At 32.2% G+C, this 60,948-nt stretch overlaps 7 protein-coding genes and 1 long non-coding RNA gene across 11 annotated transcripts; 4 read left to right on the top strand and 4 right to left on the bottom strand.

The window, feature by feature from the left end:
• The first annotated feature begins 783 nt into the window (after positions 1 to 783).
• Positions 784 to 3,292, top strand: LOC107906652 (histone deacetylase HDT1). Of its 3 annotated transcripts, none has more exons than XM_016833712.2 (10): positions 784 to 958; positions 1,305 to 1,375; positions 1,491 to 1,702; positions 1,830 to 1,840; positions 1,930 to 2,013; positions 2,105 to 2,295; positions 2,400 to 2,450; positions 2,532 to 2,643; positions 2,768 to 2,843; positions 2,965 to 3,292. In XM_016833712.2, exons 1-10 carry the CDS (start codon positions 946 to 948, stop codon positions 3,023 to 3,025), a joined length of 882 nt encoding a protein of 293 aa, XP_016689201.1. In that variant the 5' UTR covers positions 784 to 945; the 3' UTR covers positions 3,026 to 3,292. The 3 variants fall into 3 exon arrangements, with proteins under 3 accessions (XP_016689201.1, XP_016689202.1, XP_016689200.1); XM_016833713.2 differs by having other exon boundaries at positions 2,768 to 2,848; XM_016833711.2 differs by having other exon boundaries at positions 2,768 to 2,879.
• A 3,853-nt stretch (positions 3,293 to 7,145) lies between these two features.
• On the bottom strand, positions 7,146 to 10,812 carry LOC107906653 (UDP-D-apiose/UDP-D-xylose synthase 2). Its single transcript, XM_016833714.2, has 9 exons — positions 10,363 to 10,812; positions 9,991 to 10,083; positions 9,703 to 9,810; positions 8,495 to 8,609; positions 8,279 to 8,412; positions 8,066 to 8,167; positions 7,863 to 7,955; positions 7,646 to 7,781; positions 7,146 to 7,545 (listed from the first exon to the last, which is right to left on the bottom strand). The coding sequence occupies exons 1-9, from the start codon at positions 10,633 to 10,635 to the stop codon at positions 7,433 to 7,435; spliced, it is 1,167 nt and encodes a 388-aa protein (XP_016689203.1). The 5' UTR covers positions 10,636 to 10,812; the 3' UTR covers positions 7,146 to 7,432.
• A 579-nt stretch (positions 10,813 to 11,391) lies between these two features.
• On the top strand, positions 11,392 to 18,924 carry LOC107902775 (uncharacterized). Of its 2 annotated transcripts, XM_041093441.1 has the most exons (20): positions 11,399 to 12,611; positions 12,736 to 13,529; positions 13,623 to 14,151; positions 14,229 to 14,528; positions 14,604 to 14,694; positions 14,775 to 15,495; positions 15,581 to 15,660; positions 15,733 to 15,817; positions 15,908 to 15,999; positions 16,071 to 16,139; positions 16,232 to 16,268; positions 16,357 to 16,439; positions 16,537 to 17,136; positions 17,243 to 17,279; positions 17,376 to 17,433; positions 17,529 to 17,665; positions 17,908 to 17,973; positions 18,095 to 18,209; positions 18,448 to 18,486; positions 18,560 to 18,924. In XM_041093441.1, the coding sequence occupies exons 1-20, from the start codon at positions 11,645 to 11,647 to the stop codon at positions 18,700 to 18,702; spliced, it is 5,043 nt and encodes a 1,680-aa protein (XP_040949375.1). In that variant the 5' UTR covers positions 11,399 to 11,644; the 3' UTR covers positions 18,703 to 18,924. The 2 variants fall into 2 exon arrangements, with proteins under 2 accessions (XP_040949376.1, XP_040949375.1); XM_041093442.1 differs by lacking the exons at positions 17,908 to 17,973; positions 18,095 to 18,209; positions 18,448 to 18,486; positions 18,560 to 18,924 and having other exon boundaries at positions 11,392 to 12,611; positions 17,243 to 17,283.
• Positions 18,925 to 25,952: 7,028 nt separating this feature from the next.
• On the top strand, positions 25,953 to 27,549 carry LOC107906654 (uncharacterized). The gene is made up of 3 exons (XM_016833715.2): positions 25,953 to 26,336; positions 26,441 to 26,544; positions 27,247 to 27,549. The coding sequence occupies exons 1-3, from the start codon at positions 26,170 to 26,172 to the stop codon at positions 27,276 to 27,278; spliced, it is 303 nt and encodes a 100-aa protein (XP_016689204.1). The 5' UTR covers positions 25,953 to 26,169; the 3' UTR covers positions 27,279 to 27,549.
• Positions 27,550 to 32,358: 4,809 nt separating this feature from the next.
• On the top strand, positions 32,359 to 33,664 carry LOC107906655 (uncharacterized). Its single transcript, XM_016833716.2, has one exon. It carries the CDS (start codon positions 32,636 to 32,638, stop codon positions 33,536 to 33,538), a length of 903 nt encoding a protein of 300 aa, XP_016689205.1. The 5' UTR covers positions 32,359 to 32,635; the 3' UTR covers positions 33,539 to 33,664.
• Positions 33,665 to 40,613: 6,949 nt separating this feature from the next.
• LOC107903251 (uncharacterized) lies at positions 40,614 to 42,361 on the bottom strand. Its single transcript, XR_001685738.2, has 3 exons — positions 42,309 to 42,361; positions 41,796 to 41,869; positions 40,614 to 40,983 (listed from the first exon to the last, which is right to left on the bottom strand). It is a non-coding gene; the product is annotated as an uncharacterized lncRNA (long non-coding RNA).
• Positions 42,362 to 46,249: 3,888 nt separating this feature from the next.
• LOC107906656 (stress-response A/B barrel domain-containing protein At5g22580) lies at positions 46,250 to 47,367 on the bottom strand. The gene is made up of 2 exons (XM_016833717.2): positions 47,004 to 47,367; positions 46,250 to 46,645 (listed from the first exon to the last, which is right to left on the bottom strand). The coding sequence occupies exons 1-2, from the start codon at positions 47,120 to 47,122 to the stop codon at positions 46,447 to 46,449; spliced, it is 318 nt and encodes a 105-aa protein (XP_016689206.1). The 5' UTR covers positions 47,123 to 47,367; the 3' UTR covers positions 46,250 to 46,446.
• Positions 47,368 to 58,322: 10,955 nt separating this feature from the next.
• Positions 58,323 to 59,406, bottom strand: LOC121217659 (ethylene-responsive transcription factor ERF024). The gene has a single exon (XM_041093440.1). The coding sequence runs from the start codon at positions 59,297 to 59,299 to the stop codon at positions 58,544 to 58,546; it is 756 nt and encodes a 251-aa protein (XP_040949374.1). The 5' UTR covers positions 59,300 to 59,406; the 3' UTR covers positions 58,323 to 58,543.
• Positions 59,407 to 60,948: the final 1,542 nt, after the last annotated feature.

The raw sequence follows: 60,948 nt of genomic DNA, 5'->3' as shown, positions 1-60,948 counted from the left end.
GCTTCATTTACATACATTGTTAAAACCCCTTTATTTTTTTAATTAAATATGTTTTCATAAGAAACCATAAATGAAGTAACTACAGAGAAGCAGAAGAGTGAAAGACATCGTCTTCATCAATTACGCTCGGTAACCCTTGTACTAATGTCATTTTCTTCATCACTAGTAAACCGCTGCTCTTTAATGGTAACCCTTCCTTTTTGCCACCTTTCTTTAATGGTAAATCTCAGTTAATCAACTTTACATTTTCGGAAGTCTCCCCAAAAACCTTTTTGTATTGGTGATGTACGGTTTTTTATCATCATCTTTCTATGGCAATATCTTATCTTAATCAGATTTTTCGATGATAATGCCTGAAAAATTTGATTATTCATTTGTAACAGTAATTGCCATGCATTTATGATGACACAACAACAAATAAAGACAAAATTGATGAAATTAAGTAGAAGACACCAAAACTAGTTAAAATTGAGTAGAAACTAGCATGACAGTTACAAAAAGAGACCTTTTATTTATTCACAATGTTTGGGAGAAAGACTTGAAAAACAGGGAGAAACTTAAAAGAACAAGACTCGTAACTTTCAGTGACAAAATTTATAACTTCTACGAAGAAAACCGACGACACTTTGAATGAGGGGCTAAAAGTAAAAAATCTAGCCCAAAGGCAGAATGAGAAAATTTGAAGTCTTGATTGGGTCAGACTATTAATTCAGGCCCATATGAATTGGGCCCAAGTTAATCCCTAAGCTAAAAAGGGAGAAAAAGAAACCCTAAAAATAGAATAGAGGGCGGGGCAATTTGCTTATAAATTCATTTCAACGCCCCCACTCAACTCCGCCTCTTCGGAAAGAGCTTTACTCTGTCGTATCTCTCCTTCTAAAACCCTACTTATCTCCTCCTCGCAAAACCCTAGCCCCTTCCTTTTTTCTTTCGTAGTAATCATCCATGGAGTTCTGGGGTACGCTCCTCTTTCGCTTCATTTTTTATGCTTTGGGCTTTTCCTTTTCATTTCTCTTCTTCTTTTGTGTTGCTCAATGTCTTGTTTTATTTGAACATTTTTACTTATTTCCTTCGATTTTGTTTTTGTTTTGGTTTAACCTTCTTTTGTCGTTCAAAGTTGGTAGTTTTGAAGGAAGTTGTGATCTTTTTTCTTCTATTGTGATGATATTATCTTTTTTCCTTGGACTTTAATGTTTGTAATGCATTTTTTGGCTTACTTTGTTTGATAGAGTGAATGAATTTGCTGATTTATAGTTATTTAGTTTGGACCAATAAATTTAATCATCTTGTTATCTTACTATTAGGTATTGAAGTTAAGTCTGGGCAGCCTATTAAAGCAGATCCTGGTGCTAACTACGTTATCCATCTTTCCCAGGTTAGAAGTTATTCAGTAGTTGAAGTTGACATTTTTTTAATTTATGATTACTTTCTTTTTAGTTCCTTTTTTATACACTAACGTGGTCTGCAATGTAATGCTGCTTGTGTCTTAGGCTTCACTTGGAGAGTCCAAGAACAAAGCAGAATCCGTTCCACTCTATGTGAATGTTGATGGAAAGAAACTTATTCTGGGAACCCTTTCCCACCAGATTTGCCCTCAATTATCTTTTGATTTAGTATTTGACGAAGAGTTTGAGCTCTCCCACAACTGGAAAAACGGGAGCGTATATTTCCTCGGTTATAAAACTTTCATACCAGAGGAAGGATATCCTTTTATCAATACCTATTAATTTACTATTTTTAGTGATAACTATGCATTTTTTAATGAGTGTTTAGTGTGCTTGTTCAATCTTGTGCTTCCTTGACTCTTAATGCCTGTTTTCTGTTGCCACTGATGATTTTGGTAAGGCCTTGTATAAATTTGATCCCACATGCATTTTATTTTTTTCCGGTTTTTGAAGTATTTCTCATGCATGTTATTCTTATTTACAGGTATGTCTAGTGAAGAAGAAAGCGAGGAGGAGGAAGATGAGGAGCTTCCTGTCGCTGCTGCTGCTGCTGCTGCTGCAGTAAATGGTAAACTCTTCTTTTGCAGCGAGATCTATAGTTATTGTTGAAGATTATATTATTTTGCATTTTAAATGTTTGGTGTATTCATACATTCTAGGAAAAGCTAAGCCAGATGCAAAAACAGCCAAGGCTAATGCTGGGAAACCTGATGCTGTTAAACAATCTGGCAAGATAGCAGAACCTAGCAATAACAGGAAATCTGAGGATGAAGATGATGATGATGAGTCCGAGGATGAGAGTGGTTCTGATGAGGAAGATGATTCTGATGACGATGATGAGTCTGACGAGGTTTCTTTTCATAACTAAGCTTATAATTTTAATTCATTCATTTTTGAAATGTATGCCTTATTTTCAGTGTAAGTGAAATTTGAATTGTTTATTTTTTTTGACAGATGTCTATGGATGAAAGTTCAGATGACGAGGATGAGGAGACACCTAAGAAGGTATCTTCTTATTCATTGGTATGTAGCAACTGTTGAATTTGACCCAATTCTATGCTATAATTTGTCTCTTTTGGCTTCTAGGTCGAGTCAAGCAAGAAGATACCTGTCGAGTCAAGCAAGAAGAGACCTGCTGAAGCTGCAACCCCTGCTTCTGCAAAAAAGGCTAAATCTGCAGTTACACCTCAGAAGACAGGTCATTCTTATTGTTCACTTGAAAGTCATCATTTCTGCCACTTCATAGGATGTCTGCGTATATTTTGTTTAACCAATGATTTGCTTGTTCATTTGCCTGTGATCTGATTATAGTTCGTTTGCAGATGGTAAGAAGGGTGGACACACAGCAACACCGCATCCAGCAAAGCAATCTGGGAAAAATTCTGCAAAGTCTCCAAAGTCTGGTGGTCAATTCTCTTGTGGTTCTTGTAACAAGTACTTTATCTTTTACTTTGAAAAGCTGCTTCCTGTTTTAATTGAGTTGGTTGCGTAAGTAAATCTGGGCATGTTTTGTGGACAGGTCGTTCGGGTCTGAGGGCGGTTTAGAGTCTCACAAGAAGGCCAAGCATGGTGGCAAATGAGGTCGGGTTTACATGCTCTAATGTGCATGTTTAATTTTGGGGGAGAGATGTTTGGCTTGTGGTTTTGGTTCTTATTATTCTTACTAGTAAAATGAGTGATTTATGGATTAGAAAAGACTTCGGGAAGGTCCTTATGATTAGAAACTATCATAATATTGGATAATTATTATGATTATATTTTAGGATGTGTAATGTTTGCTTCAAATTTTGTCTGATTTGCATTTTACATGCGTGATCCTTAAATGGAAGGTTTATGGTTTTTCGGAAGCCTCTGCTTATATAATTGGAGTTTTGGAATTCATTCTATATCCATAGCAACGCCTGTCCACCTTTGATATTATTCAAAATAAGCCATTGGTAAAAGTTACACGTTGACGACAATATGTTTGCAGATAACACTCAATTGTCTCTAGGGCGACGTACGATAATTAGCTCATCTGTGATACAAACTTTTCACTGAATCTTGATTTTAAGGTCTTATTCAAGGTTTCTCTGACTATCAACCAAACCAGCCCCTACGATTGAAAAGCAAGTGAATGTTCAAACCGATATATCCATGCAAATCATTTTACAAAAAATGAAAAGAAAACGACCCCCGAGAGATACGATCTCCCGCGGCTATAACCAACGTTGTTAGCTAGCATATGCCTTAACCACTCAGCCAAAGAAGGCGATCTTGTGTGCTTACTGAAATGACAAAAACTCGTATATCAAAGCTATATGAAGAAATTGATCCCGTTGACAAAATTTTAAGACAATTCTGTTTGTTAAATCCTTCTATGACTTGGCACAAAAATGAAGTGGAAAAATATATAAAATTGCATTCTCAAACCAACAAAGAAATCAAAGTGCTTTTTCTTTTGGCTCGCAGGACGGGAAGGATTTTTAACTTACCGAACAAGTTGTACTAATATTTACTAGATTATTTAGTACTCAATATAGAGTTAAAATAAAACATTTTATTTAAATGTGAAGTTGTGGAAAACTTGTACATAAATCTTATAAACATCTTCCATCTTTGTATCTTTGGTTTTTAATTATTTTATTGAAAAAATAAAATTATTATTATTATAATATTAGTTATAATTCAAAATAAATGATATATTACTCATTTCTTAATTAACTTAGTATCGGATTAACTTTTGGCGCCAACACTAAGAGGTTTTATATAAATAGTAGAAACTATGTATTTAGAACACAAATTTGTGTTTTAAAACAACATACAATATGTAATGAACAACATTATTAATTAACACTAGAAATCCATCACATGCGTATGGATGTGAAACCACAAATAGAGAACATAAATGTGTATTTAAAAGTAACATTCAATAAATAGTGAAACGTATGGCTTAAAACTAATTAATAAGAATTACACATGAAATATGTATGGTACTAAAATTAAAAAAAAAAGATTTAATTGTTTATCATTATATTGTTATCAATCTTGAGTTGGTGTTGAGTTAACTTTTGATACCCATTCAATCAAATACATTATTAATATATATACAATTGATGAAAGTAATAAAATGGCTAAAATTTTTGGGTTCAAATCCCACCATACGTATATCTTTATTGATTCTTTAATTAAAATACTAAAATACCGTTAATAATATAACTTATTGTAGTTACGGAAAAGATATTTCCGCAATTTCTTTAACTAAATTGATAATCTGGTTGAGGGTGATATCAACTTAATGAAACACTCAATAAATAGTACATTCATATTGTGTTTTAATTTGCTATTTATGTCCGAATTAATAAACCGAACTATAATCATCTAACGACCCAAAAACATTTAACATAGTCCTAGAATTAAACTTTCAAATAAATTTAAGGATCAAAGATAAAAATCTGTAATAACAATTCAATTGATGAAAATTTAAAAAATTAAAAATAATAAAACGGGCAGTAATGTTATTATAATTTTTATAAAAAAAAAAATTCTTAAAGACTTATCCATTAATCTAAAATAAGAACCCATTTAAATAACTGACAATTAAAGCTTTGATACTAGTAATAAAAATTCGAATCTGTGTGTATATGCAAGTGTTTAATTTCATCATGCACGATGTGTAAGCTTTAGTCTAAACCTTCAGGTTGGTTTTCATCCCTTTGTGAGTTCTAATGGTTTGATTTAAATTTATCTACTCCGTTATACTAATCCTTGTAAAAAGTTTGTTCTTCAAAATTTTTTCTATTAAACTACCATTCAAGTAACTTTTCAGAAAAATTAGGATATACTATATTAGAGAGGTCATTTAATTATTGTCTTTTTTTTCATCTAATTATTGCCTCTCTCTTTTTTTGTTAATCGACTATTAATTTTTTTAATGTGATTAGCCAACTAAATGATATTGTTTTTTTTTCATTTCTATTAAGTATTGTTACATATTTGATAAAAAAGTGACCAGATAATTACAAAATTGATATAGTAATAAATTTAACCTTTAACTTTTCTATATATTAATTTACTCATAATTGTAAAAAATAATTTTTAAAATTTAAAAGTAATTTCAAATTGATTATCAAAATTTACCTTATTTCCTCCACTGTCTCTACATCATTGCTTCCGCCATAGGTTATCATCATAAGTTAAAATAACATAAATAGAGTATAGGATTATTTCAAAACAATGCTTTAGAACATTAGCGTGTGTTTCTTGATTGGTCTTTCCATGTTTCTCGTTCCCACGTTAAATTTCAGTGTCTTGTCTCATTCATGTTCCATCATTTTCATTTCCTTAATTTCATCTTTTTATACACGCCACTTATTTCATTGCCAATAATTTTTTACAATTATTACCATATTGATATATGTAAGTAAAAAGACGAAAATTAAATTTGTTATTATATTAATTTTATTAATTATAATGTAATATGAATCTTGAGGCCTAATTTTAAATTCATAGACATGATTGATTTAGTTTCATTCAAGGTTTAATAAGGAGATTTAAATTTAAGTAATTGAAGCTAGCTTAATTTATTTGTTTAAAATTTTATCATGAAGCATTATAGAGTAAGGATGAATTAAAAGAGACTAATTTTATTTTTGGATTTAAAATCTCAATCAATGATGATAAACTCACGTGAAAGATGACAAATTTAAGCGTTACATTTCAAGGTCCTCAATCAAACCCACACGCCTAACCGTGTTATAATTAATTGTTTTGTAGTGATTTTTGGAAGAGGGCTAAACATTTTGGGGTCAATATCCATTCTTATCAATTGAATATTTATCTTTTAGCTTTACAATACACTTTGAATCACTCGATTTCGAATTCAAAAACTCAAGTTATAATTATTTTAGTGAAAATTACGTCAACAAATTTTTTAAAACCGAATCATTATTAAACCGAATCATTATTGAAATTACAAATTTCAAACTTCTTTCCATTCATTTAACAATCTGAGGATAATCTTTAAGTTTTCTTTTGGTGAAGTTATTTATTTTCTTCTTTATTATGTTCTATTCTTGTTTAATCGTTGTAATATTTTAATTTAGTTAATTGTTCTTTATCTTAATTGTTTATTTCAATTGCTGTTTTTTTTTTAATTTATAGATCAGATTTGAACTTATTTGTATTTCATGTTGCGGTCATCTAGAATTATAAGTTAAATCTGCAACTTACACAAACTTGCAATTTTATTCCACTGCCTGCTTCTTATCACCACGTCACCCTACCGTCACATTTAATGGAAATGGACAAAAAGATCAATCTCTATTATTTAGACAATAATTAGATGACCTGTGAGGTAGTTTACCAAAAAATACTTACGTAACCCAAATTCTACAACAATAAATATACTAAAGTGTTGCATGGTTTCCTATCGAATTTTCATGTCGTGGCAATTCATCGAATGAAAAATATTAATTAAAAAATATATAAAAATCAAAATCAAAACAAAAAACAGCTCTTCTGAACCTTAACTTGGATGGCCAAAAAAAAAAAAAGTCTTCAACTTGCATAAAAATAATAAAATAATAAATTTATGCAATATGAGCTTGAGTGGTTCAAACAAATTTTATAAGTACAACACAGCTCAGGCCAAGAGAGACCGTAAGAAACAAATCACAGCTTCCCTTTCCTTTCCTAGTATAATTTATATACTCCATGCTGTAGCTCAAAACTCAAAACATATATAATACGAACACAATATCGGTTCAGATCAGTAAGAAATTTAATAATGTACACATAGGACCACAAAGGGAACATAACTGCCTGAGCTAATGTGAGCTATTAACTATTGACACAAGGGATGACCCAAAATGTAGCATACAAGTAAAATCAACAATTCAGATATATATAGGACTCCTTAAAAGGAAAAAAAAGAATTGGAACATTTTTCGAACAAGTAAATTTTACATGCATCCTTCCTTAGGCATGGTCTGAACATCTTTACCTATTTAGGATGCAATAGGTTTTACCATGGATTTCTTGATAGCCTCAGCATAAGTCCTGTGTTGGTAGGTAAGGGTCGATTCAAGCAAGTCCCAAAGCGTTGTCTTGGGGTTCCAACCTAATGCAGTGACAAAAACCATAACGAGACATGGTTATTCAAGTTCTCATATGCACCATAAACAAAAGATCTTGAGAACAATCAAAGAAGTAAGACCTACCAAGTTGTCTATTTATTATGGTCATGTCTGGAATTCTCTTGTCACTATCATCATATCCCTCCCCGTAAAATTCCTTGGAACTGACATCAATTGTTGGTGACTCCAGTGAAGGTTCTCCACTTACCTTTGCATAGACCTGAAGAGTCCGACAGCATACAGTTATAAAATAACATAGATACCAGTAATAGCAACTAATATCATCAATCATGAGCTTCACCTTAGTCATCATTTCAGCAAGTTGCCTCACTGTGACTTCATTATTTGGGTTGCCGACATTGAAAATATGACCATTGGCCCTGTCGGGATTTTCCTGTACAGAAGACAACTAATTTAGTTAGTTTATGCAGCTGGCCAGATGTGGAGATGGGGGAGAGGGTGAGGTGAGGTGAGGAAGAGGTGGAGAAGAGTGTCAGTACACACAATCATCAAGAGAACAGCTTCAATAGCATCCTTAATGTAAACAAAAGTTCTCTGAGATTCACCACCATCCACAAGCTTTAGTGGCTCACGGCGTAAGAGATTCTGACCAGGAAAATGAAGAGTCATTAAAACTAAGACCATCTTATTTGAATAGAGAAATTAGATGCCGTTCTAGGTCATTCTCCAGAGCTGTGAAAATAATTCTCAACTAACATTACTAAAGCATGCCAGAACTCTTGGAACACTCTCACTTGGACCATCAATACCAGGGATGAAATCCATCCTAGGTCCAATCCAGTTAAAAGGTCTCACAATGGTGAAATCAAGGCCATTCTCTGCCCCCTCAGCTGCAATGGATAAGAAAATAAGTCCATAAAATTATGTTTGAAGAATCTCAATAGGAGCCAAATCATTAGACAAGATGCTAACCATAAATAAGCCTCTCAATCAATTGCTTAGCACATGCATATGACCACCTTTGCTTTTCGATTGAACCAAAAATGCAGGGGGAGGTATCTTCCTTAAGGACATAGTAGGCAGGATCCTGTCACATTAATCAGAAAAGTATAAGCCAACTTAACTATGTAATGAAACAAACAACACATTAAGGTCACCTAGAAATAAGAGGGAATGGAAAATTAGCATAAAGGGAAAGTTGGAAGTTTTAAGGTGAAAAGAATAGTGTATTAGATAACTTTCAATACCACCATGGATTTAGTGATGTTTAAACCAGGCACCGAAGAGAAAAGAAACAGCTAACTTAAAGAGGCAAAATCACAAAAAGGGGCCTATTTTGAATGGAAAAAAATATTTTTCCAAGGGCCATAAGTACAAATAAACCAAAAAAAAAGATCTTACAGTCGGTATTGTATCCTAAAAATGACAAACAAACAAGAGCAACAAATGAACTTCAACAAAACTTATAAACCAGAAAAGAGCATATCAATGATCAGCACAAAAACCGTATCTTGCAAGGCCTGAGGCCAATTTAACCTCAGGTTTATCAATTAGCAGGTTTAACAGCAAGGCATTGAATAACAAAAACTTTTGAACAAGTAAAATCCAGTTGATAAAAATGGCTAATTTTTAAAGATATAACCCAATCAAGGATACAACCATGCTAGACTGACTAAGACTTAATAATCCATTCTAATAACACAGTAAATTGTCATTACATGAACCAACAAGAACATAACCACTCCACTCTCCAACCCTTCCATGTTTCTGAAGGCGGTTGACCAATGTTAGCTGACTATAGGAAGAAAAAAACCCAGAAAACTGAAAAAATTCAAAGACATTTGGTAAGTAAGAAGCATACATAAATCAACTAACCAACATCAAATGATCTAGATTTAGCCATTTAAATCCACATATCTTGCCTTTTCTATCCAATACCAGCTTTAAAAATTCTTTCTTCATAGATAATAATATCCATATCAAAGAATGATGGTCAAATTGAGGAACCCATTCTTATATTTCGGTCAATATATAGTGGATTTAGACACTGACATAATCTGTGAAAATTGAGTACCAGTACATGTCACCCTATTAAAAGGGAAGCATAGTTCATAGATATAAATTCTCTATCTCAAATGATTCTCAGTTAAGTAATTAAAAAATGGAAAGTGAAAGGTTACCTTCCGGAGAGGAGAATCTTTAGGAAGAAAGCTTCCAATTGTTTTGCCATACACTTCGCAAGTAGAGAAGTGAATAAGACGCTTGTTGTTCTCTGAGCAGTACTTTACCTACCAAACCACAAATCAACGTCAAAACAACCGCAACTTCAATTTCAACTTCTATCAGAAATATGGGCAGTAACAAACTAAAAATCAGATCTGTCCTCACTCACATCAATATCAAACAAACTAATTATAGAAACTAAACAAATGACACAAAAATGAAACTGCTATAACAGAGATGCTTACCACCGGAAGTGCATCAATAAAATTGCTGTAAATCGTGTCAAGTGGACGAGTATTATAGTCTGCTGGAGTACAGATCGCCGCAAGATTTATCGTCTACATTGCCACAAAAACAGTAAAAACCAAATCTAAATCCAGCAAGAACTATTCGAAAAAAAATCAGATAATTATCCTTTAAACAGCAATAAGAGTGAATTAGCTAAAGAAAAAAACGCATTCAGCCAGATCTAACATATTCAAAACAAAAAAGAACAATAACAATAAAGTATTTTAACGTGTAACAAAGAGAAATATCAACGATACGCCATCTCCTGGTTCAGAAGAAAAAAAACGAAAGGAACTGCAATGATAGGAAAAGAGAGAGCAAGAAATTACGAGATCTGCCATCTTGATAAGGCCTTCGAGCCTAGAATCGTGCTTGATGTTAAGTCGGTGGAACACAATACGGCCAGCCCAAGGAAGAGAGTCAGGCTCAAGAAGGTGCTTGATCTTGTCAGTGTCACTGTAAACATCCAAGGCAAGCACCTTGTGCGGCGTCTCCGCCATCAGTTTCTCACAAAGGTGAGAACCAATGAAGCCGCCGGCTCCAATCATGCATATCGTCATCGGCTTTATAGGCCTTCCATCCAGATCCATTCTAGTCGCCATTTGAAACAACGCCGGTGTTTCGTTATTTTTGAATGCCGAACGTGACAAAGGAAGAGAGAGAAGCTAATTGGAGATGGTGAGAAATGGGAGAGAATGTCTTTGTCTGTATATATGTGGAAAATAGAAGCGACGATACCTTTACAGTGCAACATTTAATAAGGGCAGGATTAAAGTGTACTCCCGAGTGCTGCTACTGGCCGTACTTGAATAAAATGATTTGAGCACGTGGAAGGCTCGTAGGAGTGCAGCCTTATGTTTGTAAACACGGGAGTTTTTATTTTTACTTTTGTTCTTGAAGCACGGGATTCTTTATTTTTATGGATGAATTACTAAATAAAAAATGCACGTCCGGCTTAAATCTTATTATCTATTTTTTAATTTAATAAAATATAAAAATACATAAATATTTTTAAAATAATATTTATTACTTAAAAAAATGATTTTTGATAATTTTTATAATTAAATTATGGATTCCAATAACTTAATTCTAATTTTTGTATTTTTAAATTTAAAATCTTCATTAAATTAATTTATTCATTAGTTATGACTCACTTTATCTTTTAAATAGGAATATAATGTACTTAACATAATTAAATCTAAATTTATATATACTAACAATAATATTAATATCAATTGAGCTAAAATTAAAAAAAAATTGATTTTGTTAGTTCAATACCCAATAGAACAAAAAAACCCAAACCAAAGGCGAAACACAAAACCCAACCCTAGGCCTAGAATCGGGAACGAATATACTATCTTCATTCATTGTTTAAAAAACTGCTGAAGATATCTTGCAGACTTTGAAACATAATCAAACTCTAATCAGACTCTGTATTGAACTCAATTACCACCTAACTCTCACTCTTTTCCCTTTATTCCTCCATTTTGTTCGTTTTCCTCTCAGGGTTTTGTCGTTTTTCTCAGTAGAATTCGTGTCGTTTTAGACTGTTTCATTGCTTTCTCTTAGTAAGAATTCTTGTCGTTTTAGGTTGTTCCCATTGCTTGAATCATGTCCGGGTATAGAGTTTACGAGAGAAAACATAAAAGAAAAGAACAATGTGGTTCGGTTCCTCGAACCCCAGAAAAGCCTACTCCAGGAATACCAGAGATAAAGGAAGTTTATGCAAGGCGGTCCAGAATGAAGCTTGAAGAAAAGGTTTCTGAGAGTTGTTCAAGTGAAAAGAAAATTGATTGTAACAAAACATTCGACAGTTTTTTTAATTTGGTTCCTTTGGCCGAAAAGGATGCTGTGTTTGATTCTTGCATGGCATTGTCAGACAAAGAAAAGGAGCAAAGTTCCAACAGAGCAGAGAGCATAAGTTTGGGATCGGTAGGCAAAATAGATTTGAAGATGAGCTTGGATTCTCTAGGCATGGGGGATTTGTTGAGTGCTGGTGAAAGCAAGGAACAGAATTTTTGTCCAGGCAGAAATTTTGATGGAATCGAAGACTTATGCTTGGAGTCCACAGTCTGCACCGTCACAAGCAAGCAAAAAGAAATGGAGCAAAGTTCCAACAGAACAGAGTGCATAAGTTTGGGATTTGTAGGCAAATTAGATTTGAAGATGAGCTTGGATTCTCTAGGCACGGCGGATTTATTGAGTGCTGGTGAAGGCAAGGAACAGAATTTTTGTCCAGGCAGAAATTTTGATGGAATCGAAGACTTATGCTTGGAGTCCACAGTCTGCACCGTCACAAGCAAGCAAAAAGAAGATGGTTTCAATGGGATTGAAGGTACGTTTTCGGGTCATGGAGGCTCCATTGATTTGGATAAAAGTACTTACACTTTGGAAAACAGTGGTGGTTTTAATCACCAAACTGATGAACTCGACTCAACTAGTTTAGCTTCTGCTGGGGCCATTGATGGTTCAAATATTTTGGAAAAAGATTGGGATTCGGTATTGAGTGATAATCATTTCATGGAACTCCCATGTTTGCTCGAGCCTAAAGTTTCTCAGCCTTATGCATTGTCACAAGGTGCTGCTTACAGATTCTGTACTTAAGTTAGTATTCATGAACTAATATAGTTAATTATTTATGTTGCATCACTGCTTTTTTATTATTAGTATTCACGAACTAATATAGTTAATTTTGAGTTTAGATAAAGGATTTATGCGGGAAACTGTAACTTTTGATCAAATTCTGGTCAATGATTGCTTGGACCTGAAGCAAAGTAGACAGAAGCCGAAAAGGAAGATACACCGGCCAAAAGTTGCATTCGATGGCAAACCAAACACACTGAAGCTTGCAACTCCAAAGCAAGTAAGGGAAAAGAAACCAAGGCTTGCAACTCCAAAGCTAGTCAAGGAAAAGAAACCAAAGCTTGTAGCTGCGAAGCAGGCTAAGCGAAAGAAGTCTGAGAATGTAAGGAAGCAAGCAAGTCCTGGTTTGCAGGAAGCCATAATTGAGAACAAGAATCTATCAGACATTAAAAGCAACATGATCATAGAGATCAATGAAACCCAAGCAGCTGTTGCCAGGGCTTTGGATTTTCAATCAGAAAGTTCGGATGCTAAACGTGTGGATTATGCAAGGGCTTTGGATTTTCCATTAGAAAGTTTGGATGCTAAACCTGTGGAGTTTGCATTTCATAGTTTTCCAAAGAAAAGAAGGTCCGAAAGGAGATGGACATTGAACAAAAGCAAAATGATCATAGAGATCAATGAAACCAAAGCTGCCTTTACTAGGACTTTGTGTTTTCAATCGGAACCTGTGGAGTCTGCTTCTCATAGTGTTACAAACAAGAAAAGAAGGTCCAGAAGGAGAAGGATATTGAGTTTCTTTAGTTTACCTGTTATGAGTGTGACAAAAAGTGTCAAGAGCAGCAAGAAGAAGCTATTTACAGCTAAATGGTTACCGAGAAGAAAAAGGACACCAAGGAAGAGGCCAAGGAAGGTAAGAATTAGAATTCACTCAAACTCCAGTTTTATTATATAAGTTACCACACTGAAGCTTATAAGTTTCTTTATTCATTGATATATTGTACAGGTAACTGAGGTAGAGGGAAAAAGTAATGCTGCTTTATATATTGATAACCTTGTTGTTGGTAACCTCACTGTCACTGATAAGGATCTCTCAGCAGTGATGGAGATCGAAGGATTGGAAAGTGATACTCCGGTTGCTGGCACTGGTGACCTTTATGTCACTGATAAGATGGATCTGGATCTATCAGCAATGAGGGAGATCAAAGTATTAGAAACTTATGCCCCAATTACTGGCACTGATAATCTTTGTGTCACTGATAAAGCAGTGGGGCAGATCGAAGAATGGGAAACTGATGCTCTGATTACTGGCACAGATAACCTTTGTGTCACTGATAAGATGGATATATCAGCAATGAGGGAGATTGAAGTATTGGAAACTGATACTCCGATTACTGGCACTGATAACCTTTGTGTCACTGGAAAGATGGATCTATCAGCAATGAGGGAGATCAAAGTATTGGAAACTGATATCCTGATTACTGGCAAGAGAAAGCGTAAAGCAAGCACACCAGGAGCCATTGTCAAACCAAGAGGTAACAACAGAGAAACAGTGTTTTTCTTTATCTTTGAGATTGAAAACAGTAAAATGCATATTGTTTTTTTGATGCAGGTCAAAGTGGACTCTTGAGCAAAAAGTATATTAATTTCATTATTCAGAAACTGCAGTCTTTTCATATCAGTGATAACACATTGGTTCCGTACCAAGGGCCATTTCAACCTCTTAAGAAAATAAGACCATTAGTTGTTTTAGATCCAGAGACCGTGAGGGTTTGGAACTTGCTGATGGGAATAGACGTCGAGAGGATAAAGAACGAAGCAAGTGAAGAAAAGGAGAAATGGTGGCAAAAGGAAAGAGAAGTTTTTGCTGGACGAGTGGCCTCATTTATCGCCCGTATGCAGCAAATACAAGGTAAATCTCTGCTGATAAGCAGCTTATCTCTACATTAGCTATAAAAATTCTAATGAATATGTACCTTGTGAATAGGGGACAGAGGTTTCAGGAAATGGAAAGGTTCAGTTTTGGATTCGGCGATTGGAGTTCTCTTAACACAGAATGTAACAGATCACTGTTCAAGGTAAAACAACAAGTTATGTAGCTTTATGTGTTTCCATTGATTGAAAATGGTAGAAAACTAATTCAATGCTTTCTTGATAGCAATGCTTTTATGTGTCTAGCTGCAAAGTTCCCTCCAAAACAAGCGGCAAGCAAGAGTGATCCTTGTCTTAGTCAAGAGTCAGTTGGGAGTAACACAGCAGAATATGATGCAGAAGGTAACCAATATTTTGTAATTGAACCTGAACCAGAAAGAAACAAAGAATTCAAGGAACCAACAGATGGCTTGATTGGTGAGTTCCAAGAAACAAGTATCGATACTGGTTGTGAAGGTTGTTTACGGGTGATCAGTAACACCAACTTGCCAACAATTCCAGAAGCAGACCTCAATGGTGGCTTGGTTGGTGAGTTAGAGGAAACAAGCATGAATGCTGGACAAAAAGGTTGTTTACAGGTCGTCAGTGACACCAACTTGCCAGAAAATTCGATTGCAAACCTCAATGGTAGTTGTGGATCCATAGTGCAAAGACAATACGCGAAAATGCAAAAACGTGTTCTGTCAAAAATACCGAAATTAAAGGAACGTGAGTACTTGAGTATGGGTTTTGGTAAGAGAAAATCTACTTCAGAGAAGAAGGAAAGTGCTTCGAAGGAAGAAGAGGTTGATTGGGAAAGCATAAGGTTAAAATATTCCACTGGTGAAAGAAGCGGTGATCAAATGGATACTGTGAACTGGGAGGCAGTCAGGATTGCAGATGTTAAGGACTTAGCTGATTGCATCAAAGAACGGGGCCAGCAGAACAGAATTTCAGAAACAATCCAAGTAAGAAAAACTACATAGCAGAATAACATATTTAGCATGGTTCTTTTGCAAATCTTTTCATTTGATCATATTTTTTTTTTTGTAGAACTTACTTAACCGAGTCGTTAGTTTACACAATTGCCTTGACCTTGAATGGCTACGAGACACCCCACCAGATTTGGCTAAGTAAGCCAACATATTAGTTGAATCTTCTGACATAAATATGCATGTACTTATATGTTTATTCTGTAATTACAGGCGATACCTGTTAGAAGTGAACGGGCTGGGGTTGAAGAGTGTTGAGTGCATTCGGCTTTTATCACTAGAACAAGTTGCTTTCCCTGTAAGATATTTAATCTAACCAAATTATGGAAACTTCTTTGTCAATGAAATTTATCTGCATTCTTAAAAGGTTTCATCCTTTTTTGACAAGGTTGACGTAAATGTTGCTCGAATTGCTGTTCGTCTTGGATGGGTTCCTCTCCAACCACTTCCTGAACAACTTCAGTTGCATCTCCTTGAACAGTAAGCATCATATGCTAAGAAGCAAATAAAAAAAAGAACACTGATGGAAATCTTCTCTTTTTTTTTTGCAGGTACCCCATCATGGATAACATTCAGATATACCTATGGCCGCGACTGTGCAACTTGCCTCAAAGAATACTGTAAAGTCACCACATTAAATAACACCATTTTTTTTCTGATTTAACTAAACTTGTTAATTAATCTTTGAGTTTTGACATATTGTATGATATAGGTACAAACTTCATTTTCATATGATAACCTTTGGAAAGGTACTTTTCATTTATGTTTTCATTTTTCTTTTCATTGGTTCACGTTTTCAATTCTCATTCATTTTAATTTTATGTTTCCACATACCAGGTTACTTGTACCAAGAGTAAGCCAAACTGCAATGCTTGTCCGATGAGAGATAATTGCAAACACTTCCAAAGTGAATATGCCAGGTTTTCTATCATATGAACAATAAAATTTTCAAGCATTCTTTGTAATTATAATATTAATATTTTTAATTTTAATATCAATATTAAATTGTTGATACAGTTCAAGGAAAGCCCTCCCGTCTGATAAAATGAAATCAAGTGCGGCTTCAAATTCAAGCCCTCGAGCATTAAAAGAGGCTATACACATTTTGGATAGTAAAAGTCAAACCAAAATTCATGAGTCTATTATTGAAGAACCTTTTGAACCACCACAATTTTTGAATAGTGAAAGTCAAATCAAGATTTATGAACCACCACAATACCTTTTGAATAGTGAAAGCCAAACTAAGATTTACGAGGCTATCATTGAGGAACATTTCAAATCTCCCTCAAAATATAAAGCTCCAGAGTCTCTGGAACTGGAGTATCAAGAACTTGAGATTGAGCCTATCATCGAAGAGCCGGAGAATCAACAGGCTGATATCGAGCCTATAATTGAGGAACCTCTCGAATTATCCTCAAAATATAAAGTTCCAGAGTCTCAAGAACCTGAGATTGAATATGATTCCGATGGAATTCCAATATTCAGAATTTCTATAATGAAAAACAATTTCATGTTTAGAGATGGTGAGGTTTCAAATTCATTAGTTACTTTGAATCCGAATGCAACTTCTGCTCCTAAATTGAAGCAGAATAGACGGCTAAGAACTGAGCATCTTGTGTAAGTAATCTTGTGTAAGCAATTATATTTCATATTATTGATAGTTTTATTATTAATATTTTTTTTCAGCAGGATTATTATTTTTAGTTTTCTTTTTTTTGTGCAGTTATGAACTTCCACGAAATCATGTTCTACTTGAAGGGGTAGGTTAGTTTAATCAGATATCTCTTTTAAGATATAAATTTAAATAAATATAAAGTTTTATTTGTATTATTTTACATATTAATTATTTATTACAGTTAGAACAAACAGAATCTGATAATGATCTACAATATCATCTTGCAATATGGAGATCAGGTATTATTTAATGTTTTGTTAAGATATAAATACAAATATTTTATTTATATAATTGGTTTATTGTGTGTATATATATGTATTGGTATTGGTTTTAGGTGAAATTGCAGAGTCATCAGAACCACCAAAGAAAAGATGTAATTCTACGGGGCCTGATCTGTGTAACGAAGAAACATGTTTCTCATGCAACAATATTCGGGAAATTAATGCTAATATAGTTCGTGGCACTCTTTTGGTGAGATAAAAAAAATATTTTAATTAATTTTTAAATTATATATATTTTTTATATTTAATTTCGAAATAGAAATAGATATGGTAGATATTTATTCTATTAATTTTTTAAATACCATATCGACTTAAATTTATTTCAATTAATTCTTAAAATATATGTATTTTTTACAGATTAAATCTCAAAATATGAAAATAATAATAAATATTAAGTTTAAAATCTTACATAATTATGGTTTAAATTTTTAGATACCATATCGAGTAGCTAACAAAGGTAGCTTTCCACTGAATGGAACATACTTTCAAGTAAATGAGGTAAAAAATATATTTTATTTTTGTATTTAATATAAATATATTTATATTTAATTAAATTTTAAAATATATTTATTTAAAATATATTTATATAATTTTTATTATATATTATTTGTTTTTGTAGGTGTTTGCTGATCATGAAACTAGTTATCGGCCAATTAAAGTTTCAAGGGAGTTGATATATAATCTCCGAACTAGGACAGCGTATTTTGGAACATCAATATCAGCAATATTGAGAGGTAAATAATAATTATATAATAAAAAATTAAAATAATTTATTCGTGAAAATAATAATTTTTGTTTATAAAAATTTGAGATAAATAATATTTATATAAAAAATTAACTTAATTTGTTTGTAAAAATTTATAATTTCTGCTTATAAAACTTGTTTTCTTGTTTTTTTCAAGCAAGTGAATAAAATTATTTTTTTCATAAAATATTATTATTGTTGTTTTTAAATTTTTTTTTCTAAAACAGGTGAATCAATGTACAATATTCAGAAATGTTTTTGGACAGGTACGATTAATTTTTTTTCCTTTATAAGTTGAATTAAGTTTATTTAATAATTTATTTTCTTAAAAAAATTCAGGTATTATTTGTAATAGAGGATTTGAAAGGAGTCAAGGTGTCCCTAGACCTCTTGCAAGCAGATTTCACTGTGCACCAAGTAAGATAGAGAAAGTAAAAAAGGAATCTAAACCCAAAACGAAATTGTTAAGTTATAAAAAGTAATATCTTATTTATAAAATATTTTTTTGATTTTTTGTAAATAAAGTATGCATTAGTAATATTTATAATGTATATTAAATCTATACCATTTATTAAAAGATGACATGTATTTAGTTCCTTGATTGGCACGTAGTAGGTATTTAAAACAATTTATTGGACAGTCGACATGTATTTTGATCCTTGATAGACACGTGGTGAGTATTTAAAACAGTTTTTTGTTTTTTCTGTTTTAACTATTATTTTTCAGTGTTTTAACTAATTTTAATTTAATTGTTATGGATTGCTTTTATGCATTTGTTTTTTTAATTTATTAAATAATGCATGTTTAATTTTTGTAATTAATGTAAAGTTTGGATATTTTCTACTTTTAATTTACCAAATTATATCAATTTTATTTTATAATTAATAATTTTTACTACATTTATTGGAAATGAAAAGTGAGACTAAAACATTATAAGTATATTTAGAATCCGTATCTTTGCGACCCAGTCGACATCTCTATTGCTAAATCTACATCATGAACCTTAAAAACAAAGGCCAAGATGTTAGAAATTACAGAATTAGCTTCACAAGCAACTTTGAGTTTTACATCCGTATCGTTGGATGGGGGATGAATCAAGTCTAATAGCAAGGGAATGCAATCGTAGAGCATACTTGTGCATTGATTCCATCGACATCCACTTTTTCAGAGTCTTAGGCGACGGGGACAATTCCTACAGACTTGTAATGGTTGAAATAGGAGACGTCATAGTTGATTTTGAGGACATGATTCGGAGAAGGTGACCGAGGAATAGTTTGAGTGTCGATCTGACTAGAGGAAAGTGAAGATGCAGTCATCCCCATCCATTTATTCTTGGAATCATTGTATGCAAGGGAATAATTCTAGTATTGATGAAAATCTTGATTAATGTACACCTTACCGACAAATAGATTTTTTTGCTAATATGATATATTTTACATTAAATGCTCAAATTTTATTTATTGATAATTAAGTATTCATAATTTTCTATGGAAACATCTAAATTTATATAATAGAGATACAATTATATGTGAATAATATATATTGGTGAAAAAATTATGTAAAAATATTTATAGTAAAAGTTAATATAAAATTTGAAAATTTTAAAGTTCAAAAACTATAATGTCTAAGTTCAAATCTTTCAATCTGTTAGTTTTATATTAAAATAGAAAATAAAAGACACTTTCCTAATAGTATAATTTACTTTCATAAAAACATATTTTTTAATAAATTATCAATTTAATTAGTACATGATTGACTCATGATATTAACTTAACCAAAAATCTAAATAATAGTGCACATATATACCATATTAAATATGAAATGACCACATACAGTCAAAGATGAAATATGAATGTTATTCACAAATAAAGTTGTATTAAAAGTTAAATGATGCTCGTAAGTTAAGTCACATTAGGTTTGGGTCGGATTTATGAATAGTGTTTAGTGCTAATATGCTCAAATTTTATCTAAATTTATTTATATTTATAAATGACTAACAAAAAGTTTGTTTAAACTTGTTCATTTTTTTATTTTTGAAATATAATTATTTGTATATAATATTTATTAATTTTATACTATCATATGTATATTTTAAATTAAATATAAACAGCTTAATATGTATTTTATGTTTACATATAGTACATATAATTTTCTTGATATAAATTACCTATTATGTAAAATAAATGAAAAATTATAAACCTAAAAGTTAGTCAGATTGGGTGGGACTTGAGCTTTAAATATTAAATTCAAGCTTAATTCATATTTTAAATAAGTCTAATTTTTCATCCAAATTTATTTTTTTATGTCTAATATTTTGATCTAGACTTTTTTAACTTCCAAACAAGTTTTCTGATTTAATTAAGTAGTTTGGCCATTTAATAAGTTTAATTAAAATTTAAAAAAAAAAGAAAAAAGTTAATGTGGGTAGGCTCAATTGGTTGATTATTCATTAATATATCAATTTTTTTTTAAAGTTAACATGTTAATGATATGTTTTGGTAAAAGAAAAAAAAATCTCGCATTCGATAGTTAATTGTTATAAGTATCTATGAATATGTTAACTCAAGATGATAAAAGATTGATGGATGAGCCCGGCCCTCCTAAAATGAAAAATTGCTATCTAAGCTCTTTAAGAATTTTAAAATTTTAAATTAGTAAAGATAAAATTACATTTTGACCCCTTAAAATTATAAAAATTTAATTTAATCATTTAAAAATTATAAAGATATAGACTATAAAAAAATAAAATTTCATTTGGCCCCTAAAAAATTGTGCTGACTTTTGGCCCTGGATAAGTCAAAGTTGAATGGCATAATTAAACAAGTGCAAAGTTTGCTTCTTTTTTTTTTTGTGTGTGTGATTGCAATATACTCTTTTGAGGTTGAAGGGAAGTTTTATAGGATGCCTATCATACATATTATATGATAATGCTACAAAATGTTAAGGTAATAAGAATAAACGCTAAGTGTTAAGATGAATTAGGTATGATGATGTTTATCTTTCAATTAAGGTTAGCTCTTATAATGAACAAGGTCAACCAAATCGTCTGGACAGACGGAATCACCATGCTGGGTTGAGCTTACTACGACGCCGTTTGAATTCTGGGCATTTAGATTGTTACCTCCATTTTATCTTCAGCGCCTTTGACCTTTCGCAGACTAAATCTTGATATTTGAAAACAATGAACATTTTACGCGTAAAGCAGTAACCAATTACTTCCCAAGCTTTAGCATCCAAACAAGTACTGTTAACATGTTCTCAATTTTGCATGTTTTTTTTTATTACAGTGATCAACAATTAAAAATAAAAAGTTGTTTGACCTGACTGCCTTAACCAAAAAAAAAATATGGTTGTTTGTGTAAACCAAGGTATTATGAAAGACGCATTCGGGAAAAAAAAGAGAATGCACTAAAAAATAGTTTGGTCTCTCTAAATCTGGGGCCTAATTTTGAATATGTCAAACTGTTTCCTAACCAGAAGCTCTAATCTGACTTTATAGTTGCCTTCTATTTTAGTATATTTTAATTAAAATTGCCATTAATTTTCACATTAGCTACTACCTTCATCCTGGTTATATTTAATTTGAATAAATTTCATTTTCAAAATGGCAATATTCTTGGATTCTAAAGTTAATGTGTTGTAACCAATTAATATTACTAAATTAATAATAATAAAGCGGTAACCAAACTTTAACATTCTTAATTTACTGTCGACAATTTACATAAACACCAGACCATAGTGTCTCCCGGTCCCTCTCATTTTACCAAATGCCCGCTATTTTTGGTACTTCTCAGTAACTCTCATAAAAAAGCCCTTTTAAAAGTTCTAGCACGTAAACAGTAAAAAGAAATTTCACTTTTAGTGTTTTTTTTTTTTACCTCCAGTTTCGTTTCTTCTTCGAAACCGCTACTGCAGCTGTTGTCGCTGTTGATCTCTGTGGTCGCTTCTTCCATGGCTCCAAAACCGAGTCTCTAAACCTGAGTGGCAAAACCTGACTCCGCCCTCTCTTTGATCGAACCACCGGCGACGCTATATCCTCAAATTCCTCCAACCCTTCTTCCACAACGTTAACCGAGTAGTCCTTAACCCTTTCCATTGACTCCCTACCGTCGCCGACGCCACTCTTTTCAACCTCTTCGACTTCCTTTTTCTTTTCATTCAGGTAAATATCCCTGGCTGAGATCATCTCTGCCGCTTCTATTAGCAAATCCAATGAATCATGAAAAAACGCCGCCGAAGCTTTAACTTCACCCTCAGTGCCGCTCTTAAACTCTTCGCTTTTTTGAATATCTGTAACATCGGAAGAAACATCCGTCGCTGTAGCTTCACCTGTACCTGTTTTCTCTTCATTGAAACTATTCTCAGCAAAACAATCGGATTTTTCTTCGCTCTCGTCATCATCGTCGACAAAAGAGCCTAATCTCAAGTTTAAATCAATATCGAACCCTCTCTTCTTGAAAGGGTTTGGGTTAATTTCACATGGTGGTGGGATGCTTGAAATTAAATGAAGAATCTTTTCGAGACAAGCTTGAGCTTTGGAACATGATCTCCCATGGCGTGCGTTGGTAAAACAAGAATCTCTTACCTGATTATTGCAGTACAAAGAAGCCATTTTTGAAGTCAGACAAAACAACACCCAGACTTCCCTTTCCTTTCACATCTCACAAGGCTTTTGCCAAAATTTTTCGAGAAAACTCAAGAGAGAAAAATGAATAGTAAGTAGAGGAGAGAGAAAGAAAGAGACACGCCAAAGGGGGAAAAAAAAGAAGAAGCTAAAGCATGACCGATTATCTTTCGGTATTTAATAGTAGTATTTTTGTATTTATACCTACGAAATAATGAAAAAGAAAAAAGGAAAATGAAAATCAAGAGAATGAAATGGATACCAACGGTGCTTTAGTGACGTGGCAAGTTCCTTGGCAGCTTGTTGCATACGTGGCGAGTAATGATTGGATAGAAAGAGTGGTTTTGCCACGTACGTAACCAATGAGACTAAAACTCGTCACTGGATTTACGGCCTTAGCCTGAGAGACGTTTCTCGCGTCTTGTTTTGTAAATAGAAATGGTGTCCTTTTCACTTGAAAGCTTCTTTTGTGTGATCTTTTTTGTTCGCTTTCATTCCATAAAGTCGAATTTTTAGTTTTAGAAGAAAGATTATCCTTTCTATTGTTAACCATATAAAATTTTTTACTCCTTTTTATGAATAGTCTGTCCTTAATTTCAAATATTCAATAATGGGATAACTGATTTTTTTTCCCTTTCATAAAAGGGCTAAAAAAGCCAAAGAGTAACAGTAACAACAGGGAATATATAAATAATGGGGGTGGATTAACCACCCAATCATGAGCTCAATATCTTACACACGTCCATTTAGTAATCCAATAAGCCACTCGGTTAGCTTTCTTTATAAGAAAGGAGAAAAGAAGCATTAGAAAAAGAAAACAAAAGGTTGGAATATCATGTTGAATTGCCAGACCATTCCAATTGACCAATCGAGCTTAAACGGGAAGATCAAATTCTTGCAATTGGGTTCGAAGATAACATGCCGTCTGTCTGTCTCCATCTCGAACCCAGAAAAAACAGGCTTCTCTAGCCGCCCATACTGACCTCCACTGAAGTAGCAACAACCATCTTATATAAACTATCAACAAAGTAAACCTTTGCCGGAACGACAAACCACAGCAATGATGTATAAACCATTGTGCAAGAACCCTTGCCTTTCATTTATGGCATAATTTAGTTGCCATAAATGCCTTCAAAAATAAATATGCTAACAAGACATATGGAAAAATGAACGAATCAAAAATTGGAAAAGGGGCCACAATGTTATCCCACCGTGTGTTTAAAACGAGTGAAATTACAAAAAGGCGACAAGAAAAGAAAGAAAGAAAGAAAAGTGCCAGTGTGGGTAGAGCCACTTAAACAAGAAATAGGAAACGAGAAAAGAAGAGTTGATACCCATACAGAACCGTTGAAAGTGGCATGGTGGAGGAAATGCCCCAGATCAGTTTATGTTGAGCCGAAGGTAATCTTATTGGAATCTTAACAATGACTTTTTTACACTGGTCATGGTTAAAGCGTGAGCGAAGTAAGGTCACATATTCCAGGTTTCGTTATCAACATCCATAAAATCCCTAACCATCATCATCATGGGATTATCTTCAACGAAGGGAGGGGGGAAGAGATACCAAACGACGGCAAACCAAAAACCGTACGTCGCAATGTGGCATCCGTTTTCCACATTCATACCACAATTACTCTACTTTGTAATTTAAAAGGTGACCATAAAATGAATGATTTAGTTAGTATTTTAAAAAATTATTAGAATAATAAAATTATATTTTAAACTCTTGACTTCCTTCGTATTTAAATACATGTTGAAAATATATATATCTTTGTAATTTCTATTTATCATAATGACTAAAATCCATATCAAACGCCATCAAGGCATGGATTGAACAATTTGTTTTTTTAACCAACATTAAATTTAATTTTGTATTAAGCTTTGTATATTTTAGATTACTCGTTCCGGAAGGGAAGGGATATTATCGTCTAGAAATCGTCGGAAATTTGACCCTTCTATGCATTTTCTCTCTCCTTCTCTGTCTCAAGGGTCCTTGCAGTTTTACTAGGCAATGCATTAATGTGAAAATTTAGGTAAAGAACAAAGCGAAAGCATGTCAAAATCACCTTGTTAATTAAAATATAAACAAAACCCATTTTGCAAAATCCGTTAGTTAGCTGCTGCTATAAAATTCCAGATTTCCAAGTAGCTGATTAGACTAGACGGGAATAATTAATTGGATTAAATATTTAATAAGCATTTTTATCTACCAATGGATAATGTAGTCTATTCGAATTAGTTTATACTTTTTAAACTTTAAATTTTTCATAAATATTATTTTAGCCCCCCAAAATTTTATAATTCAATCTCGATTCCTCCATAAAAAGTTTATGGTGATAAATGTACCGTGAAAGTCCTTAACTAGGAATCAGATAGCATTTTGCCTTTTATACTCAACAAATAGACAAATTTATCCCTATGTAATATATCAAAGAATAAACTAGTCATTTTGATAAAATTTTCATTCATTTCTATGATTAAAAACTGGTTTTTGTATATCAAAATAAAGTATACATGGCACACCACGTGCAACTATCTAATTATTATGTTAGCCGCATCCAATTTTAGTAGTAAAAATAAAGGAAAATTTTAACATAAAAGGCCACATTGCTTTTTAATCTTACAAACAATGATTAATTTGCTCTTTTTTAAATAAAAAAAAGTCAAAATACAATCTAACTTCTAATATAATAACTTATGTAATAGTTTTGCCCATTCTAACTTCGCCCTTGACGAAAAAGATTAATAAATCTAAAAGCCACGAGAGCTTGGTGTTGATTGTCATGCAAACCATACCAAGACTAACAATCAACCTTAAGCTTGTGCATGAGTATTAGTCCTCCGTTGAACGATTCCTTTGACCTTTTGAGTTTGAATGGAAAATTTTATTTTAACATGCATATGGACACTATGGATGGATCCTCTTTTAAAACGATTTATCCATTTCTTTTCCTCTTCTTTTCGTGATTTTAATGGAATTGTTGAAGACACCAGTACAACTTTAAAAATAATAATGTTAAAAAAATTAACAAATTAAACATAAATCATAAAATAAACATAAAAAATAAAAAAAATCAATTAAATCAACTTTTTGGCATAATACAAGAATTTATTTCGCTTATGTATGGAGTCTGGAAAATTATTATGTGAGAAGCAAATGGGCTTGCTTTGGTGGACTTTAAGATCCAGTGGGTTAAACCTAGCCACATGAGCCAGAAAAAGAGACGACCAAATTCACTGGTTTAGTGGTTGGTTTAGTGGTTTACTAGGAGGCAGGGGTTTGCGGAGGCTTTTCACTGTTATCTGGGTTCCAAACAACAAAGAAATGGCAGCTACAATTGCATCGAGATCTTCTTTTCTTCGTCCAATTCTCCGAACAGCAACAACATCGACAAAAGCAAGAACCAAAATCCCATTTTCAGCTCCAAGTTCTTCACTTCGATCCAATTTCAGTCTTCATCAGACCCGGATTTCTCCTCCCTCTCTTTCTCGGTACTTTTTTTTATTCCCTTTATGCTTCTTTGCTACTAGAATGATGGGTTTTTCTTTACGTGCTCGTTGTTTAATTTTGGTTTCTTTTGAGTTATCTCTTTAAGGTTCGTTCGACGAGAACTCAGCACTCTTCAACCACTTCACAGTGCGGTTGCATCGGCTTGCCTTGTTTCCAAGCTTCCTTCCGATGCTAATAGTTGTGCTGAAGGTATTTCCAGTTTTTGTTTTTCTTACAATTTTCGGTTTAGGCACTCTGTTTTTACGCATCGTGCTTGCTCAGAGATCATGATTTGATTAGATATTTTAATCCAAAAACTTCAAGCTTTGATATCTGGTTCAACCGCTGTTCATTCCTCATTCTATGGAGCTAGTACTTGCTGAAAATCCCACAATTTCAACTAGAGTTTAGCTCTAGGTAGCAGTTTTTGCTTACATGCTTATGTACCTTTAAGCCACTCAGCAGTCGCCAACAGTTATCCTCGTTGGGAACCCTGTTAAATTTAACCAATGGGTCATATTCAAAGCTCAGCTTATTAGCACTTTAGAAGCAATGAGGGCAGTGCATTCAAGAATTTGTTCTTTGGACTTTGTGTATAATTATTGTTTTAGTGGAAGATCCTTAATCAGTTTATTCAGTACTTTCGGTGTAATTGGGGGACATTTCACTCCTAAAGTTGCTAATGTGGTGAGGGAAATGGAAATTTTCTGTCTGGTATCTGTTGTCATAGGTAGACAACCAGCATTTCTTAGAAGCATAAAGGTAAAATGTGGGATAATGTATGCTTTTACTGTCTGGTTAATAGATATTGTCATCATTTTCAAATCACTTGGCAGGTAATGAACTCATTCTTTGTTATGTGTATAAATATGCACGACTTTTATCTATGATATTTCTTTTTGCGGATGACAGGTCGATTTGCTAACTATATCAGTCCCATCTAGTAGCAAGCGCTTGTAGAGGTTGAGTTTACTTCTTTCAGAGTGGCAGTGATGCTTACTTCATTCTATAATTCAGAACTCAGCTTTTCAGGGAATCAATTGGCTGAATGTGTTTTATTGACCTACATTTAATTAGTTGGTGGGTGTAAGTGACTCTTGTAATCTTCTCAGTTTTTAATGATTTTAATTTACATTCAATGGATGGTTTCTTTGCTTAAAGTACTAGTGTACTACTAATCATCTGAATACAAAATAAATCCATCATGGCATCCAATTTTGACCTTCTTGTAATGTTTATGTTGATGAGTAGTGGATAGTGCTTCAAATTGATCTATAAAAATGAAATAAATGTTGGTGTTGCCGACATTATTGTCCTCATATTTTAAGAATTTTTATTTTTATTGGCTTAAAGTTGGCAAATGCTGTAATATAGATGTTTGTCTTTGTGAAATGAGGATGGTATACTTGATTTTAAAGCTTAGTCATTTGTTTGGAAGTTTGAGTTGACCATGGAACAATAAAAGGTCATGAGGCACTAAAAAACTTGTATTTTGCATTTGGGAAATTTTAATCCTATGTGGGGGGTTTAAAAAAATTCTGAGTTATTCCAATACTTAGTCTTTTTATTTTGTAAGTTGCTCAACCTTGGGCCTAAAAGGAATTCTCCTTGATTGTAAATCATGACTGCATCTAAACAGTGTAATAGAGCAAATACTAAGTTGTCTTCTAGTTGTTTGAATCTAAATAGAATTGTTTCTGGAATCACCTTTTCATCCGGTTGTTTTTTTTTTCTTTTTCAAAATCTTATAGTAAATTATTTACCTTTGGTGTAGTGATATTGAATCCAAATTACATTTGAATTCTTCTCTTCAGCCCAATATTGTTGATCTATTTATCATTTTATTGCTGCTACATACATGCTCAGTATTACCTTATACACGATTCTTGTGATTGTGGTCTGGTAATTTGACTACATCGTGAAAGATTCCTTGCAAATTTCTTGACATCCCAATTTTCATTGCCTAGGCATTTAAGGTTTGTCCTTGAGGGAATATGATGTAGCTAAAAATTGAAATTTTCATTAATATGATTAGCATTACAAAGAAAAGAGGTCAGGATACCCTTTTGGTCGTTCATACTGTTTTTCTTAATATGTTTCAATGTTGCTAGTTAGGAATGCTGTACATGGAGTTTCTATCAAATAAGTATTGGTGATTGTTAGGTAAGTTTTGATAGCTGTGCTTGTTTTTGTGCTTCCAGTATTAGTTATGGCAGATTGCATTGTAAGATGATAGATGATAAATCTGGATGTAGTATTTTCTCTTTTTTTGGGGGGGAGGGGGGTTGATAGATGTAATTCACCTGCTTTTCCTTGGTGGTAGGTCAAAAGAGAAGGCTTTCACACATTCAAAATCCATTTTCGGCTTAAAACTTGATAACTTTAAAAATGATTATTGACTAACAATTTGTTAGAATCACTAAGTAGCATTGAGCTTGAGATATTAAAAACTTTTTAGAAACCCTATCATGGAGGATAGGTAAAACCGTGAAAAACAATTAGAGGAAAGTATTGGATGTAATTCATTGTGAGAGTTCACTTCTGGATATGTTGTCTTTTGTAGCACATGGGATTCAGTTCCCTGATTTATCTGCTGGTTGCTGTGGCTGATTATTTTCTAAAATGAAGAACAGGGTCTAACCTCGTGTCATTTTATGTCAATCAATGTGGTTGAATTTGAGAAATGAGACAAAAAAAAAAAAAGAAAGCCTTGGGGTGGTTTTTGAGAATCAGTTATAACCTTTTAACGTTTCACCGCCTTAATAAGCTAGTGTTTAGGGAAATATACATGATCGTAGATGTTTAAACAAAAAAATGAATAGGATATAGAGAGAGCCAGTTGAGACGATCTTTCTTGCTGGTTCACCTTAAGTGCTAGACAGGCATACAAAAGCAATGGCTTACCTGGTACTAGACTGGACAATTCATGTCGTGTTTGTGTTTATTTCCTTGCGTCATTGTCTAGTAGGCTGGTAGAGCTTGGGGGCGGAGGAAAGAAACAGAAAGGGTTTTGCCCATTATAATGATAGTTGCAAAAGTAAAGGACTTTAACCACATGTCAGTAATGAATTATATACTTGTGCTACCTAACTGCATAAGTTGATACATATTGCGACAAGCAGAACTCAATAAGGGAAAAAATACAAAGAAAGTTACCTTAAGGGTTAAGTGGATGATGAATCATCTCGCATTTGAAGGTCCTTTTAATCCCTTGAATTTGTGTTTAGGCAAAGCCGTGCACACATTTGACTCTCACGCATACATTGAATGAAAAGCTTCTTTGTCTCGCTATCATACTTGTTTCCATCGCCTCATTTATGATCCATAGCCATTAAAAATGGGATTTTTTTGTTGAATCTTTCTATGTAGTCTCACTTCCTCCCGCACTCTCTTTCAAAATAATTTCATTATGTGCAAAGTTCTTATCCAGTTGTCTATACCATTGATCACTGTAAATTTACAATGATGTTGCAACATTCATTATGCATAATAATTTAACTGAATGACTCGTATTTATCTGATGATTTACCTAATGGGAAGTCGAAATCTAGCAAATATAAAATCATTTTAAAGGAAAAGGGACAGCCATAATGAGATATGGAGGGGAGATTTGAAGGATTTCGATGGATATGACAGTAAGTATAATTTCGCTTTATATACAAGCATGTAATAACGACTTTTTGCAATCTTATGTAAAACTTATTTTAACATTTTTGTGGGCTTAAAATGTACAACAATATCTTCGACAACACTTCCCCACCATTGAACTAAGGATGATTACGAATTGAGATCCCGCTTAACACGTTCAGCATTATCATTTATATATGGCAGAAATTGTACATAAAACATGAAACTTATACCTAATTATTAAAGTTACTTTTGGTCAATAACTAGCTATATATATAATGTCTGTATTGCATCTTATTTTTTGGAATGAATTTCTTCACTTAAAATGCATTATAATTTATGTTATTTGGATTTGTAAGTGTGTGTTGGATATGAATTTATGTACTCAATACATGTATATATGTAGGTGAGATGAAAGAAGATTTGCAACATTGAGTGTATACATATGAAAATCTGGGGATGTATAAGAATGTGGATTTTGGTACAAGAACATGTAGGAAACGTGAGCAAGTAGATAAATCTTTTCACAAAGTAGGCAAGAAATGGGCATATGTCATTGCTCAATACTTTATTTTATTTTATTTCCATCAACAAGGAAATATGTACTGCCAAGAAGCTACCATATAGTATATATTTAACAAATGAGGTGGCATTTTAACCAGGTGTGTTTTGTAATTTCTTCCAAGTTTTCTAACCATGCATGCAATCAGTAAATTTTAGAATCTAGGTAGCTCCTCTATTAATATTCATGTGCTGGAGCTGTCTCAAACTAACATTCTAACAATAGTCAACTCTGGACATTCGAAACAAAGGACAGCGATTCTGTAAACATTGCTTACAACAACTACCGATTTGTGATTAAATGGTCCGGTTGAAGTTATCATATATTTCAGTTTTGATTGGTTCAATATTTTGTCGGATTATAGGTTGAAATTAATAAGAGATTACGTAAAAATTCATCAAGGAAAATATGGGAAATATTAACACTCTTTTTTAAAGAGAAAAAACTGTAAGCAGTAATTTCAATTAACCCTAGATGTTGATGATTGTGAAAAATGAATACTAATTGGACCGATCATTTGTTCCATTTTCACTTATTAATGTGGATTCCATTGCTCCTTTTTTCTTTTTCTGCTTTGGTGCTCTTACGTTTGTTAAATTTGTGAATTAGGTACTCAGTGCTTTGCGTTTTACGTGAAAATTACAGCTTTAGCTTAACAATTGCTTCATGTAGCAAATAATAAATATATATATATATATAAAATGGTTTGGATTTATACTGTTCTAGAAGCCAAACGAAGATTAAAGTTATGCCTTGAACTGTATCTCTCAAAACTGGAAGATTAAACCAAAAAAAAATAAAATGAAAACATAATAAATTAAGTGCCCAATTAATGAGCATGGATTATTGTAAGTGAATGATGATATAACGGACCGATGAAACAAACGATCATAAAATGTTATGAGGATCAGAAATTATAGTAATTAATAGGGTTTTTTAGTATAAAAAAGTCATGAAGTAAATATTAAATTGGAATTAATTTTTTTGAAAAATGAAATCATGATTTAATTAGATTAAACCGAATTCCTGTATGACGTTTAACCAATGATCATATAATTTTTTCTCCAAACTCTACCTCTTAAGCAAACGATAAAATAATTCTCTTAAAAAGAGTTGAAAAATATTAATATAAAAATGATAGTTGCAAATAATAAAATAAGCTATCAAGTTAAGACTTAATAAGAAACTAAAAAATCTTTAGTTGATCAGACCACGAAACTAAATAAAAATGGGCAAAATACATTCAAATAATTAAGAGGGAAATTAGAAGAAAAAGTTTTAGTTGCTTTTGATCATGGATGTGTTACAAGCAGCAGTAGTTGGTGGGTGTAGTAGAGGCTATAAATTCATTTTGTGGGGTCAAATATTCACTCTCACAATTATCCCACAGCCCACTTATTTATTTATCAACTAAAATTCTGCCTTCAAAATTATATCTGTTCAACTTCAATCAAGTTTGAACTCAATTTAGATTTTTATTTAATTAATAAAAGTACTTTTATATATATATATCGAGTTTCTCATGTTACATAAATGGGATTGCAGATTTTATATATATATATATATTAACAAAAAGCATAGTTAAGGAATTAAAAGCATCCATGATCATGTCACAAAATCAGCTAAAACTCGATTCGACTCATGTCATGTTCTTATTTTTTTAAAGGGTTATAATTGTATTTAAAATATTATATTTACATAATTTTTAATAATTGTTTTATAGAAAATTTTATATTTAAATTATTATTTCATATCGGATTGTGTTGTAATTATTTTTCTTTACTTGCATTCGTGCCATACAGTAGATTCATATTTATTACAGATTTGTCAGATAACCTGAATTCCCTGCTGTTGCCTGTCTTCCTGTTATTTTGTATTTCCATTGACATAAACTTCTTCTTTAGAAAAATCGAAAGCAGGGAGAGACAGTTCAAAAAAGTACCAACCTTGTCCACTTTTCTAACATTTTCATATTTGCTTAGGACAAGCCAAAAGAGAAAGACCCATCTCTCCAAACCTTCGGATCTTGCTTTCTCTCTCATCAATCCCCAAGAAGAAACAAGCTTTTGATTTGATATATCAATCTTTAATACTGTATTATTAAGCGGCAGCATGAGAAACATCATATCTTGTTTCAACGAAACCGCAGTAAATGTTTCTCATCCTTCATGTTCTAGCTATTCAACCAATGCTTGTATCACTCCAAGCCTTGTCCCTTCAGTCCAGAACGCAGTCGCCGCCACTTACAAAGTCTTTCTATCATCCCAGAATAAGCAGTACTTGATCAAAGTCAGTTGGTGCAAGAATCAAACGGGTCAAGGCCTAAGCATCAACTTCAACCACGACCCTTGGCCCTGTTTCAAGCTCAACACCAATTTGAGGTTTTTCAGGAAAATGAAAGGCAGCAAAGCGATCGAATCCGACCATTCAAATATAGAAATCTTTTGGGATCTTTCAGCCGCTAAGTATAATGCAGGGCCTGAACCGGTTAATGGGTTCTATGTCATAGTCACGGTTGATTCAGAGATAGGCCTCATTTTAGGTGATACGGCCGAAGAAGAAATCAACAAGAGGTTCACAAGCACAATCCCAGTAGCAAAATCCTCCCTAGTTTCTCGACAAGAACATTGTTCAGGCAATACCCTTTATTCCACCAAGGCTCAGTTTTGTGATACAGGCATTTCACATGATATTTTGATAAGATGTAGCGGAGAACACGGAGACCTAAAGCATCCGGTTCTGTCGGTTTGTATCGATAACAAGACGGTGATTCGGGTCAAGAGACTGCAATGGAATTTTAGAGGAAACCAGACGATATTTGTTGATGGATTGCTGGTTGATTTGATGTGGGATGTGCATGACTGGTTCTTCAATCCTACCGCCGGTTCAGCCGTTTTCATGTTTAGGACAAGAAGTGGATTGGATAGCCGGCTTTGGTTGGAGGAGAAGTGGGTGCACAAAGATGAAGATAAGGTTGAATTCTCGTTGTTGATTTATGCCTGTAAGAACACATAAAAAAAAAACCGACTTTTTCTTTATGTTTGTTTATTTGCTTTAAATTTTCAATTTTTTTAAAGGATTTAGCTGTACCAATGTTCGAACATCAAAAATAAAAAAATCTAGAAAACATAATAAATTTCATTCGTTTTCTTCTTTCTTATCTCCTTCCACAAGATTCAGGACAGTGAAAAAATTGGTCCAATTAATTATAGGACTGTGGTATTGATGCCAGGAAAAAAAAGTGAATGTAAGACATTATTGTGAGGTTCAAATAACTGAAAAGGTAGTAAACTAAAGGACAGCGCAAACAAGCTCTTTATTTTTATTTTTATTTTCTGGATTTTAAGGACACCCGTGAAGATTTGCATTTGGATATATCAAGGAAGATTGCGACAAAATAAAGTTGGGAATCTCCTGATAATGATCAGTAACAATTTGACCATATACAAGTATTTTTCCATTTCCATAAAGGAAATTATATAAATCTCATGGTTTATTAGCCACATCACTCTCAAGATAATGACCATCGTTTGTTTTTTTGTTGGGTAATTTTCTGAAGTTGGGTTAATACCATATGGATTGCGAGATATATTGTAAGTCATATTTGATTAGCGAGCAATTATGAAAATATAATCGTGAATATGCGCATGCTTTGTTCCATCCATATAAACATCCTAACAAGTGCTTTGAGCAAAGCTTGGATTTAGTATCTTTGATACCGTCTTGTCATCAAAAGATAGTAGTCCACTATTCCCTAGGACCCCTGCCCCTCTTTAGCAATAACCATGGTCCCCTACATCCTTTGGAATAAATACTTGGTCCACAAGCAAGAAGCAAAACTTTTTGCCAAGGACACTTTACGGTTCAGTTTAACTAGAAATGGCAAGAATATTTTAGGCATCATCAGGCGAAGCTAAGGAAGTACTAAATGGCATCCAATAGGTAAAGAGTAACGTTGGCACTACCCTTGTGTATATATGTTACGTTTTTACTCAGAATTAGACGGATAGAGTAGAAGTCTGCTGTATGAGCATTTATTGTAACCATTAGGCAATGCTTAAAATGAGGTGGCCACCACATCAATGATCAATGCTCCAAAATAAAGACAAAACTTGATTTATGGAACTTAAAAGAGAATGTTGAGAGGAAAGTGGGAGTCTTTAATTAACATCCAACCACAAAACTGCAGAGGATGAACACATATGTCCAATGTCAATTATTGGGGTTGTGCTAGCTCACATTCTTTTGTCATTTGTTATGAATATATGGATTAAAAGGTTGTTTTCAAACTCAAACTGGCACTAAAATTGGGAATATTACTATTATTATTTTATTTTGAAGTAAAATAAATTCGAATATAAACCTATTAAAGATAGCATAAATGGACCGAGTTATGGTTTGTATTCAAATATTGGTATTGCTTAAGTTGTGGGGAGTAGATTAAAGTCAATTCTACCGTCTCTGAATGTTCTTATGATTCAAGTCAGTCATGTTGAATTTCTAGATGGCAATGAACTTCAACTTCTGAACCAATCCCTGGATTAAAGACATTGTTGATTTTGAAGAAGACAATGAATGGTCATATTAGCATGCTTTTTGGTTAAATTTTACAGAGAGAAAAAAAAAAAAAAACCCTTTGCTTTTCCTCCGCAAATTCTTTTGTTTAACGGTTCAAACATCATTTTACCCTTGTTCATTTGTATATGATATAATCATATTTAAAAGATTTTATATTTGTATATTTTTTTATACCTGAATTAATATTGGTTTTATGTAGCTATGAAACTATTATTCCTTAAATTAGATCTTAAGTTTAACATTGTGTATTGTATGCTTTTATTTTTGTATAAAAATGTAAGAATTAGTAATTGTTTTTTCTTATATAAGAATTACTCTAAGTATAATTTTTTCTCGACCTTCAAATAAAAAAAATACATTCAAATATATTTGAATCCGTGTTGCTAAAAAACGAAGTTCAAAGAATTTTATTTCATTTTAACCTATTTTTAAGTTTTTAAAATTAACATCGAGCAAAAATATCATCAAAGCTAATGAGAAATTTTAAGTTTGGGGTTCGAGATTCAGGGTTTAAAATTTAAAGTTCTGAATTCAAGATTCAAGGTAAAAAAAAGTTATCAAAACTATGTGTCAATAAAATGAAAAAAACAAACTTATTCAATTACCATTAAAAATTTTAAAAAAATGACCATAAATGATATGGTGAAAAAGATGATAACATAAATTTTTCTCGCGTTGCAAAATCAATAAGCATGGAATTTGGTAAAACGATAAAATCACCATCATAGAAGTTGTAAAAAAAAATATGAAAATTGATCTAACTATATATAATATCCATTTGGAAATGATTGTGATTTAAAAGTAAAGAATAAAAAAACCAAATTGGGATCAATCTTTTCAATTTCTACACTTCTTTTTTTCCCTTCTTCAATTTAGTCGGCAATTTGCCAATCAAACTCTAAAACTTCAACTCCTTTCCTTTCACATCAATTGGTTACATCTCCAACACTTAGCCCAACAAGTCCTTCCTTAGTGGGGAGTTCACCACCTCTTACAAAATTTGCATCTATGTTTGACAAATTACTAAACTATATACATTCATTTCATATAGACAAACAACGCATAATTGAATTAAATCCAAAATAAAATTAAGTCAAATCGGTAAATGATAAAAGTCTAGTCTTGCAACTTTCAAAAGTTTTAAGACTCCCATTTTATCATTAAATTAAAACTTTACAAAACCATAAATTAGCATAACAATAATAAAAAAGCAATAGTGAAACGTATCATTAAATTCAGAAGAGATAAATTAAAATTTTAAAAATTTTACAGTTCTAATTGAAGTTTTAAAAAGACTTTTTCAAATTTTTATAAGTTTAAATTAAAATTTAAAGTTTTGAAAGCATAATTAATTATAATTTTTCAAATTTCTGGTATGAAGGCCCACGAGCTCCTATTACATTCTGCCACCGCAATGAAGAAAATTTTGAACTTTCGAAACCCTATTTAGAAATTTATTATAAACTTACAACAATTCATGGAAAAAGATTTGGGTATTAATCAGTTAAGATTCATGACTGAAAAGCTAAAGGATACTTATCTTTAACCCTTTTTTATTGATTTTCATGGATTTTTTTTCACTACTAATGTTTAATTAATTGTTTGGAGATTAAAAAAGAAAATTGTTTTATCTAGCCGCTTTCTTCTTCTAATTAATGAATTCCCTTTAAGTTTAGATTCGATTTTATTTTGTTTTTAGTTATCAGCAAGAAGTCGTTTAATCATTTTATTATCTATTAAGTTTTTTATTGAGTTGGTATCACCCATCAATCGATTCTTAACGCAGTTAAAAAAATTACAAAAATATTTATTTGTAATTAAAATAAGTTACATTATTCTACATACTTTAGTCTTTCTATTTAAAAAAAATCAATAAAAATATGCATATGGTGATATTCAATTCCGCATCAATTATATAGTAGTAAAACATTTAACTTACTATTAACGCTTTATTTTGAATTTTTTTTCATTTTAATTTTATTGTGTATGATTTATCACCTCCATCAATTGTATATATTTGATAATATATTTGATTGAGGTGATGTCACAAGTTAACTCGATTTTGACTCAAGATTGATGAAAACACAATGATAAACAATTTAATCTATTTTTTAAAATTTTAATATCGTACATATTTCATATATTATTAATTAGATTCAGGCCACATATTTTATTATTTATTATATGTACTAAAATAATAGTATTTAAATTGAACCCATATGATGGCTTGATGGTTCAGGGTGTTCATCGCTCTAGGTGTGGCCTAGGTTCAAATTGTGCTTGTTGCATTTGTTGTTTAGACTTTGTCCTGTTATTATAATTCATCAGTATTAAATTAAAATTAAATTCTCTTCTAATTAATTGAAACAATCAATCCATGTATTGCACGAAAAACAACCTAAAATATATTATATACGAGGTATGTGTGCATTTTCTCGGCAGGTTTTAGGACGCCAAACCCAAAACCCATTGCTTAGGCCCAAGTAAAAAAAAAAAGGTAAAACACTATAAAAACGCTGCCCAAGCGCCAAACCGTTGCAATTTTCACTAGCAACGTATTAATGGACTCCAGATCTGAATTTTCAAATAAAAGAAATTGGTTAACAGAGTTTTAAAATTTGAAATTTTAGATTTTTTAATATCTTTAAAAAATAATTTAATAAATTTGAATTTAAGTCCACACTTTGCATAAAAGAAAGAAAAAAGAAGAAGAAAATCCTTATAAAAAGACGCACTTCAAATAGTAAATTAGTTTATTCATATTATTTATTCCATGATATAAATAAAAATAAACATAGGCAGATAGATAGTAAAGACAATGATAAGGAATAAAGTTGTTCATTTCTAGGGTGGTGTTGTTCGGCATCTGTTGGATGCTTCGCAACCTCTATCAGAATAAGGATTGGGAGGTGGTAGGTGATGTCCTCGACTGCATGCAACTGCATGTTTTTCCTCTTCAAATGTTGGTGTAGTTGTTTTACGTGTATTAAATACATGACATTGGTTTGAGAAATTAATTGAGAATAATTCACTACTTCTTTATTGTTGAATTGTTAACATGGTATCAAGAGCCCTTTTTTTTTGATATAACGCTTTTTTTCCTTATTTTCTTCTCTGTTCATGGCCACTGAGGCAGTACCAGGGTTTGATACACTAAGTCACTCTTCCAATACTGGCGAAGCAGTCCATTCGCAGGGCCTTGGCAGTGGTGGTTCATCAACAGTTTATTACTTTGCTAAACATGATATGATCAAACTTGCTGAGCATAATTTTTTGTTGTGGAAGCATCAACTTTTGCTGATTCTTGAAGGCTATAGTCTTGAAGGGTTTGTGCTGGGCATGGTTTCTGTCCCTCCTTTTCTTGCAGGGGTTGATGGTCAACTTGTTGAGAATCCCGCTTTTCTTGTTCATAGGAAACATGATAAATTTCTAACTTCTTGGCTTCTGTCGACTGTTACTGATGAAGTCTTAGTTCATCTCATGAAAGCTAAGACAAGTTTTGATATCTGGACCACTATTGAAAGAAGGTCTGGTACCACATCTAGTATCAAGATTTTCAGTAGCGTCATACTTTGTACTCGATCAAGAAGGCTAACCTCACCATTAAAGAATATTTGGCCAAGGTAAAGACTCTCAGTGATAGCTTAACGGCAGTTGGTAGTTTGGTAACTGAGAGAGAACAAATCAGTGTTACCTTGGCTGGACTCTCTGTTGAGTATAAGTCTATCCGAGTCCTTGCTTCTGCAACTCCAATATCTCTGGACTTGCTCACTAAATATGCTTATTGACTGTAAGGCAAGACAACTAGCTCTATTGGCAGAAGTTCATTGGCAAGCAAATTTGGTTACTAAACATCAAGATAGCACAGACGATTCGAAACCTGCTTATTCTTAGACTTCTAAGCAAGGGCAAAGTGGGTTAGGCCGAGGCTGGTCTCGTGGGAGAACTCGAGGTACTGGTCGGGGCTGGTCTCACTCTAGGCCACAGTGTCAGTTATGTAGGAAGATCGGCCATGTTGTTCAGACCTATTATCATAAGTTTAATGAGAATTTTTCTGATGTTAGTCAAAACCCTTCAGTCAACTATCATCAGGTTCACAATACTGATTTTGCATCTTCTCCTACCGCATGCTCATCCATGGTTCATTGTTGTGGCTCGTTTTCTCATCGACCACCTCCCCGAGCTCCTGCTCCCTTCCTCTCTGGTCAGACCTGGTATCCTGATTCTGGTGCAATGAATCATGTTACACGTGAAATGTCCAATCTCACAAATGCCTCTCCTTACACAGGTACAAGCCGTGTCACTATGGGAAATGGTGAGTCTGTTTCCATAGCTAATGTAGGATCATCTACTATCTTGGCTGGCTCCAGACTCCCGCATCTTCAGAATGTTTTAAATGTTCCTACAGTTTGCAAGAATCTGATGTCAGTGGGTCAGTTTGCTAAAGATAATGGTGTCTATTTTAAATTTCATCCGTTTATGTGTTTTGTGAATGACATTCAGACAGGGATGACTCTGCTAGAGGGCCACATGCATAAGGGCTTATACAGATTTTAGTTTTCAAAGTCTGCTCCCAACACTGCCAGTTCTACTTTGAAGCCTAGCTCATTTTTGCTGAACAGTGCTCAGATTTCATCTGTTTCTTTGTGGCACAATAGGCTTGGCCATCCTTGCCATACCGCATTTGCTCATGTGTTAAAATCTTGTAAATTTTTTTTCAAACAAAGTAGTTTGCCTCGAATATGTACAGCTTGTCAGTTAGGCAAGGCTCACAAGCTACTTTTTCCTTCTTTACATACAATGTACTCTTTCCAGCTCATATGACTTCAAATGGTTTCTCTTATTATGTTTCTTTTGTTGACATGTATAGCAGATAAGCTTGGATTTATTTTCTCAAAAACAAGTCTAAGGTGGTGCAGTATTTTTTGAATTTTTATCAGATGGTTAAAGTCCAATTTGGTCATTCTGTTAAAATGCTACAAACTGACTGGAGGGGAGAATATCGTGTCTTATCAAAGAAGCTCTCTCGACTTAGTCTACAACACAACGTCACTTGTCCCTACACCTCAGAGCGGAATAGGGTTGCTGAAAGAAAGCACAGACAAATAGTTGATATGGGCTTGTCTCTTCTAGCTCAGTCTGGTATGCCTTTGAAATTTTAATTTTATGCCTTTGCCCATGCTGTTTACTTGACCAATAGACTACCTACTCCTGTTCTGCATCAAGTTAGTCCTTATAAAGCACTTCACAAACTTAAACCTGACTATCGTCTGCTTCGGATGTTTGGCTGTGCTTGCTTTCCTGATCTAAGGCCATTCCAATAGCATAAGTTATAGTTTCTGTAACACCCCCTAACCCCAAACCGTCGTCGGAACAGGGTTACGAGACATTATATGACATATCAAACAATTTACAAATAATTCATATAAATTTTACTAATTGACTTCATTCATTTTTTTTATAAAAATTTCGGCAACATTTCTGCTTATTTTTACATACAACCCCCTGCAAAATTTCAAACATAACCAACCCAATTCCAGTATTTCAACCAAGGCATTTATATACTTAAATCTTACTTGACATATTGACATAACAACTTATTTAATAAAAATCCTATTATCTTTTCTAATTAACACATAAAACTAATCAAGTCATTTCAATTCGATACCAATGCCATAAAGGACTTCTACCAATTTGCTAATATAATCATCAAAATACATAATATCTTACTTTACAATAAAACTATACAACATACCAAAATAACTATTATAATTCTTATGTACATGCCACTTTCTCTTAAAGGAAGAAAACATCACCAAAATCTTTATGTCGGAGTCGGGATTGTCCTGGATGCTGAACCGAGACTCTGATCCCTTTTCAACCTGCGCACGGAAACAACTGTACGCTGAGTTTTGTATACTCAGTGGTATTACCATAATTCAAATTATAATAACAACAAAGAATTATAATTACCAAGCATGTAACTATCCGATTTCTTAAATATCAATTAATTTATAAACTTTCATTAACTAACAATAACAATACAATTTTTAGTTATTCTTCAATTTCAATCATATATCACATGTAATAATTTCAATCACTACATAAACATTAAATTCATGCCTTTCATTTTCAATCTCAAATTTTAATCCACAATTTTAAATTTTCTTATTTCAATTATTCACCCTATTAACAATCTAGACTTTGACGGATACACGGATTCCAACCCAAACACACCAATACGGCACATTGTGCCTAAAACGGTACATAGTACATGATCAGTATACGACACATAAGTGCCTGAAACGACACACTAGGTGCCTGATACGACACATAAAGTGCCTGAGATACGACACATAAAGTGTTTGATCGGCAAAGCCGATAAATCCCGTACTCTTCTAAATCCTATGGCATGCCAATTATATCCGACTCAGCCCGACTAGTTAATAGGGTATATAAATTTCACAATCTAATTTTCACTTTTATTTCAAAAAATTCATTTTCAATATCAATTATACTTTTTCCATTCACTAATGAAACACAGTTCAATACCAACACATACTTTTCTCATTCAATTTAATTTTTTTTTCCAAATTCAATTCAATAAAGTCACTTACCTTATCATATGCTTACCATACACATAATTTAAATTTAACATCAAATAATAAATAATTTGAATTATAGTAACACAAACCCGAATTTTGCTCGATTATTCCTCAATAACCTTCTCGTTTCCTTTGTGTGCCGATGCCTCGAGTTCCTTGTTAGCTACGAAAATAGTAATAATTTACACCATCAATTACAACATTAATTTATAATAATATTTCTATCTAATTTATACTTTAATTCCAATTTAATCCTAACTAAATTTATTTACTTTTCTAATTTAATTCACACTCTATTTCTATTCAAATTTATTCTAAACTCAAATTTAACTACCAAATTTTCAGCATATTTCATTAATTTCGAATTTTCCTCAATTTAATCCCTACAAACATAAAACTTATAGCTTACTTCACAATTTAATCCTTTTATCAACTCTAACTAGAAATTCTATCAAATAAAACCTCAATTCCATCATTTATTCAACATAAACCCTACTCAAAAATCTATTAACTTTCAAATTTTCAACTTAAATCCAAGAGTATTTCACTCTAGGGATCTAAAAAACATCAAATTTATGAGAAAAGGACTTGATTTAGCTAACCTATTAAACTTCAAGCTTCAAAATCTCAATTTTCCCTCTTTCTTTTCTTTCCCTTTTTCTTCCCCTGTTTTCGTCTCTTTCTCTGTTTCTTTTCTGTTCTTCTTCTTTTTGTTTTACTTACTTACTTTATTTCTTTTATGCATTAGTTAATAATAATAATAATATATTATAATCATATAATAATATTTTATTCACAAATATCTTTTACTTAAATTATAAGAAAATGTTTTATTTTATTACAAGTGTGTTTTTATAAATATTTTACACATGTATTATTTTATCACCACACAATTGTCTTTATCTTATTTGTTTCCTATAACATATTATCTTAATTTTAATTAATATATTTATAATATTTTAATTTAATAATATTTTTATAATATAAATCAAGAAAAAATCTAAGATTTTTCCATGTATTGCCGCCTAATCTTAAGCCATTGGCTTATTTACCTATTTAGTCCATCTTATTTTATTTTAATCTATAATTAAACTTTCACTTCTATTGTAATTTAATCCTTTTTACTAATTACTCTTAATTAAGCTAAATTCATCTATCTAAAACCTAATTAAACAAACAACTATTCTAGTAAATATTTCTAATAATTATTTTCGAACTCAATTTACTAAGACGGAGGCCCGATAATGTACTTTTCCGATGCCCGTGAATTTTTGGGTCATTACAGTTTCGATCTCAAAGGTGTGTATTTCTTGGTAGTGCTCCTAATACAAAGGGTTATAGGTGTCTTGCTGAAGATGGTCGGGTTTTCTTATCTCGACATGTTCAATTTTATGAGGCTCAGTTTTCATTTCATGATGGTTTCTGTTCACAATCTCAAGTTAGCTCTACAAGGGATCTTCATCAACAGACTGTACTTCCTCTGATTATGGCTAATGATTCTTCTGGAAGCACCTTCACACGAACAGTCACAAGACCAGCCAGGGTCTCTCTTGTGGCACCTTCCCTAGTACATTCTCCTAGTAATCAATCTCCTTTCAGCTCTTCTACTGACTTCCCAGTAGCAGCTGATGTGCCTACGTCCTGTGGTCAGACTAAGTGTACTACAGGAGCTCCTTCGAGTGTGAATATTCACCCCATGCAGACTCACTCCAAAAGTGGTGTTTTTAAGCCCAAAGTCTTTGCTTCTATTTTGGTTGAGAAGGAGGAGATTAAGACCATAATCGAAGCTTTTCAGAGTATTGCTTGGACAATAGCTGCACAAGTTTAATACAATGCTTTGCCCGCTAATCGTACTTGAGATCTTATGCCCTTACCTGAAGGTCATCACGCTGTAGGCTGCAAGTGGATTTTTAAGATCAAAAGACATGCAGATGGCTCAATTGCTCGGTATAAGGGCAGATTAGTTGTCAAGGGCTACCTGCAGGAAGCTGGCATTGACTTCCAGGAAACTTTCAGCCCTGTGGTTAAGCCAACTACAATTAGAGTAGTCATTGTTTTGGCAATATCTTTAAACTGGCCACTTAAACAAGTTGACATTAATAGTGCATTTTTGAATGGGGATTTGAGTGAGGAAATTTACATGATGCAGCCTCTAAGGTTCGAGCAACAAGGGCCAAATGGTGAGCAACTCGTCTGTAAACTAAGAAAGGCCTTGTATGGTCTCAAACAAGCACCTCGGGATTGGTTTCATAAGTTGAAAGAGTTTTTGGTTTCATATGTTTTAGTCTATGTTGATGACATTATCATCACTGGGAACGATTCTCAGGCTATAGACAAGTTTGTTACTCAACTTAATGATAAGTTTTCTTTGAAAGACCTAGGGAAGTTGAGCTATTTTCTTGGCATCAAAGTTGACTACACTTCACAAGGAGTGTTCCTTACTCAGAAAAAATATATTTTAGATCTACTTCAAAGAGCCTCCGTGGATAGATCAAATGGCTTGCCAATACCGATGGTCACCACATGTCATCTGTCAGTTAATACAGACAGTCCTGTTAAGGATGAGCATCATTACAGGAGCATTGTTGGTGCCTTACAATACGTGGTAATCACTAGGCCAGACATTGCTTACTCCGTAAACAAGGTTTACCAGTTCATGCATAAACCTTTGGACTTGCATTTCAATGCTGTGAAAAGGATATTAAAGTATTTACGAGGAACATTGAACTATGGGTTGAAGTTCACCCAAGCCTCAAAGTTCTTGCTTGAAGGATACTCCGATGCCAGTTGGGGGTCAGATGTGGATGATCGCAAGTCAACTTAGGTTTTGGTGTGTTTCTTGGGGGGAATCCAATCTCCTGGAGCTCAAGGAACAAGCAAGTAGTCTCTAGGTCTACAACAAAAGCAGAATACAAGAATGTTGCTCATGTTACTGTAGAAATTGTGTGGATCCGTTCCTTATTGACTGAGTTATGTGTTCCAGTTCCGAATAAGGCTTTGATATGGTGTGATAGCTCAGCTGTGGTTGCGGTAACAGGGAATCCTGTTATGCACTCAAAGTTTAAGTATGTCGAGTTAGGCCTGTTCTTTGTCAGAGAAAAGGTTGCAGATGGGATGTTCCAAGTAGGTCATGTACCTGGTTCAGACCAACTTGGGATATATTGACAAAACCACTGTCAATAGCAACGTTCACCAAGTTTCGGGATCAGCTTCGAGTTGTTGTCATGAATTAGGAAGTCTTTGATGAGAAGAAAAGTTGACAAGTACGAGGCATGTTAGGAATAACTGTTTACAGTTACTATTAGTTAATGTTAGTTAGCAAGTTGTTAATAACTTCAGTTAGTTGTTTTATGTGTATTAAATACATGACATTGGATTGAGAAATCAATTGAGAATGATTCACTACTTCTTTATTGCTGAATTGTTACCAAATAGCAATATTATCATGACTTATCCCATGCTTGATGCTTATCTCATATGTATTAGAGATAAATATAAAGTAAGGTTGGAAATTTGGCTTACCTCTCCACGTATTTAATTTGTCAATTAATTACAAAATAACTTTTAATTCTCTACTTTGTTTTTTTTTCCTTAACAAGGAGAATATATATTCATTAAAACAACAGAAGAAGAAACAAAACAAAGTAACTTCCTTGATCTACCCAAACCAATAAAAAATAGCGACATAAAATCTGCCCACAACACCACAACAGACAAACAAAATCAACAATAAAACAGACCCCTTAATAAAAAATTGTTTCTAAAAAAAACAATAAAAATCATTTGTTTGATTTTAAATAATAAAAATTCAAAAAAAATTTAATTTTTATAAAACCGCAAAATATTCAAAAATATTTAAAAATATTTAGCTAAAATTTTAGAAAATTCAAAACAAGTAAAAAGAAAGTAAAAGAATTTATTTAAACTTAAAAAATAAATAATAAATTAAACTTTAAAAAATTACCAACTTTGATCTGTTTGATTAGTATTAACCAACAATTAAAATTCGTTGTCAATCAATGCTAATCACGATCAAATATATATATATTTGCTGTAAGTTTCAATTATTTTTCACTTTTTATTTGTTTTTAAAATTTTTAAAATTTATAGAAGATTTTATATTTTATATTATTTATTGTTTTTTTGTGATTTTATAAAATTTTAATTAAGTAATTTTATACAATATTTGAGGTGGGATGAGGTGACAAACAAAAAATAAAATTTTAACTACCACTTCATATAAATCAAGATATAAAATTTTAAATAAATTATACTTTTATAAAATGTAAATAGGTTTTTATTGTTGAAGCTTTTGAATTCTTTTTATAATTTGTAATAACATTTTCATTTTAATAACCAATGAGTATGTGTATTCAACTGCATGCTTCATCAGATTAAAATCTAACTTTTGTATGAAAATAAATTGCAATAATTAATATTCCATTCTCATTTCAAGTGAACTGCATCATTTACTCCTCCTTTTTTACATCATGCATCCACAACACGTAGCTTATGTCGGAATCGTAATATGTTAAGCTCAGAGTTCAGAGAAAAAGAAGCAAAATGCATGTGAATTTTTGCATATCAATAATACAAATTGTGATTATTGGGGAATTGACAGCAATGGCAGAAAGCCATAACACATAAGCAGAAAACATAGAGATGCAAACAACAGAGAGATTAAACATAACAAATACTCAAACACTTAAATTCCTGGGTAGCTTTTTTCTTTCTTGCAGATCAAGCCGGAGATTTTGCAAGAACCGAAGGGAAATCAAGCACCACAAACTTGTCAATGGCAGTAACAAAAGTGGCGGAGAATTCAATGTGACTGGGATGGCTGGTAAATGCAGTGTAATCTTCTTTCTTTTCGAACGTCATCAAGAAGGCATGAGTGTATCCTTGTCTAAGCATCTCTTGGCTTTCTATGTCCTGTCCCCTGTTTCAACACATTCACTTCATGTTTTTCTATTGATTTTTGTTCAAATCCAATTTAAAGTACAAAAACCTTTTAAACCACAAAGTAATGGCAACTCTGGGATTTGCAATAACATCAAAAATATGAAGAAACCCCCAAGTGTTGAGTTGTTTTCTCACTTTCTTTGGCCTTATTACTGTGTACTTGAGTTTCAATTCTGTGACTGATTTTGAACCCATTATTCTTTCGGTTTTTTGAAACCAACAGAGCTATTTGTTTATTTACTTCATTTTCTTTTGACCAAGTCAATGAAAGAGCAGCAAATACAAGCATGCAAAATGATCTAAAAGATTAAGAAGAAGAAGAAGAAAAAGCTCACCACTCAAAGGACTTGACAGCATCAACCTCAGAAACCAGCTTTTCCATACCTTTCAAAATCCCCTCCACCACCACATCTTCCTTGAACTTCACAACAACAAGATGCTTGAACCCTCCCATTATTTATCCCTAAAAGGAAAATAAAAGAAAGAAAGAAAAACCTTGTGAAGCTTTGAGGGTTTAAAAAAAAGTTTGAAGCAGCTAACCAATGAAAATAACTAGACAAATTTATACACAAAAACCCAAAGTTATTTTGGTGTCAACTTAAACAGTGTGAAGGTGCCCCCCCCCCCCAAAAAAAAAATAATAATAATTCACCGTTTGTAATTACCAACCATGACCTAAAGGGATCAGACTCATTAGTCTCTCCTTTGTTAGACAAGATCTGTATTTCAATATATGGAGAGGTACAGATTTGCAGGGGCGGTGAGACCCACTGCTCAGCCCTTTTACTGTGAATATTGTCCTCAGCTCATTGTCCCTTTCCCTTTTGCTTTTGCACATGAAATGTTCGTCATCACTCATAATAGTTCCATTTCATCTTTTTTTCTTGAAACTTGAGATATCATGTCACCTGATTTTCTAAGCCATTGGTATCACACTACACACCCTCCTTTCTCTCTTTTATTATTATTCTCTCATATCCTCCAATTATTACATAATTCTTTTCTTTTTTAAAACTATTAATGGAACAGATCTCTGAAAACATGTACCCTGATATTTTTCAATAATTATGTTGAATATTCATAGTCACTTAAATCCGAATTATAATATAAGTTTAAACACATGGTCTAATTTGTGTCCTTTCAATATGGGGGAGCTGGGGAGTGAAATTGATTGAACTCTTTTGTTTCTTTCCTTTTCTATGAGAAATTTAGAACACAATGCTTATTGTTAGACTTTTGTCCATGTCCTTCCCATGTGGCTCCAAGGTTCAAATTTGTTCAAGCTGCAGTTCATGGATGACATTTCACCATACTTATCTTTAAGGAATCTTTAGTTTCTTCTTTTTCTTACAGAGTGTGAAGCACCATGAAAGCAAATTCGGGTCATATCAGCTATATCAAGAAAACATCGATGATTTATTAGGCATACACTTTGCTCCACGTTGATTCATTTTGATTTTGTTAAATACCTTTTTCTTTGGGATTATTTGATTAGTCAAACCAAAAAGGATTTGTTTCAGATTTGTATTAAAGTAAATGCAAGAAATTAAACGACAAGTTTCTGCAAAATTTGCCTAAGCTTTTATAATTTTGAACACTGATTGAGGATGATATGTTCTTTTGTTTGCTTGCATGATTTAGTCTACATGCATTATTATAATCTACAAAATCCACTGTGGAAGAAATATGTGGGTCAGCCTCAGCCTTTCTATTAATTATATTTGATAAATAATATTACAGTGTATTTTATAACCAGACATTTTCTTCTTTAAAAGTACCTGTGATTAGAATATTAATCACTACTACCGACATTAGATATCATAATTTTGATATCCAGCTCTTTTATTCAAATTACCAGCCAAGCTGTAAGGTTAATTTCTTTCAACTTTTATATCAAACGTTTTAAGCTTATGTTTTCCTTTATAAAATGAAATCAGAAATTGCATGAATTTATTGGATTTCTTAAATTTTGTGGCCAAAATTTGAAGCTCTCGTACAATGAAAGGTTATATAAATATTTTATCTAATTTAAAAAATATATATTTATATGTGAGACATTCAAATATGAATATGGAAGTGTATATTAATAAATTATATTCTTGGGATTATTTTTTCTAAAATACTATGAATTGAAATAGTGAAAGGGAAGGTAGGGCAATAATTGAGGAGTCATATATATGGACCTGCAATTATGTTTCCCATCAATGATTGATCTTACCAAGTCAAAATCCCATGATATCGATCAACCTTGCACGTTAATCATCTAATAAAATGAAGGAACTCAAAACTTGCTTCTATGATGAACTCACAACTTTGTTGATTTTTGGTTATTCAAAGTCTAATATAGGAGAGAAACTTATCTCATGAAACCAAAGATTCAACATCTTTTTCCGGAACAACCATCAAAAACTTTACTGCAGACCTTTGGTGAACAGAAATCCTCTTCCGGGAGATGAATTCAACGATCTGAACTATTTTCTATTTGATAAAAAAATAAAATTTTAACTCAAATCAAATTTAAATATGGATTTATGAACCGACATAATGGGGAAGCGGCCTGCCCTCGTGCGAGGAATAAGTATTTGAGTACCAGCAGAAGTGTGGGCCTAAAAAACCCAGTATTATTATTACTAAAAGCCTGGTACAGTCAAACTCTGTCAGATTCAATTCAAAAGCATCCTACATCATCAGCCGTTCATCCCCACTGCACCCATCTGAGGTTTGAAAGCGATAGTTGGTCCATTAGCGACATTAGGTGCCCACTTCCGATGGTCACCCCATATGCCCACTTTCTTTTCTTTTTTGAAGAAAAAATTTTTAAATCATGGGAAATATTATATTAAAATAATTTTACATCTTTCCCTCTATTAATATTTTAACAATTCAATCATAATTTCTTTATATTTTATTCATATAAATTATATATGTTAAATTTGATATAAGTTTAAATTTTTTAATTATTTATTTTATATATTTATATATTTAATAAATATAATTATATACTAGGTGATTGGACTTATAAAGTTAATTTTTAAGATGAACACGTAGTACCATTAAATTAAAAGCTAAGGTTGGAATTTGATTTTTAATTTTTTTTTTACAATCTTATTTAATATTTAAATGACAGACATTATGATTTATTGAGTTGCCTCTTTCTGAAATTTTACTTAATACTCTATATTTTACTATTTTTTAATATTAAACTAATTAAAAATTAAAAATATATATTTCAATAAATATCTAAAGGGAACAATTAAATATTATTTAGAATTGCCTTCGCTTGTAAATAAAAAATTTAATAAAAATCACATTTGTAAATAGAGAAAGAATTGTATAAAATTGTGATTCAACGTTATCTTTATCTTTTTCAATAGGAGAATGATAAATCAAACTTTTTCTCTTAATTTTTAGCATTTTTAGTTGGATTTAAATTTTGTAAGGAGGAAAAAATTGAAAATCAGGAATAAAAAATTGATTTGTCATTCTTCTATTGGAAATGAATAATGATGACGTGGAATCACAGTTTCATACAATACCTTCTCTTGTAAATGATAATAAGAAGTAAAGTTGGATGGAAATATAATAAAAAAAAGGTTAAGCGACTTAGGGTGTACTCAATATTAGAGTGACCGGATTTAATTAGTCATTCTATTATTATTAAATGTATCAATTTATTTTATATACTATTAAAAAATTGAATAAACTCAAGTTGTGATAAAGTTTATATTTATTATATAAATATATTAAAAAAAATCCAATTCCAAATAAAAAATTTCATTTACAGAATTATAAAAACTTTAAAAATAATACCTCTGTTAAATAGTAAAGATTAGCTCTATTACTAATTGGCCTTATTTAATTTTTTTTAATAGTACAGGGACTAAATTAATCCATTTAATAGTAGAGAGATTAATTTAATCATATCCCTATAATAGAGGGACATCTGAAGTAGAGGAGTCCATGGGTCAAGTTGGACTAAAGCTTTGTTTAAAAAATTCCAAACCCAAACCCGTTTTCAATTCGGCTCAACTCACCCAAAAAGTCCAATTCACTATTCAAAAAACTATATTTGTAATTGATATATTATATACTTTTATAATCAAACTTAAATTTTATAAATATCTTTTATCATCCAAATTGATTTCGGACTGAGCCGAGTCAGATTAAGGTGCAAAAATCATTATCCAAACCCGACCCTAATCGGGTCGGGCCAAGTGGGCTACTAGAGTCTTGGACATGTCTAATCTTAGGTACATTCACCTAAAAAAGCAATCCCTTTTCAAAAACAAGAAAATTAATTAGTTAAAATATGCCATAAGTTCCTACATTTTTCACAAATTTAAAATTTGGTCTTTGTATTTTTATTTCTAAAAATTTAGTCCATCTATTTTCTAGATTTCAAAATTTAGGTCCAACTATTAACCTTATTATTTTTATTAAATTCAAATTCAATTTATTACATTTTTTTAGTTACATTGCTACCAAATGAGTTTTTTTTTTAATTTCGAAATGTCACATCAATAAATTTAACTAATTTTTTTAACATTATTAAAAATTAGACCTAAACTTTAAAATCTGAAAATTAAAAGGAAAAAAAACTAAAATTTAAATTTATAAAGAAGATTTATAACCTATTTTAACCAAAGTAATATTCGATTGGTCAAAGTTCAACAAGTTGGAGTTAGTTTACCAGCATTAAACTCCAATGACAAACCAAACCAGAGAAACAGTAGGTGGCTTTTAGGGTTTGGAGAAAAATTATTTGCAGCGATTTATATCTTATATTATCTATTAGCATAAATTAAAATTCTCGCTAAAATTTGAAACATCTGTCAAATTTCATGACATGTATTTAAAAAGAAAAAAAGTCACTATAGCTAAAATTCAATTGCTCCTTATTGAATAAGCAGCACGAACATATGTTCAACAAGAAATAGTAATACTAAAATTGCATGTATGTTTTTTTTTTCTTAAATACTCATTTAGCCTTAAATTTGACAATTTTTTTCCTTGACGAAATGAAAATTTAGGTATTAATTTTAAAAAAAACCCATAAATATAAGAACCAAATTTTCACCATGCATTAACTAGCTTTATTTCCAATATTTAATCATAATTTGAAATATTGAAATTCAACAATAAGCAGCTGAATTAATTAGCTCTGGATTCATGAGTAGCGCCACCTTGTTCACTTTGTGGTCTTCTTATGGAAAATTTTTTAATCTTGAATAGCTCTGGATTGAGCGAACTCCCCACCTCAGAAATGGCACCTTCCTTCCTCACAACAGGCGATCCTGCTCTTGAATCTATTGATTTCAAATTGCTCAACTTGTCAGGTTTCAACAAATGTTGATCTTCATGTTCAATAATATAACGACGTTGAACTCCGAGATATGCCTTGTGGATTTTGGACCCGACATTGTTTTTCTTGGAAGAAAGTCGCTGCAGGAGTTGCTGGAAATGCCTTGCCTTGAGATCATCATCTACCTCGGCCCTTTCGGTTGGGAGTTGTTTCTCCATTGAAAGGCCTTGCACTTTGGTCGACAATTCTATGATAAGCTCTTGTTTGTGTTGAGCATTCAGGTTCTTGAACCAACCCAGAAGGAGGTCCGGGCTGTTTTCAAACACCGTATTACTATTGCAGGGATTTTGGGGAGATTTGCCATCATTGCACCAAGGATTCGACATTATGGGGAAGCTCTTATTTCATCAGCTGTGAACTCAATAATTTTATGCTTAAGAGCTGCAACTATATAGCTAAGCATAAGTACTGATACTATCTTTATTTAATGATGATTTCGATTTTTTTGGTTATTATATTTATTGCATTAATTTGTACTGCAATTTCAATCATTTAACGTAACAAAATCAAGCTAACTTAGGTCAACATTCTTAAATTAATTAATTAGCACAAGTTGAACTTCATTTGAAGATTTAATATTTAAGGGTGAAATATACCTTTTAATCTATACATCTTTCATCATTATTTATTTTAAAGTTGATTTGACCCTTAATTTAACTTAAAAAAAATTTAATTTAATTAACAAACATTAAAAAAGTCAATTTATTGTTTCTTTAACTAAAACATTAAAATTTTAAATAGGGAAGCCCGTAGACCATATGTACTTCATACTATTTTTTTTCTTTTTTTAGAGTATTTTTATAATTTTAAATGATTTATTGAGACGGTATATAAGATAAATAATGTCATGCTAACATAAATTACACATGGATTGTAATAGGGTTTATTGCACTAATATTGTTAAAAATTAATATTTTATTTGATGTTTTTATTAAAACATAATTCTACTCTTTTTTTTTAAAGATTAATGATCAATTTAGCTTAAAAAAAACCCAAATTGATAAGAAAGCTAAATTTAGGGAATTCAGAAAGAAAAAGAAAAGAAAAGAACACGAAATGGAGAGAATGAGAGATCCATAAAATCATGAATCTGAAGGTGAGTCAAAACATATGGTTAATGGGTCGAAATTCCCACATAAAAGTGTGGAAGAAGCAAGCGAAAGCAACAGCTTTCATATAATTCATTCCGAATTTGACTTTTCAAGTGAAGTGAATTTGAATCTATTGACTGATTCCTTATCATTTTTATATACTATGCTAATTGTTTACTTTTCTAGGGAATCACCATTCTTGCTTTTTTATGTCCACACATTCTTAATCCAATCAATTTTGTTTTTTTTATAAAAATAAAAATATTTAAAAATTTAAAATAATTAACAAAAAACCATTATTAAGTGACTATTAACATAATTTTATGAGTTATTATAACTTAATTCCTACTATGTATAAATCTTAGTTTGACTTTGATCAATTCTGATTATTAATCTAATTGCATTCTATAATTCTTGATTCCAAATATACGTGCTCCATATCCTCTAATGCTTTTTTTATAAAAGATATATGTTTTTTTGGAATATCAATATATTTGGCATGTATTGATTCCTTGAGTTAATTGCAGTAAATATCCTTAAATTATTGTTTTTATTTTAAATTAGTTTTTAAAATTTAAAACATTCTAATTACATCCTTAAACTATTTATATTATATCAATTAGGCCCCTTTATTATTAAAATCATTAAATGGCATGTCAAATCTTATAAGACATAGTTTAAAATGAAAAAGGGAGAGTGAATGATAAAGGTTTTTTAAAATATTTGAAAGCCTCAAAATCAAGATTTTTACAATATTCATTTTTCTTGATTTTTACATTTTAAAATATGCCACATAAACTCTAACATCTCATAGTAATAAGAGGACCTTATTGATATAGCCTCGATAGTTTTTGGATTTAAGTAGAATGTCTTAAAGTTTGAGGACCAGTTTAGAATGAAGGTTATAGTTTGGGATGAATGGTGGAATTAACTCTAATTTCCTTGTTCAATTAAACTTCGGTAGTGGGCTGGCGGGATTAGCCCAACACTTATCCAATTTCTGGCCCGCATTAGTGCTGAATGCTTCTCGTTGGAAAACAGTTCCATTTAAACCAAAATATGTTACTGTTTACCATGGAAAACGCTTTTTTTATTTAATTAATTTTAACTCATATTTACTACGGAAGTGAAAGTTATAAACAATTTAAATGTGTTATTGTTCAAGTTGTAAATGCGAAAGGCCGTTTTCTCTCAAAATTTTATTATAAATAGTGATTTCATCTCACTTCAAAAAAAATAAAAAAATTATCAAGTCCTTTTAAGAATTTGATTAATTGGGTAAAAAAAAGTGACATTTAGGTAGAACTTGTACCTTCTAATGTCTCTGAATTAGTAATGTGTATGGTGGGTGATTAAGTTTATTGTATTTTGAGGATAATATTTCTTTGTTGTTTATTACTAGTTTATCATCAAGAGTGTGCAATTTCTTCAAGAAAGACTTGATCGCTTCAATTTTCATCATCCTATTTTAATTATCAAGGTTGTGTTAGTTTGATAACAACAAATCTATTCTATTGAAGAATTATCATACAACATTTTCCACCACTATTAAGTATGGGAGAAGAGATGAGATCAAGAATTAAAACTTCGGGTATTTTGAATTTGAAACATTTTTAATACAAATCTTGATCCAACTTAAGTTCATAACAATCTTAGTTTAACAATCATTTTTTCTCAAAATTTTTAACTTAATTAAATCCAACTCAAAAAATGATATAAATTTGATATTTGACGAATCAATCTTAATTCAAGATTTATTTAATTAGGAATTGAATCATTGTATCTATTATGTCAAGTTTAATTACTGTATACTTATCACTAATATATATGAGATTAAATATATACTAAAAATTTTAATCAAAACAGATGCTAAGGTCTTCAAAATTACAAATTTAATATCTCGAGAGATGGTTCAATTCTCAATTTGGAAAGTTATTGGGTAAGCTTATGTATACTTATCTCTAATACATATTAGATAAGCATTGGATAAGTAATGATAATATCATATAATATAGATTACGATTACGATATTAGTGGTGCAAATGTTGGTGTATATATGACACAGTCTTGTATAAATCTTGACACATATCTAGCATATAAAAAATTGATTTTATACATATCTAACATAAATAGAAAATAGTTTGCTCATTTGTATTGCGAATTTGATTTTAATTAATTAGGTCGAATCGTTAGAGAATGAGAATGTCTATGAAAAAAAAATGGTGGTTATATGCATATGTACAATGGTGGTGAGCTCATTGTGGATTGGAAATGCAAAAGCAAGATCGACACCAACAATTGGGTATCCGGCAATTGGAAGAGGAGATCATCCATCTGAATGCAAAGGAGGAAATTGCCTACCACCTTCTAATCCTTATGATAGAGGCTGTGAAAAATCCAACAAATGCCGATCAATACCATCCTTGAATTGAACAACTTCAATGTTGATGTATCTACTTAATGTCTTTACTATATATTTATATGATGGAACCAATAAATTAATCTACTACTTGAAGTGTGTCCTTTTTTTTATAATATTTTTCTCTTTCTTTTCTTTGTTTAATGCAAAATGTGGCACGTGTATTATATTAAACGTAGCTGAAATTCTAATTTGTTATATGTAATTCTTTTTTCAAGTAACTGAAATTTCAAAGCGCAGCTAAGCAGTATTTTCCGTTAGAAAATCAAATCCTCACTCACTTGTTTGAAGAAATGAGGAAATTAGGGGAAGTTGAAAAATCAGAACTGGGTTCGTCAACGGTGAACCTTTTTCTTTTCCAGTAAAAAAGCTTTACATAGTAAGCTTTAAATTTCTAGTTGAATGGTAATTTTGTGTGTCTTTTAAATTGATTTTTATAAGACTTGAGGTTTAATTTTGTATTTGTAAACTTCTTTCTCATTATAAAATAATTGTTTATTTGTATAAAATAATTTTGAATTTGGTCTTTCTTTATCTTTTCAATTTTACACTTCATATTCTGAGTTCGTGATTACTCCTCCAATAAGATTGTCTCCAAAATTCAAACTTATATTCTCTCCTTAAGGGCAGCGGCGATGTCAAAAAGTTATTTTTGGAGGGACCGGAATTAAATTGTATATTTTTACAATAATAAAAATGCAACTTCACCATTTTAATAGCTTATATCTTTAAAATTTTTAAAAGATTAAATTAAATTTTTATTATTTTTGGGAGGGCCAGAGTATAATTTTACCATTATTAATTTAAAATTTTATAATTTGTAAAGAGCTTAAATGAAAAATTTTCCATTTTAAGGGACCGTGGTTTCTGCTAACCGCCTAACTTCACCCCTGCTTAAGAGTACAATGTGCCTTATTATTACCTCCAACCTTTATTAATTGTATTTTTATCTTTAAATATTTTTTTAATATCTTATTTTTCATTTGCGTTACCGGTAAATTTGGGCAAAATACAATTAAAAGCCCTTTTTTTCAAATATTTACCGAAATGGGCCCAGTAAATAATTATTTACCGGAATGAGCCCTTTTTCCCGAAAAAGCGTCCACGTCAGCGCGATGTCAGGATACGTGACAGGAAAACGCGTCCTCAATGGCGCGCTTTGTCCACGTGGACAGAAAGCGCGCTGACGTGGACGCGTTTTGTTGGCACGTCAGCGCGTCCCAGGGGACGCGTTTTCCCCGCGCGTGAATAGTGCCATAACCTAACCCTTAACTTAAAAACCCTCCACCCCTTCATTTTTTAAAAATTCCTAACAAAAACCGTAACCATAACCTAACCCTTAACTTAAAAACCCTAGCCATAACCCTAACCCTTAACTTAAAAACACTAACCCTAACCCTTAACTTAAAACCCTTAACTTAATAACACCAAAACCCTAACAAAAACCCTAGCCCTAACCCTAACCCTTAACATAAAAACCCTAACCATAACCCTAACCCTTAACTTAAAAACTCTAACCCTTAACTTAAAAATCCTAACCCTAACCCTAACCCTTAACTTAAAACCCTTAACTTAAAAACACCAAAACCCTAACAAAAACCTTAGCCCTAACCTTAATCCTTAACTTAAAACCCCTAACCATAACCCTAACCCTTAACTTAAAAACACTAAAACCCTAATGCTAACAAAAACCCTAACCCTAACCCATATAATTTGATAATTTTACTAACAATTAATACAATTAACAATTAATAATTTGACTAACAAAATGTTAGATTTTACAAAATATTTTGACTAGTACTAACAATTAATAATTTGATATAATTTGATAATTTTACTAACAATTATTACAATTAACAATTAATAATTTTACTAACAAAATGTTAGATTTTACAAAATGTTTTGATTGGTACAAAAAAATATAATTTGATATAATTTTAATAACAATTAATTTTACTAACAATTAGTTTTAATTTTAATAAAAATATAATTTTAATAACTCGGGCCCAGGTTCCGTATTTTTTCCTGGGCCGAGCCTGGACAAAATCTCAGGCCCATATTCCCGCCCCGGGCTGAAAAATTTTTTTTGCACCCGGCCCGGCCCATGGACACCTCTACGACCTAAACCCTAATTTAATTTATTTTTTCTTAAAAAATAATTAACACGAAAACTAATCCAATTTTAAAAAAATTATAATTAATTTAATTGACAAACCCTAAACTTACAGGTGTTCATGGGGCGGCCGGCTTGTCACGGCCCGACGGCCCGCCAGAAATATGGGAGGGTTTGGGTAATAATATAGGCCCGAATTATGGGTTTGGGTAAAAAAGCCAGGCCCGTGTACGGGCACCACTTTTTTGGCCCGGGCCCTGGCCGGCCCTAGGAATCGGGACAAATATTTTTCCCTCGGCCCAGCCCGAACCCGGCCTGGCCCAGCCTAGCCCCATGAACACCCCTAAACCCTAAACTATAATCCTTTATACTTTAATTTTTAACCCTAAACCCTAAAAGTGCAGGCAAAATGCTTCCTCAGGGACGCGTTTTCCTGTCACGTACCCTGACATCGCGCTGACGTAGACGCGTTTTCGGGGAAAAGAGCCCATTCCGGTAAATAATTATTTACTGGGCCCATTTCAGTAAATATTGAAAAAAAAAGGCTTTTATGTGTAATTTACCGGGTAAATTTGCTCTTAGAGAAAAAAGAGGTTTAAATTTTAAATAAAATATTGTTAAGAGATAACTTTAAACTTTGAATATAAATAACAAAATAGATATGAAAAATAAGACAAATAGAATGATGTATACCAGTGACGTCAAACCTAATCCAAATCATATACTATGGATTTAAAAGTAATATGAGGTTGATGTAAATCCTAACACTATATGACCAGTTGGTTTAATTGGTATACTTTTTCTACTAATTTTTTTTAAAGGAAACTGGAAAAATGAAGCGAAAACAAAGAAACTAGAAAAAACACAACATAGCAAAGGCAGGCTTGTAATTAGTAATGTCGCCATAAATCAATGTTAAAGGTGGAAGCTACGTCATCGTCGCAATCATAAACTTGTGCCTGCAAAGCAGCAGGTGAAGAGAGGAGCAAACCCTCAGCCATGCTATCGAGTAAGCCTGGCATATTAAACAATGCCTCCTCGTCCATGAAACCATAATTCCACTCATTATCATTAGTGTTGGTGGCCTCCAAGCTCCAACTACGATCCCACATCGAGCCATCATCTAAAAGGCTCTTTTCTTCGTCGTTCTCAGTGGAAACTGAGGTTGATGATGAGCATCCCACTGGTTGAGGATCAATATCCGTTGAAGTTATTGGTTTAAAAGCCTCGGCAGCGGCAAACGCAGCGATTTGTATGTCTTTTGGCGAAGAAGACTTAGCCCTAGGGAGAACAGAAGCCGAGTCTGGAAAATTAAGAGCGGCGGATTTGCCCCTAAGCGCTAAGACGGCAACGTCATAAGCCCTAGCTGCCATTTCAGGGCTAAGGAAAGTGCCCAACCAAATCCTTGATTTCTTGTAAGGTTCACGAATTTCAGACACCCATTTACTCCCTCTCCTTTGCCGTACACCTCTAAATACCGGATGACGAGTCTCTTTAAACTTCTTTCGACCAGCTTTTCGCTTATGGGAACTCGAAACAACCATTAATGGCAGATCATAAGCTGATGAGGTAGATGAGGAGGAGGATAACTCTGAGTCAGGGCTGCATGGCTTGCATGAAGAAGAATCAATCTCCAAATACTCCATTTTTAGCTCTGGATCTGAATACCCGGAACGATAACTTGGAAGTAAATTTGAAAATATTAGTATCAGATTTAGTAGTGAAGAAAAGCAAGACAAGTGTAAGTGAAGAGAGTGATGGAAAAATCTTAGAAAAAGTAATATTATATAATACAGGGAATAGGATTAGGAAAGAAAATGAATTCCGCGATTTGGACGTGGAGTTGGACACGGAGCGGCATGGTTTGAGTTTCGGACACGTGAAAAAGGAAAATACAGGATTCCGAGAAATTCATGAGAAAACACGAATGTGAAATGTCGGAAAATTATCCTTCTGTAGAAATTCTAATAATTGGAATATTATCGGGTCCAACTTTACGACGGCAGAAACACGTGTCCTTGCCCTTTTATAGTACGAGGGAAGCAGTTCAATGGATCTGTACTGCATCTTTTTTTAAACGTACTCCATCTAATCTATTGGAAAGAAGTTGACCCCTGTTGATTTGATATTATTTTTCTTTTAAAATATAGTCAATGTTTTTATATTTAAATATACAAAATCTTTTTCATCTGAAATTTTCCAAGTCACAATTTAGTGCGACTACGTATAAATTTAGTGTAAATTCGTGTCTTGTAAGAATAAGGCTGCAAATATTATCATCTAGCTAAATTTCAAATTTTTACTACTATTCATATTATATATGTTTTTTAATAATTATAAGAAGAATATTTTATCTACTCTCTTTCGGAATTTGACTATTTTTTTAAATTTATTTATTAAATTTAAATTTCGTTAATGCATGTGATACAATCTTAAAGTGCCATATTGTGCCATGTATAAAATTTAAGTTTAAAAAATTATCAATTTTAAAAGTTAAATATTGATTTATCCCTATAAAATAAAACATATATATTAAAACCAATTAAATATATATTGAATTAACTTGAAGGAGGCAATTTAATTTAATTTAATTTAATGCCTAAATAAATATAAATTTCAGTAATTATTTGAAACATTTATAATGATTTTTTTTTAATTTTACATCTAAAAAAATACCAGTTTATATATATATAAGAAAAAAAATGAGTTTGTTTTAATAATGATTTTATGAGCTAAAAATTCAAAATTTACCATCTGTTAATAAAGGATTTGTACTATTAATGAAAAGTATATATTAATCTCAAAATTATTATTCACGAAACGTTTCGCGTCCATTCTAATACTTACAACAAATCCTAAAAGTGTCAAATGTATTTAGACTTTAATTTGAGGACTTGTTTTTACAATGAAAAAATTGTGCATGATTTATGTATAAATAAAGGTTTTTCTTGTACTTTTTCTTTTCTATTGATTTAAAACAGATATGGTACCACGCAAGTGTCATAGGTCGCAGTTCAAAGTCCGTAACCATGGCACAAAATGCACCCTATAGAGGTCAATTGATTAGATGAGAATCATTTGGCCCACGATAACTAACTCGACTCAAAGAACTGTTTGAGAAGCCTGTCAGATTGAAGCCAACATAGGCTATCTTAGTAAATATGAGAACTAATATTAGAAGATTGATAGGAATCATATCTTGTAAAGGTTATATTATATTTGTTATTGTATATCTTGTAAATCTCGTGATTTAAGGGATAGGCTAATCTCGTCAATCGATGTTTGTAATACCTCG

Source organism: Gossypium hirsutum, chromosome D05 (assembly GCF_007990345.1).
Source record: "Gossypium hirsutum isolate 1008001.06 chromosome D05, Gossypium_hirsutum_v2.1, whole genome shotgun sequence".
In the NCBI taxonomy this organism is placed as follows: domain Eukaryota; kingdom Viridiplantae; phylum Streptophyta; class Magnoliopsida; order Malvales; family Malvaceae; genus Gossypium; species Gossypium hirsutum.
This window is presented reverse-complemented; position numbering and strand designations above follow the sequence as displayed.

Bases quoted from the DNA above. Each gene is read 5' to 3' on its own strand.
- LOC107906652 (XM_016833711.2), top strand. The intron at 2,014-2,104 runs GTAAACTCTTCT...CATACATTCTAG, and splicing joins TGCTGCTGCTGCAGTAAATG to GAAAAGCTAAGCCAGATGCA. The intron at 2,644-2,767 runs GTCATTCTTATT...GTTCGTTTGCAG, and splicing joins AGTTACACCTCAGAAGACAG to ATGGTAAGAAGGGTGGACAC.
- LOC107906653 (XM_016833714.2), bottom strand. From the start codon at position 10,635: ATGGCGACTAGAATGGATCTGGATGGAAGGCCTATAAAGCCGATGACG. The intron at 7,956-8,065 runs GTGTGTACTGAC...TCTTCTGTACAG, and splicing joins AAGCTGTTCTCTTGATGATT to GAAAATCCCGACAGGGCCAA. The intron at 7,782-7,862 runs GTGAAGCTCATG...CGGACTCTTCAG, and splicing joins TTGCTGAAATGATGACTAAG to GTCTATGCAAAGGTAAGTGG.
- LOC107902775 (XM_041093441.1), top strand. From the start codon at position 11,645: ATGTCCGGGTATAGAGTTTACGAGAGAAAACATAAAAGAAAAGAACAA. The intron at 16,000-16,070 runs GTAAGCATCATA...TTTTTTTTGCAG, and splicing joins CAGTTGCATCTCCTTGAACA to GTACCCCATCATGGATAACA. The intron at 18,487-18,559 runs GTACGATTAATT...AAAAAAATTCAG, and splicing joins TCAGAAATGTTTTTGGACAG to GTATTATTTGTAATAGAGGA.
- LOC107906654 (XM_016833715.2), top strand. From the start codon at position 26,170: ATGGCAGCTACAATTGCATCGAGATCTTCTTTTCTTCGTCCAATTCTC. The intron at 26,337-26,440 runs GTACTTTTTTTT...TATCTCTTTAAG, and splicing joins TCTCCTCCCTCTCTTTCTCG to GTTCGTTCGACGAGAACTCA. The intron at 26,545-27,246 runs GTATTTCCAGTT...TGCGGATGACAG, and splicing joins TGCTAATAGTTGTGCTGAAG to GTCGATTTGCTAACTATATC.
- LOC107906655 (XM_016833716.2), top strand. From the start codon at position 32,636: ATGAGAAACATCATATCTTGTTTCAACGAAACCGCAGTAAATGTTTCT.
- LOC107906656 (XM_016833717.2), bottom strand. From the start codon at position 47,122: ATGGGAGGGTTCAAGCATCTTGTTGTTGTGAAGTTCAAGGAAGATGTG. The intron at 46,646-47,003 runs GTGAGCTTTTTC...GTGTTGAAACAG, and splicing joins GCTGTCAAGTCCTTTGAGTG to GGGACAGGACATAGAAAGCC.
- LOC121217659 (XM_041093440.1), bottom strand. From the start codon at position 59,299: ATGGAGTATTTGGAGATTGATTCTTCTTCATGCAAGCCATGCAGCCCT.